General features: G+C 41.0%; 1 protein-coding gene across 1 annotated transcript; it reads right to left on the bottom strand.

Annotated features, from left to right (window-relative positions):
- Positions 1-17643: 17643 nt before the first annotated feature.
- Vcam1 (vascular cell adhesion molecule 1) lies at positions 17644-36619 on the bottom strand. Its single transcript, XM_075981537.1, has 9 exons — positions 36164-36619; positions 35442-35717; positions 32986-33297; positions 31299-31565; positions 28195-28470; positions 24847-25167; positions 23551-23817; positions 21605-21871; positions 17644-18531 (listed from the first exon to the last, which is right to left on the bottom strand). The coding sequence occupies exons 1-9, from the start codon at positions 36225-36227 to the stop codon at positions 18380-18382; spliced, it is 2202 nt and encodes a 733-aa protein (XP_075837652.1). The 5' UTR covers positions 36228-36619; the 3' UTR covers positions 17644-18379.
- Positions 36620-72089: the final 35470 nt, after the last annotated feature.

Genomic DNA, 72089 nt, shown 5'->3' with positions numbered 1-72089 from the left:
TTCCCCTTGTGTCCTTGACCACTTGGCTCCTACAATCCTTCCTCCCCTGTTCCATAAGGTTCCCTGAGCTCTGACTAATGTCTGGCTGTGGGTCTCTGCATCTGATCCCACCAGCTGCCAGAGGAAGCCTCTCTGATGATGACTGGGCCAGGCACCTAGAGCAAACATTTCATTGGGATTTTTTTTTTCTGCCAGTCATGTTTGGTTTTATCCTGGGACTCTGGGGTACCTGGTCTCTGGTTCTCGGCCATCCAGACAGTGTCACGTTGTGAGCTCTGTCTTCTGTGACTTTCCACACACGCTGCTCATTTACCAGTTCAGTTGCTCATCAGTTTAGGAGGTTTTTGTACATCATTAATATTTACTTACTCTCCGGTCTTAACAGTCCAATTATTCTTTTTCAAACAATCTAGTTGCTTTTTTATTGTTGGATTTTCTGTTTCCATATTTTATTATATAACTTGAAGTAAAATTTTATAGTTTTCTTTATAATCTTTATTGGTAAAGTTCTTCCCTGTTGTTTTGTAGTATTTCTTGGTACTGGAAACAGGGTTGCTTTGCTCCTTCAAAGTTTTACTGCTTAGCATAAAGAAAAAGTATTGGCCCTCATCAGCCTATCCTCTAACCAGCTGCCTTACGTCATTTCTGCTGTGCTAAAATTTGCCTGGTTGTCTAGGTTTTTCAATCATTTACAAAAGTAGACACTTGAATTAGTATTTTTCAAGCCAATCATCTCACTTCTGTATCATCAAGCTTAATTAGCTTATAATTTATCAGACAGTGTATACATTAGGCTGTAGAGAGTGAGGTCATAATGGTGTGCAAGGCATTTTCTGTTTTAAGTTGCTTACATAAAGGAAATATATTTGTGCATGAGAGCAATTGAGACAAGACAGTATGCAGCCATGCTTTAACAATATTTACAAGTAAACGTGTTTCAAGATGAGAGTACTAACTTTCAGCTGAGGAATTTGAGAAAGTTTTCTAGAGAAAGTAGCATATGAAATTTGCCTTGAAGGATGGAAACAATTGTAACAGATTAGACACCAAGAGATAAGTACTGTAAGAAGTCAGAGGAATTCAATGGAAAGGGAAGGCTATCTTTGGACTTGAGTTGTTCTTACAGTGAGTGATGAGTTGAGATGATAGAGAAAGTAAAAAGTCTGCAAGAAGGAGTCACAGTGTTACTGCAGGTGCGGGGGCAGAACTGAATGCTCTGCATTGGGCCACAGTGCATGAAAATGCAAAGAATGGAAGAATAGAGTGTCCTGGATGCCATTGGGAAGAGTTGGCCTTTTCCTTTAGGTAGCATGTATCCAATCAAGTGCTTTACAGAGACACTTAGCAGTGCATTCTGGGGGAGGAGGGCATACTCCAGTTGGCTACATGGAATGAAAGCAGTAATCTAGAGACTATAGTCAATCTAGTCAAGGTATGAGGGTCAGAAGGAATGGAATAAGAAGGAGATATGGTCAGAGGAGACACAGATGGGTTTGGGGCATAGACTAGATATTAGAAGGAAGGGTAAGAGAGTAAGGAATTTGTTTTCTATTATGAAGCTTTGGAATTCTCTGTGGTTTTATATATGACTATAAAAATTATCACAAACTTCTATGTGGCTATAAAAATATCACAAAATTATCTTAAAACACAAAATTGATTTTCTTAGAGCTCTTTAGGTAAAAGCCCAAAAATGAATTTTTAAGACTATGCTCAAGGTGTCTGTAGGCAGCGTTGCTGTGCAGGAACTGGGAAGATGGTCTGCCTTCTCACTTTTTCCAGAGACCACCCACATGCCTTGACTTGTGATCGTTTCCTCCATCTTTAAAGTTCCTTACTTTGTTTCTGATAGCATATATCCAATTCTGACCTTGTCCCTCCTATTTCCTTCTAGTAAGAATTAAATCCCTTTTAACTTGTGATTCCAGTGGACCAGTTTCAGTGATACAGGAGATTATTCCAAGTTCAAGAGTTTTCATTCAATGACATGTGCAAAGTTCTCGCCATATAAGGTAACACATCCACCAGTTCTGGAAACGGGGACTTGCCATCATTAAAGGGCTATGATTGAAAGCCTGTTATACATAACATTTGAACTATTCTCTTCTCAAAATGGCCAATTTTAACTGGGCCGACATTAACATAGAGATATAATGTCTTTAAACTAGCTCTGTCTCTTTGGTCTGCTTTAATTCTATCTCTTGCTCCCACTGGCAAAAGACACCAGAAACCTTTTAAAGTGATTCCTTTTATTTAATTAGTCAAATTTTTCCTTTTGATTTGGTTTTGCTTCTGTTTTTCTTTTTTTTTCTTATATCCCACCCCATTTTTTTTAACCTCTTTCTTTACAGCTTCCAGCTTGTACACATATGATACACATTGAGATCAAACATGTGCTATACTTTTAGGTCCAAAACAATTTCCTCAGGAATTTGCTCTTAATGGCAGATGGCTGTTTAAACATAGTAACTCATATGCTTCAAGCACACACAAGAGGATGGATGCCCAGAGAACCCATCTTAGAGATTTAGCATGGAAATCTGGGGCTCTGAACTAGCAGGGCTTCTTCTTTTGTAGTAATAAGGGCGGCAGAGGGGCTGCGTCTCCAATACCCCAGCCGCCTGCCCTGCCCGGCTAGCTTATGCCCCGAAATAATTACACAGACACTGTATTCATTTAAACACTGCTTTGGCCCCTTCCTATCTAGCCTCTTCTAGGCTAATTCTCACATATTAATTTAGCCCATTTCTAATCATCTGTGTAGCGCCCCTAGGTGCGCTTACAGGGAAGATTCTAGCCTAAGTCCATCCTGGGTCGGAGCTTCATAGCGTGCGTCTTCCCTGGAGCAGGTAGCATGGCGTCTCTCTCTGAAGCGTCGGGAAGATTCTAGCCTAAGTCCATCCTGGGTCGGAGCTTCATCACGTGCGTCTACCTGGGAGCTGGGCATGGCGTCTCTCTCTGAAGTGTCTGCTCCCCCGCGGAGAGCTGTCGAGTCTGAGCTCACTTCCTCTTCCTCCCGGCATTCTGTTCTGTTTACTCCACCCACCTAAGGGTGGGCCTATCCAATGGGCCTAGCAGTTTCTTTATTGCTTAACCAATGAAATCAACAGATTGATATATGACACTCCCCCATCATTCTTTCCCACAACAAACCGAGGACCTAAGTTAAGTATGCTTTTTTAGATCTCTGACCATCTTCCATTAGAGATGTCTAAGCCTATGGAAGTCTTCATCTTGTAAATAAATTGAAAGTGGCACAGTACAGACAGAGAACAATGGTGCAGGCTCTGGAGTTACACCAAGTACTGTTAATCCCAACTCCATTCTGTACTAACGTTCAGAAAATTATGATATAAATTTCAGTACTTTGGGTTAGGAAGGCTTTAAGTACTGCTTAATGGACCATAGTAGTAGAAACACGGAAGACAACGGTGATGATAATGATTTGAAATTGTCGGGAGCTGGCTCAAAAGGTTTCAGAGAAGAATTTTAGTGTGTTGACTAGACATCATTCTTGTGATATTTTTGTGAAAGAAGTGGCTGCCTTTTACCCTTGTCTGAAGAGTCTGCCTGAGGCTAAAGTGAAGAGTTTTGGATTAATTCTGTTGGCAAAAGAAATCTCAAAATAGTGTGGTATAGATTATATTGCGTAGATATTAGTGGAAACTCTAATAAATACGTAAGATGAAAATGAGCAACGTGAGCAAGGAAAAAACATTTAATCAGAAAAGAGGCTCTAGAACATGGAATGGAACGAAATCCTCTGTTCAGAGAGATAAACAGATTAAGAAATGAAAAAAAGATAGTGGTGACCTCAGAGCAAGACTCCACCCAGATAAGTTTCCACTTTGTGAAAAGGAATTGAAGAAAAGTTTAGAGTTGGGGGGCACACATTAATCCCAGTATTGGGAAGATATAAGCTGACAGTCTGGCCTACAGAGCAAGTTTCAGGACAGCCAAGTTTAAGCAGTGAGAGACAGAAAGCTGGTGAAGATGTAAGTTAACAAGAGGGCCGTGTTCCAGTCCCAGGAAGCAGCAGAACTTGGCAGCTTTGGTCACATGGTTCTGGCTTTACAGTTAAGGAGAGAAGAAAGGAGTTATGCAATAAAACCACTGAGGCCAGGCATACATCAAGAGGTGTCCCTGAATTGAGGCCTTGTAGAGAGGCCATTGCATGAAGCTATGAACTTAAAACCTGGATTGACTTGGAGAACCCAAGATGTTAGAACTGCCAGAGTCGTGGACTACCTACAGAGGAGAGCTGCTAACTAGGAGTGCAGCCAGCCCAAAATAATATATTGTAGTCAGCAAAGCTGAACAGAATTAGAGAGCTGCAAAGTATTTCACTGCAGAGTTTGGAGTTTGTCTAGCTTGTTTTCAGTACTAGTTTGGTCCATTATTTGCTCAGTATGTTCCCTTCCCCACATTTCAGAATGGGCTGTGCCATTATCTGTTGGAAGTATGGGATCTGTTTTTGTTATTTTGATTTTTCAGGGGATTACAATTCTGCATCTCAGAAGAAACTTTGAACTTTGATACAAATTTGAGACTGATAAAGAACATAGGGACTTTTGAAGTTGTACTGAATGCATTTTTGCTACAAGCCTTTGGGGGCCAGGGAGCGCAATGCAGTGATTTGAATGAAAATGGTTCTAAAAGGGAGTGGCGCTATTAGGAGATGTGGCCTTGTTGGAGGAAGTGTGTCACTGTGGAGGCAGGCTTTGAGATCTCTTTTGCTCAGGCTTCCGTCAGTGTGACAGTCAGTCAACTTCCTGCTCCCTGTAAGATGAAGCTCTCTCAACTCCAGCACCACATCTATCTTCATGCTGCTATGCTCCCCACCATAATGATAATGAACTGAACCCCTGAAACTGTAAATGAGCCACCCCAATTAAATGTTTCCTTTATGAGAGTTTCCATGGTCAAGCTGTTTTTTCACAGCAATAAAAATTCAAACTTAAGACATTCAAGTTTCTTACTGGTCAAATAGCAATGCTGAATTGAGTTGTTATGATTAGTAATTAAAACAGTTCATTTAAAGCCTTTAATACAGAACAGTCATGTATTAATTTCTCTATAAATAGTAACCTCTAGTACATTTTTTTTATCAAATCCATTAAAAATGTGTGACATTACCAGGCTTGCTGGCTCAATATCTTTAATTTTAGTATTTGGGCAATAGAGGCAGATCTCTGTGAGTTTGAGACCAGCCTGGTCTGCATAGCAAGTTGTAGGTCATTCAGGGTTACATAGTAGAACTCTGTCTCGAATAAATAAAAGGTAAAAATAAATATATATATATATAAGGCATGCCGGAATTCCTATCCCCATCTTTGGTTAGCTAGAGATCCATTACAGCAAAGGCAATCTTGAAGCAACAGGACACTGACAACAGGAAACTCAGGGACCCTCTCATCTCTTTCATTGTGCTACCCTCAGTTTCATTCACTAATTAAAAGGAGAGAACTGGTTTGCATTGCCTTCATTCTGAGATTCTGTGGTTGGTTATACTGTGTAAAAGGAAACAGGAAAGAGAAAGACCTACTTCTCTAGAATTTATGCGCTGTCACAATTCACCTTACTCTTTGTAAAAATACTTTCTAAAAGACTGTTAACATTTATTTACTCATTTGGAGAGCTTGAAGAATTAGAACTACTGCTATTAACATCACTCCTAGAGAAGCACATATTTCCCCTGAATGGCAGACAGAAAATCCACAAAGATCTTTCTCAGCGAGGTTGAACCCAGAAGCCAGGCATGATGGCTTACACTCATAACCCCAGCAATAGGGAAGCTGGGCAGGTGCAGCATTATAAATTTAAAGTCAGCCTAGGCTATATAGCAACCAGATGTTGACTAAATAAGTAAATAAAATCAGTAAGTACATAAATCATAAATAAATGGATGATGCCACTTACTGGTAAGACAGCTCAGTAGACAAAATGTTTGTTGTGCAAGTGGACCATGGGTCTGGACATGCACTTGAATGTTTTACTGCCTTCCCAAATCCCAGTGTCTGTGGAGCTGAGAAGGGATCATTGGATTTGCTGGCTAGACTAGGCAGGTTGGTGACCTCTAAGTAACTCCATTAAAAAAGTGGAACATGATCTAGGAAACTACTGACATCAGACATTGGCCTTCATGCACACTACACACACACACACACACACACACACACACATGCACCCTGCAAATGTGAGCATACGTACACAAGCATTCATACACCACACACACTCATGTAAAAATAATAAGGAGAAGATAAACAGTGACTCTGACAGAGGGCAAGATGGCTTAGTAGATAAAGATACCTGTGCTCAGGACTGAAAACCTGAGCTCCATTCCTTGATCCCACAAGGTGACAGTAGAGAACTAATTCTCAAGAGTTAGGTATTTTCTGACCTACACACGTGCATAAATGCCTGAAGATTGCAGCATAGGAACATATATGCATGAGTTCACACACCCACAAAATATATAATTTTTATTAAGAGATTGAAACTGAGGGGTAGGCATGACAATGATTTTCTATGTCTATGGCATGGATATTCCAGAGCTGTTTGTTTGAAAGTTTCTGAACAGATTAATAAGTTAGTCAGTCTTGCTTACAATCACTGCTTACATGTAGTGAATTTACAGAAAAAAAAGTAGTAAAATTTTCCTTTCCCTGGGGTCCCTTAAGTCCTCCTTAATCCATATAAGAATAATCAATTTTTATAGCTGCAAAGTGTTTAGTACTGAGATTCTTGAAGCATGAAGTCAAAATTTGCATGAGGAAACAATGTGAGAACAATTAGCTGGAGAAGTTATATGTGTGCCAAACTCGAGGTTTAAGCCTCAGTGTGGCTTTTTGCCAAACTGCTAAGCCTGGGACCTTCTGACCCTGAGATGCAGAAGAGTGTGGAGTGATGGTGTGCAGGGTGTAGCTTCTTCCTCCATCCAAAGCCATATTTAGAAAGCCAGAGAAACAGCTCAGTGGAATGACTGCTGAGTTTCTTCACCTCCTTATTCTCTCTAGAACAGTCAAATACCCAGAAACCAAACTGGCTTGTCTCTGGATCTTCAAACCCAGAATCTGTATAGATTGTTGAAAACTCTGAGTCTCAAATTCAGGTAGGAACTTTGCGGACGGCTGCCTGAAGATTACTTCCTGCAGTTAGCACACAAAAATAAAATAAAATAAATCACTTTATTGCTAACTGTAGCTGAAATATACTCTATTCTGCTAAGCAGAGAATTACTCAAATAAGAAACCTTAAATCCTCAGAACACAAATACTGACACTTGAACTTTTTTTCCTGTTTCCATGCGCATGGCACACCCTGCTCAGAATTTCACACACAATGTGCACTTTGCCTTGATTATTTTATCATCAGCTAAGGTTTAGGTAGCTCTATGTTTAGAGTAGCTGTATTTATGCATAGCATATGAAACACTTATTTCTCACTATTCTCTCATTTCTCCTTAATGTTACAGAACTGGAACTAAGTAATAGAAAGGTATTTACCACCAGAGGCAGGAGTCTGAGAAGAGGGCCAGCGGAAAGAGTTAGGGGATGGATGTAAGTATGGCAACTACCGGACAACGCTCCAGACCACATGAGTCTTTGGACCCTTAAGCTCCGCCCCTGTCTTATTAGTTCTTATCAATGGCTCTACTGCTGGGCAATGCCCAGATCCTACTGTGGCATTCAAGGCATTCTTTGATTTGCTGCAGCTCATTTTCCTAACTTTGGTCATCATTGTACTCCATTCTACTACTTCCTATTTTTGTCAACTGATCAGGACATGTGAGGTTGCTAATCAATAGATGTCATGTTCCAAAAACCCAAAATGAGTCCATCCTAGGGAGGTACCATTCAGCTTCACACTTATAATTAATAATGTGCTACACACTTCAATTATACCGAGGGCAAATACATGTTAAGTTCCTCACCACAATGAGATAAAAATAAATATATGGAATAGATAATACACAGTGGTAGATTTAAATGCAACCATAACAACAATAATAAATGTAAATGGTGAAAACATTCCCATTAAGGGGGAGAGACTGTCATGTTGATAAAAATTTAAATTATACATGCAATAAATTTACTGTAAAATAGATATGCAAATAGCTTGAAAGAGTAAATGGACACAAAAATATAAAAATGCTGATATTAATTAAAAGATGGCTGCAGTAGTCATATTCATGAGGCAAATTAGATCTTAGAGAAAAATTATTATAAAGAATTTTTACATAATCCTTAAAGGGTCAGTTTTTCAAAAGAACATCTTTCTAAACAGTTATACACTTAATTAATTGAGACACAAAGGAAAGCTGTCAAAGTTTAGGGGAGTGAAATCCAAAAATGTATTTGGAGTTCAATGACCCTCTCTCAACAACTAGTATAAAAGACAAATAAAAATCGAAAGATTTGAAAACTCTCAGGTAACTCAATATGGAGTTTGACCAGTGGAGGCACTCAGAGCCCTGTGGTTCTCCCAGAGTTGTTAGGTCCTTTCTGGCCTCTGCTGGGTCTGTCACTCCGCTCAATTGGAGTGGTGTAGCAGTCCCTTCCTACTTTTGTTAGGTCGGCATTGTGCTATTGACTTTGGAAGATGTCTGGTCCTCAGGAACATTTTCCTGACTCCAGTTCTAGGCCCTCCTGGCCCACTCAGTCCTCTTTCCTAGTGCTACCTTAATGCTTCTGCACTGCATACAAAAGCGGTTAGTTCAAGCATGCTCAGAGAAGCTCCAACTGTAGAGATGGTGGGACTATCTGTTATGATTCTCCCGTTCTTCCAAACTTACTGGAATATCTTGTTAGCTTTGCACTGTACCCCTGCCCCCAGTACTTGACCCCACAGTTGGTAGTAGCAAAGACATTGGCATCTATTTTTATCCCTTTTTCTTTGTTTGGCCCTCCTTCCAGCTCCAGAAGAGCTTTCTTGTTTCTGTGTCAGGAATTTTTCTTACCGTTAAAATGATGGCTTTGGTGAGAAAAATGAAGAAGCCAGGTAAGAATTTGACTCACAGTTATTTAAAAGTAGTGAGCTCAGTTGCTCCCTGTCTCTTTCAGGATCTTGCAGTGAAAAGAACAGGACCAGGATGTGAAGGTGGATGGGTTTGAGAAGTGTTGCTATGCATTTTTTTCTATTAAGACTTGAGTCTTATAAGTTCTGGTAAAGATAGAAGATAAAAGATAGGAACATTTTAAATGGAATAGCAAGTATTCTGAAAAGGTGATAACTATGGTGGCAGACTGTGGAAGAAAATATTACTTAATAAGCAAGAATTTTTCTAAATTCAAGGCTCAATCAGTGCCTTCCGATCTTATAAACTTACCATTAGAAGTTTAGGTTTCTGTGTTCTCCACAGAGACTCTGGGATAGAGCCCAAATTCCTCTTCTTCTTTCCTTTCCTTTCCTTTCCTTTCCTTTCCTTTCCTTTCCTTTCCTTTCCTTTCCTTTCCTTTACTTTACTTTACTTTACTTTTCTCTTTCTCACTTTCTCTTTTATTCTTTTTGTGTATATATAAATACTCTATGAAATTCTCACATGGAAAAACTTAACTGGAAAATTTCTCTGCAACTTTGTTAAATGAGTGAAAGGAGAGATAGAGATAGATAGATAGATGATAGATAGATAGATAGATAGATAGATAGATAGATAGATAGATAGATAGATAGATTATAGATAGATAATATATAGATACATAGATAGATATGTAGATGATAGATACATAGATATATAGATACATAGATAGATCTTGGCACATGACAACAGAAATCGTATTGGAAAATAACTCCTAGAGTCTGCTTTTCTCAACATTGGCTTTAGTTGGATACAGTGATGTTCATAATGATAAACATAATGGTGTTCAGTCAGTGACAGGCTATGTACCCATCCTATTGGTAGTCATGTCATAGCAATTTTTAAGTCATAGCACAATGCACCCTCAAATATTGATGTAGATAGAGCCACTGCACTGGCAGTCACACCATGGCATGTTAAATACAATTATATGTGTGTGTGTATGTGTGTGTAAGTATATAAATATATAATAATGATGATAAATGACCATTAACTAGTTTATGATTTTCATGATATTCTTTAGAGTATATTCCTGATTAAACAAAAAAAAGTTAGCTATGAAAGATCCTCATGCTTGTCCTTCATATTCGTCATGCAGTATCCAGAAAGAAGCCCTGTTATTGATGCTGACATCACCGCCCATCTTTCACCTCATCCTCCAACGGGATGAACGATGAATCTGAAGAAAGGACACAGGTGATCCTTTCCTCAGTAACAAGTGGGTTGTGCCTTGGTTTTTATTAATACCTTAAAAATAAATGGCTACATTGAAAAAATCTGATAAATAAGAATATGAAGAAAAATATTTATATAGTTAAACAATGTGTTTAAGCTGTTTGAGTAAAACAAATCATGGCTTTTCTAAATCAAAGTAAGGGTTTTGTAAAGTAACAGGTTAAAATAAACAAAGGTTAATTTGTCATTGAAGAGAAATGATGATGTAAGTTTAGTGCAGCCTGTGTGTAGAGCAATGGACAACAATGTCCTCAGTCTTCCCGTTCACCCCTGCAACTCACTCCCTGCCTGGACACGGAAATGTCCAGATCTACAAGCTCTGTCATCCCAAGTGGCCCCCACAGCTGCGCCATTTTGTCTCTTCTAGACTATATTTTTAATGTATCCTTCCTGATTTCAGCTGTATTTAGACACACAGACACAACTGTGGTATAATTCCCCTCACTATGGTATTCAGCATAATAACTCGGCACAAAGTTTTGTAGCCCAAGTGGGTAGTGGGCTCCACCCTCTGGGTTTGTGTCTGTGTGCTCCATATGTTCACAGCCATGAAACTGCACAATGCTCCATTCCTTAGAACCCATTACTCTGTCATTCAGTGATTCGCAGCTGTGTTCTTCAACTCCTAAGCAGCATAGATATGGCCTCAAGCCAAAGTAATAATGCTTATTTTTATCATTCATTTGATGTTCCATATTTAATAGAGCTCTTTGTTGGGTTTTCAGCGTGACAGCCTTCAATGTCCAGGTAATAAAGTGCATTTTAATTTCAGGCAAGCTGGATTAAATAAAAATCGTCCTGGCATTCTCTAATTACAAATTTTGATTTCAAAATTCTTTTGTCTCAAGATTGAAACTTCCACTTGAGAGAGTTAGGTAAAATTTTCCACAGTGCAATTCAATTCCAGAGTGAATCACAGCACCTCCCGGCACCCCACAAAGTCAATGCCATCTCATTATTCTCTCCTGCACAGAGATTAAAACCGTGCCTTTTCATTTGCATAATCAAGTTGTTCGGATGTCCACAATGCCTCCTAAGAGTCCCTGCCAATAAAGAAAGCATTGCAAATGACAAAATGCTCTCCGCTGATAGTGTAGCTCGCCACTAAAGAGGCCAGAACCTCATTTGTCACATCTCAAGCAAGACTCACACATTAGTCACGTTAGAAGCTTGTGCTTTAGGAGTAGAAAAGCCTCACAAGACACAAGGCATGCATTTTACTTTTCAGAAAGGACATTCTCAAACACCGAACTAAAACAAACGCTGTTTCAAAGGACGTTACAAATGCCTCACTTCCTCGGCAGGAAAGAGCAGTAGTAAGGGAACCCCAGCAGAAACCATGAGCTGGTTGGTCTTGGGATTCATTTGTCTTTTTTTTTTTTTTTCAAGACTGTTAGAGTTGATTAAGCAAGGGTAAAAACAAGCTGAGCAGGCCTTTGTCAGAGCTAAATATGAAAAGAGATTATCTAAAATAAAGTAGGGGAAGAGTTACTGTGGGCCAACCAGACAGCTCAGCAGGCAAAGGCACTCGCTGCAAACCCTGACAACCTGACTTTAATCCCCATAGTGGAAGGACAAAACTGACTCTGTCAAGTTGTTCTATGACTTCTCCATGCACTCTGTGGCATGTGCTGCTCCATACAATAAAGAGGGAGGGAGGGAGAGAGAGAGAGAGAGAGAGAGAGAGAGAGAGAGAGAGAGAGAGAGAGAGAGAGGAGAAAATTTAAGTTCTGATGACATATGTGTAAGTTTACATAGAATCTTTTGTGCCTGAGGATTGGAGGGAACCTTACAGTTTAACTTCCCCAAAGATCTTAATTTCACATACAGGAAAGCTAAAGGTCCTTAATACATTCAATAGGAGTCCTGACTCTTACCTTTCGGGGGAAGGTTAGTGACCACATGGATGGATTCTGACCCTTTACCCAAGTAAACCCTTTACTCCTCACGCTGCTTTTCATCAGATTATCTTATCGCTGGAGCAGAGATTAGAATAAAATTTAAGAGATTTGACTCTCACAACCTGCACAACAACCAACAGCCTGTACAACTTAAAAGTTCACAAACCTATGAAGATAGCAAAATTAATATTATTAACACACACCACCCCTAAAGTTTCTTCATAGGTCTTTGCAATTAATGCCTCCGTGCTTTCCGTCCTGTCCCAAAGCAATCACTGATGTGGAATTCACTCACTATAATTAGTTTTCTTTTTATAGAATTTATGTAAGTAATGTGATCTGGCCATTACATTGTAGCTCACACTGACCTAGGACTCACTAGGTAGCCCAGGCTGACCTAGAACACACTATATAGCCCAAGCTTGCCTTGAATTAACCATATAGTTCAAGTGGACCTTGAACTCATTCTCTGGCCTTAGCCTCTTGAGCGCTGGGATTGCACATTGGAGACACCATACGCAGCCACCAAATTATGACAGACATATGCTACCCATTCATGCATTCTTTTTGTTCTAGTTTGTTTCATTCATTGGAATAAGGAGATTTGTTCATGCTGCCCTGAGTTTTCATAGTTTATTAGTTATGGATGTAGTGTAGTATCTCTTTGCACAAATGCAGGATTTAGCCATTCACTTCTGGATGAAGTTTCAGGCCATTTCTAGTTTGCTGCTCTCTCAGTTGCTGATAATAGCAGCATCTCTCTCTGGCTGTTTTCCATTGGGCAGCTGCCTTCTGGCTGGGCTTCACCTCTCTCACTGTTGAAGCCCCTTTGGTGGGTTTTTACTTTCCTTTGTGTTCAACAAGAGACAAAATCAAACTCAAAACTATAAATGAACAACTCAGGATGCTGTCTGAGTGACTGGAGAGACAGACGGAAGATCAATGCCAGGCACAAAACTTAAAAATCATTGAACAACCAAACTGGCTAGGCTCCCACAAAGCCGAGGTGGAAACTTGTTTTTTTTTTTTTTCTCCTTTTCTCAATAAAAAAAAAATCATTGAACAAATGACAAGACTGATTGCTTTTATGATGTCATCTCCCCACAGCTAGAGAACACGTGTTGTTTACAAGTATACATTCAACACTATCCAAGAAAGACTGTCTTCTGAACAATACTACAAACCTCAATAAATTTACTTAATATTTATTTCATAAGAAGTAAGTTTCCAGACTAAAATGGAATTAAATTAAAGCTAATTACTAGAAATATAACTGAATGGGAAGTTCCCAGATACTTGGTACCTGCTTTTAAATAACTCATTTTTTTTTAATTTTTTTTTTTACTCATTTTCTGAAGAAGAAATTACACAGGGATTTTGAACAAATTTTAATTGAATGAGAATGAAACACAGCACATTACAGTTTGTGACATGTAACTAATTGCGTGGGGTGATTATCCCTTTACTATTTATATTAAAATCTGGAAGGTTCCAGATTGTTGAATTTAAGGTCCCTCCCAAATAACCTAGTAAAAGAATAGCAAATTCCATCCAAAGAAAGCATGGTAGTGAAATCATAAAGATGCATAAAGGTCAATAACACAGGAAACAAGAAGCGATAGATAAAAAAATAAGAACACAAAAAGGTAATGCTTTGCACAGATCCATGCCATGGATGAACCTCTACTCATCTAAGCAAGAAAGACACAAGTTACCAAAGTTAGAAGTACAAGGGACTATGTCCTCAAAGAAAATGGAGTGCCACAGAACTCCCACCTGGAAGCTTGCTTTAAATGTGGCAATGTCAGCTACTAAGCAGAAAACTGCCTTTCACCTCAACCGTGGCCCAGACACTGCCAGGACAGGACAACAGGACACGGGAGGGGGGGGGGGAATGATTACCCCAAGTTGCCACGTCAGGGCACGTCACTCTCCCCAAATCCCCACACCACAGGAGAGTCTGTCAGATCATCTGGGCTTGGCAGCTGACTACTGCCTTAGTACTTCTATCCCTAATGCCCACGAAGACACTTGGGCCAGGGGCCTAGGGAGCTGGAAATCTGTCTAACTTCTGCTTAAATCGATCTGATGGTGTTCAATGACTGGGGTACTGACAGATTTGCCAGTTAACAGCTCTCCCCCGACCTCCCCAAGGCAACAACCAGCCTGGCAGCCCACTAGTTAAGTATCCTGCTAAACATAACAGGCAGGTGTGCCTCGTTCACTCTATGCAGGATTCACAGGTTTCAGATTTGGAGATCAGATCAGGTCAATGTGGAGGCTCAAAGATTTAACATTGATAGATATAATTTTGTTAAACTAATAGAGTATTAACTAAATATCTGTGGGTTTTACTGGCTTTTGCTTTTCAGCTCTGCTGAAATGCCAACTCCTCGCCCTTGAGAACAAGCTAACATCACAGAGGGGATAGAGCCCTGCAGGTGTGTTCAACTCCCTCCTCCTTCACTGGCCCAACCTCTTTTGTTCAGTGAATTTAGACCGAAAAATGTTCATGAATTTTAACCCAAAGCCAAAACCTTTTGCTATGACACCAAGGTAAAAAAAAAAAAATCTCCTCCAATTGTTTAACAGGTACCTGCATGTTCCTGGAAAGAGTGTCAAGCCCAAACCATGGGGGGGGGGGGGCAGACATGCTTGGCCTTCCAGTTATGCCAAACCCTGCACCAGGTTGGCCCTCCAGAAATGCCAACCCCTGCACCAACTGAGGACACCAACTGGGCAAATACTGGCAGGTTGATTTCACCGAAATGACCCCTCATAAAAAGGCCCTGTTATCTCTTAACTCTTATTGACACCTTTATAGGATAGATACATTCCCCACCTCCAGAGAAACGGTAGAAAAATATATCATCCCTCAATTTGGTGTACCGGCCCCCACCTCCCAAGATCCTGAGACATCAGTGCCAACACCACCTCTCAATGTGCTAGCTGGCACCTCTCCAGCAACTGGGACCTGGTTTTCCAAGATGTCCTAATGAAGGGCATGTCTGCTCTTGTGTCTCGCTCATTCACCCTTGTCTCTTTTTACAGCCACAACACTTCTCTGTTCCATTCTTTCTGACAGTCTTTCTGATACCCATGACTGACCCCACAGTGATAATAATCGATTTTTTTCTCCTACCAATCTGCCTTCTCAGCCTCCCCAAGAAACAAATGCCTGAGGTCTCCAGGATGGCAGCTAGCTGAATGCTTCTTCACCCATGCCTCCCACTGAGCGTGGGTCCACCAGCTTCTGACTTGCCCCTTCCCACGTCATCCCATGTCAGCATTGAGATGTTGGGAGGCTCCATCCAGCCCCACTCCTCCCATTCCAGACTCCACCACCGAGAAAGCCTGCAGTTTCTCCCCTGGAACTGCTCAAGACTGCCTACAGGCTTTTGAAGACCCTGCACATAGATCTGCCATGTTCTCTTGTGTTCTCTCTCCTACATCCTGAGAGCTACCCAGGAGTGTTCTTCTTTGCATTGCCCTGTTTATTAAATCTTGATTTATTAAAAATAAGCAGATAAATGAATGACTGTCTGATGTTTCACCAAAACAAAAGAGAAAGAAATATAAGGGGCTATATAAAGTTATTATTAGGATAATAGTATTCTATCTTTGTGTGTATGTGGTTTTCAATTTTTCTTTTATTTTTGTTATTATAACTACATCACTTCTTTCTTCACCTTCCTCCCACCAAACCCTCTCATATACACTTCCTTACTCTCTTTCAAATCCATTGCCTCTTTTTTTCATTAATTGTTGTTACATGCATATATGTACATATACATATATTTCTAATATAACCTTTTCAGTCTATATAATGTTACTCATATGGATGTTTTCAGGATGGACCATTTGTAATTAGACAACGAATTGCCTTGCTCTTCCATGGAGAAGACGATTTTCCCTTCTCCCAGCAACTCTCAGTTGCCCATAGCTATTCTGCAAGGGGCAGGATTCTATGCCCCTCTCAATGCTGACATGAAATCTGACTTGAGCTTGCACAGGACTTGTGTATGTGAAACTAACAAAACTTTTTGAGCTAGGATGGTAGATTTTCTACCTCTGAGCAGAAAAAAAATATTTCTTAACTATGACAGAACTCATAAGTCAAAATAAAAAATACATTTGAGTGTGATAAAATTTAAGTTATTATCCAAAAATACCCCAAAGCAAGTGAATGCGTAGGTCACAAGTGGGGTAACGAAGTACGTGGAACCGCTGAGTAACTATAAGAGGAAATCAAAGGACTAGTATAAAAAGAAAAGGGTAAAAAAAAAAAGAAAAGGGTATTTGTATGTATTTATACATTAATAAACTATATCACCATCCTCTAGCAAAAAAGGCCAACGTGTACATATTTTATAGAAGAGAGCTCAAATTATCCTAAACATAAAAACATTCTTAACTATATGGAAATATGTTTAAATTCACTGATGATCAGGTCGATTTAATTTTAAACCATGCTGAGAAATAATAATTAACAATAAATAAATTAAATCAGATGGCACCACATTGGGCAGGGGGAGAGCATTGGTGGGAATTCTTATTCGCTGTGGTAGAAGGAGAAGTTAGGGAACTACTTCCGAAAGGACTAGCTTCCCTTTGAATTTTCCTGTGCACACATGCTACCTCGCAGAATACTGACTGGCAGGTACAAGCTCTAGAGAAAGCACAGCAATGTTCACAAATGATCACATTACAATAATGTTTGCAGAAGCTTATTCTCATATCAGAAAAGATGAAAACATCACAAATAGTTATTAAGAAAAGGGTGGATAAATAAGAAATGATTTTTAAAAAGTCTTAGAGTAGACCATTGGAGAGCAGTGAAAATGTGTGACCTATAACTGGATACAACAGCATAGTTGAATTGTGCAAGAAGATAAGTTTGAATGAAAGAATAAAGTCACAAAGCAGGGTTCAAAACTAATGTACTATTTAGAATGTACTGTATACAGCATAAAACCTTCGGAGAAAGAAAACGATTAACCCATAATTCAGGACTTACTGGCTCAGTGGGAAGAGAATTGCTACCTGTACTAAGCATACAAGCTGACCTGGAAAATAATAGAGTGTTGTCTCTGAGGCTTTGCAGCATGTACTTAAGTATTTGTTCTTTGTCAGATTACTGTATATATCATCTATTGGGTATAGTGTTAGCTTTTCATTTAACTGTTGCAGATTCCAAGAATCCCAAACTATAGACCTTAACTCACTAAGTTACGATGATATGAATAAGTCTGTTTATTTTACTGGATTGTTATGGTTATTTTGACAAAGGTAGTCTGAAGAGCGTGTTTGGAGTATCTGTATTGTTACCAGTTTGAGGTTTTTACTCTTATAACTGACAATTCCTGAAGAGCAAGCCATTAACGAAAGGCGACAGACACAGTTTATAACAAATGAGACCCAAGTCTTCCATGTTCAGAAAGTTTCACTTTACTGTTTACAAAAGATGAGTCAAAGAAGCCACATTTTAAACCATGTTAGTCATTCCATAAGATCCCGATGAAGAAACATGTCCCCGTACCATACAGTACCATGCAGAGAAAACTGGCTATTCAGTCTGCCATGAATTAGAAATATAGTACCTGAAAGTCAACCCAGTGCCTTCCTTATCATTTGCCTATAAAAATATAAAACCCTGGCTTTGTTCTAAAACATGAAATCACTGTCAATAAAAATTCATAGGAATAAAATTAGTTTGAAGGAAACAAAATATTAAGAGAAGGTGGCACTGGTCAGCTGCCTAATCAATATTAATATTAAACTTTTCTAAGATGCATCAAGTTACAACAGTCAGTCCAAGCAACACTGTTTATGTTCTGACCGGCCTACGGAGTGCTGCTATTCTAAACAACCGTTCTATGACATAATTTTATTTTACATATATACAAATTCTGCTATTTATATACACATCATGGAACTGTTCCAGTCACTTCACCTCAATGACAGGGACTTGTCAAGAAGAAGAGTTCTGGCTGGCTTCTTGCATTCAGCGAAGGCTCAAACATCCACTTCTTTTCCTTCTCTACTGAGAAGAGTTCTGGGAACTCTGAGCACTTAGCTTGGTGGGGGGTTGGCGGTGGGATGATAAAGACTAGGAAGGATTGGGGGATTATAAATAGTGTCTTTTCTGGAACACTTCAGATGTTGGCTACACCTTTGATTTCTCTGCTTCTACCAGGCTGTAAGAGCCCTTCATGTTGGCTTTTCTTGCGAAGTAAATGATCACCCCGATGGCAGGTATTATCAAGGAGGAGGCACAGTAGAGGGCAAGGAGCTCGGGAGAAAAAATATTTCCTCTTCCTGGAAAATAACCAAATGGATGCAATTAATGTCTAGTACCAAAGGAAATAATTTAATCACAGTGTGTGTTTTATTGTAACAGTGCGGCTAGCTCTTCAAAGAGGAAGGGGTAAAAGCTGTGCTGAGGACCATTGAGACTTATCAGACACATTTTTTCCCCTGAAATATCCAAATAAGTAGCTCATGGTTGCTATGCTCATGATAGGTATGAAGATAACAGTTCTTGGCTTTACAGACTTGGATTTTAAAAGATGGCTTTGGGTGGAAAACGGAAGGGAAAGCACACATTTTCGTGATCTGTTTTATAAGAACAGGAATCAGAAATAGCTAACAAAAGCCCCTGACACTTATTGCCATGAACTGAAATGCCTAATAGGGCTCCAAGACCATCTTTCTAACACGGAGAGTGTGGCCAAGACAGGGCACTCTTGTTGATGACTGCTGTGCTCTTATATGCAGTCTTCTGTGTGTCTGAAGCAAAAGCATCTTTTACAGATTATCCCCCTCCAGCACGGACAACCTCTCTTGATCTACTGATGGTCTTCAGATAAGTAAATGTCTTAGTTACTCAGAGAGTGAGTTCCCTGACCCACATCTCCCTTGTCATAGATTAATACTCCAATATTCCCTCAAAATCCAACCACTTTCATATTCCCCTAAGAGCTTGCAGTTCAACATTTATCCATGCATTTACCTTTTAAACTTGTTTTCTTTTCCTGGTTGCAAACTCTACAGACATAGTTATGTCTGGATGAGGTGCTTCAGAACTAGCCATCCCTGAAGACACTACTGGGCACACAGAGTAACCCCCAAAATATTGAGTACTAATAAAGCTTTTCTTCCTAAATCCTATTATTTTGCCACACAGCTGTAAATGTAGTACTAAAAATGACAATAGAAAATCTCCTAAGAAAACATGTGACATCTGCAACACCTCAACATCTAAGCCCTGTAAAAGCATCTCCAGAGAGCATGGCTTCTGTTTGTTTTGCCCACCACGGTGTGGTCTCACAATTACATTTTAATAAATATAAGGGCATGTTGTCTGAGTCCTTGTAGGAATTAGCCATCTGATCTGAGGCATCGCTGCATTCCTTCCGGGGCTTTCAAAACACAGAAAGTCACTCAAGTAGAAAAGACTCACTAGCACCACAGGAGAGAGCTGTCTCAAATTACTGAAGGAGGAAAATGATGCTTCACTTTCAGTACCATGATAATGGCTTCGTTTTTCTGCTTTCCTTTGGTAGAATTGATCTAAGAGTAATATTTTAATGGAATACTCATCATAATTATGGTTAGATATCAATATTGATGACACACTAGGAGGTATTTCTGTTTTTGTTTTCTTTACAATTCAATTATTATCTTTGCCTTTCAGCTTGTCCTTCAGACGTCTGTTAAAAAACTCAAAATTGAGTCAGTTGCTAGGGCAATATTCTAACACATTTTTCCTATTAATTATATAAGCCTTTAAAGTTTTAAAGAATCCTCATCACTCAGATCAATGGACTACATTTAAGCAAAAACCAAACAAGACAAAAAATATAAATGTTCAGCTAAATACAAAGGAAAACTAGTCTTTCCAGGGTGAGAAACAGGTCAACTTTGGATCTTTATTCTTACTCGGCTATTTGAAGCCATCTTTGTATGTGGAAGCATGAATATCCAGCTATGTGACCAACCTGCTCTCATTGTTCGTTTAAGGGATAAATTAAAGGTAGCAAATACACATGAGATTAATTAAACAATTAAAAAAGACAACATGTGAAAGAGAAAGTTAAAGAGGGAAGAAACAGTTTTCATGGTCTTGAGGAGAAACAGCCATGCACACATAGGATGACAGGAATCTTAAGGGTCCCATTTCCTGCGGCTAGGCTACATTAGGGCTAGCCAGAGGTGCCAAGGATTAAAGAAATCAGAAAGGAATGGGGTTCAGTCTACTCCTAGTTGAGATCACTGGAGGCAACGGTGACACACACCGTGTCCTATTCTTTGAACACATGGTGGCTTCCTTGCCCAGATCATACGTTTTCAGGAAAGAAAATCACTGCAGGTTGGTGACCAGAAGTTTGACATAAAAGTATGTTATTTCCCCCTTTTAAAAACATCTCTAAATGAATGTATCAATAAGTTTTGAAGAGGTACTGTAAAGACAGAAAAAAAATGTATTCAAAGATCTGTATCTTGAGAAATTTGGACAGACTGGTAAAATTTTTAACTTGGGTTCAGATTTTCTCTGCACTGATATGTGGTTGGTTAACTCTATGGTCAATGCCTGAGCTCCTCAGAGTTGGCATCCATTAGCAGTACGGTTCTCTCTACCAGACTGGATTTCAAGATTCAACAGCCCCTTGGTATACAAAGGGTCGGAGGCTCATTAGTCAAAGCTGGCATCAATAAAATTAGCAGGCACTCACAAGAGAGAACAGGAAATTGAGGAGTGTCAATTTGTCTCTGATGGGGTTGAACCCCCCCCTCTCTACCCCCCACCCCCCTTTCCTCTTTATCAGGTTAAAGTCGGACAACTGGGGCGCGGATTTCAAAGGAAGCTCTTGTGAAATCCAGAGATCCTGTTTAGGATCCAGGCCACTATCCCCAATTAGCATCCTCACAAAAGAGCCAGGCAGAAAATACGCAGTTTTTCTGTCCTCTGAAAACAGAGCTCCTTCCCGGGCGGGGGAGGAGGGGAGGCGACGGACACAAGGTCGGCAGAGGATTTTTTTTCTGCTGTGCCAATCCAGTTCCTTATTTTCCTTTTACCCTAGGGGAAAGGTTGTAAAATGTGGCTAAACACTTAGCAAATCTAAGACCTCAGAAATCAGTGATGAATTGGCAACTTTGGGGGAAAAAAATAACAAGTGGGAATTCCACATTCACTGATGATTAGTGCCCACTTCCTGGCTGAACGCTACAGGCTGGAACAGCTGTGCCCGAGTAGTTCAAGAAACATTAAGAAGCAACCAGTTAGCATGGAATTCAGTCTTCTTTCGCCAACACCCGTCTGATAGTAGAAACTGCTTGCTCTCCTCGGATACTCTGAATGCTTAAAATTATATGTATATATGAAACTAACCTTTTACATCAAGGGTTAAACTTCGTAACTGTGAGCCAACTTCGGTTTTAGATTCACACTCGTACACTCCAGCGTCCTGGAGCTGGGCCTTGCGGATGGTGTATGCGCCGTCAACGGACTTTAATACCATGTCTCCTGTCTTGGCTTTCTTCTTTAGGATGATCCACGTTTCCGGCACGCTTCCACAGGTGCAGGAGATAATGACAGTGTCTCCCTCCTTCACGCTCTCAGAGGGAAAGGCTGTGAGTTGTATATCTTTCGGAGAGCCTGAAGAGAGAACGGGCAGTTAGTGTGGCTGGAGCGGAGGGTACAGCCATCGCATTCTGACTAAGAACCTCGGCAGCCGCTGCCAAACTGTTGGCGATGCCTTCTGCATGAGCTGTAAAGAAAGCAAGCCAAGAGGCCGGGCATTTGCTCAATTCTAAAGGATCACATTGTAAGCAAGAGAAGACGTGTCTCAGGCTTCTTTCCTGTCCTTACCACAATTCTTTACCCAGCCAAGGACAAAAATTAGGTATTTAATAAGCAGCTGTAAAATCAGATGTGAAAAAAATATTTTTTAAAAAATCATATTGTTCACCAAAATTTTCCTTGAAGTGCATAAGCCTTATGAGCTAGGTGCTCCCTGACTAGGAAATTAAGATGTATACCATTCTTTAAGCTGTCTTTAAGAATGTAGTTACCAATTATCAAATTTCAAGGTCTTGGTTGATCTCAATTGAGGTAGAACATTTCTATTAATGTAATAAGCCTTAGAGGGGAACACCCAGTGTCTGTTTTATAAACACTTGCTGAAGACTATCTGTTTTGTCGCTTTGAGTCTACTCCTCCAGGACCACAGGGCAATGACAACCATACCCTGGCTCCCTTTTCTTTCAGATGGTCCCACAGTATAGTCCAGGCTGGCCTGAAAGTCTCCTAAAAGTTTTCTTTGAGATTATATGATTCCCTTCCCAGGTTCTTCCTTTGAATTAAAGACCTCAGTGGCATGAGGAAGTGACCACAACAAAGCTCAACACCCCCCTTAAGAGGAATAATAATAGCACGGGATACAAAAGAGCGCAACCCCAGTGTCCCCAGAGAGAAAACATGGGTAATAATGGAAGCTGATGACTTTATAATTTTGTTCATTAAAGCCCAAGGCTTCAATATGCCAAGCAGAAACTGCTGTGTTCTCAATTTGGGGTCTTTATCGTTGAGAAGGGACACCTATATCTCTATTTGCCCTAGTGATTCTGTGCCAACGGGCTGAGAGGCCCGTGGGCACGGTGATTGTGATCCTTAATCTCAGAATTTACAAAGGATACCCTCTTGGGCTTCTAAACAAATCCTAGGCAGCTTCTTGGGACTTGCTTCTCGGGATCCCATTAAACCCAATGTGATGGTTTTGATACTAAGTAATTCCCTACCCTTATTTCTTCACCAAAACCACAATCTCATAAGTGTCCCTGAAATTTCAGCTTAGCTTCTAGGGAGAGCATTTCATTCGAGGAGAATAGGATTTTAGGGCAAGTGATTTGACCTGAAATGAGAGTTCATCTCAGGAGCATCAAGGAACAGTTTTGTTTTTTTTTTAATTTATTTTTTTACTTTACTTTTTTTTGCACATAAATACAATTTTGAAATGAGGGTTCTTTTTTTTCTTTCTTTTTAAGATTTATTTTTATTTTTAAACTATATGTATTCGTGTGTGTCTGTGTGAGGGTACCTGCAGTGACCATGGAAACAAGGAGAGGACATGAGATCCCCTGGAGCTGGAGTTACAGGCAGTTGTGAGTGCTGAGACCAGAACCCGGGTCATCTGTAAGAGCAGTCGGCACTCCTTACTGCTAAGCCATCTCTCTAGCCCCGAAAGGTTTTGTTTTCAAAGAGGACCTTGTTCACCATTGGTAACTCAATAGGAAATGTACTAGCTATTAATAATTTAAAAGTCTTTCTCTACTTACCTTGGATAATCAGTTCAACTGATTTTTTGCTAATTCCAGCCTGGTTAATCCCTTCACAGACATAAATGCCAGAATCTTCCAGTTTTGTAGACATTAAGGTGAGCGTTGTATCTTCAGAAAGAGGTTGCAATTCCCCGTTATTCAGCTGCCTGCTCCACAGGATTTTTGGAGCTGGAAAGCCATGGCTTGAGCAGGTGAGGTTCACGGGACTACCCTCCTCTAGGATGGGAGATGGACTGACCCAGATGGTGGTTTCCTTGGGGGCAACTGAAAAGGAAAAGACACTTAGCTTGACTCTCTTATGCCCCGAATTCCAAAGAGTCTGGACAACGCTGTAAAACCTGGCAAAGGGATCTGGATTAGCATAGTTTATAAACTGTGATAGCCTGCCCCGAAGTTTCTGTGGAGGAGACACAGTGAGAGTTAGAACCCAGACGAAGTGTGGATATTTTTCCAATGGCAGAAAGTGCTGGAGAAACTGATGTCAAAGCACAGAAAGTCAGTGCAGTGTGTAGTGTCTGAGTGACATGGTGGATTAAGGCCTCTACGAGACCCTGTGAAGAAGAGCCAGGGTAGGAGAGAAGTGACCCCGTTTCTCAGGGAGAAAGGAGTAAAACGCTTTGGAAACACACACACACACACACACACACACACACTCACACACACACACTAGAAGGGGTATTGGGGGAGAGACTTAAAGGTCAGTGATATGTATGGACAGAGCATGATGTACTGGAAGAGTCCCTGTGAATAAGAAAAACAGTTGGCTACCCTTTGAACCTGGGTTGATCATTTGCCCAATAGGAAGTCTATAGACGGACATGGGTTGGGGGAAGTGCTCCTGGCAGGCCTTTATGAAGCTGACATCACCACCACCTTTTCTCAGCAGTGTTCTGGAGAGTAAATCTAGGCTCCCTTCCCTGAGGGAAACCTAACCACGCTTAAGAAACGACAGGTGGGGGCAAGGTCATAAGGCTCAGACACTTAAGTGACGCTACCTGTGACAAGCCAGCTGCTAGCCGGGCTGAAGATGACTAACTGAGCACTACTGATTCTCTCTGAGGCTGAGCAGCTACCTGGCTGGCCCATTCCTGAATGCTAACGCATAGAATCACACATAAATAAATGATTTCTTTTATATTATGGAAGATGGTTTGTTATCATCACGCCTATCTTGAATTTTCTTTTCCATTTTCTTCACAGAGGTTTTCATTGTTAACCTTCCGTTAGCTATTACCTAGTGGACACAACAAAGAAATGCACATTCAGTTGTGGCTGCCCCATGGATGTCCTTACCTTGGACATAAAGAGTCTGTGTACTCTGCCTTTGTTTGGGTTCAGATTCCATTTGGCCACTGTGTAACTTAGCCAGGCAAACAAGCTCGTTCCCAGTATCTTCACTGGTGGGGATGAAGGTCATTTCCAAACTTTTGGTCTCTAAGGATTTTATGCCCATTTCCTCATTAAAGTGTTTACTCTTCAGCGGGGTCTCCCCCTTCAGTAACTCAATCTCCAGATGGTCAAAAGGGTACACGTTAGGGACTGTGCAGTTTACGGTGACAGGCCTCCCGTGCACAAGGGGCCCGCTGATCTCAATTTCTGGGTCTTCGAGGAATGCTGCAAATATCAAGCAAAAATATAATGTTAATATATGGTAGTCAAGGGAAAATCGGGTCAGACTCCACTACATGCAAAGGCCTCCCAGTGACAGCTTTTGATCAGCTGGGAAGAGAATGGACGTAAATAGTGCCATTGGCTATAACAGTACATGTACAATATTAATTGTAAATAATTGGGACAAAATGCTAAGTATTTTAAGTCAATGAATAATAGATGCTTTCCCTTCTTATTTTTCTCTTCTAATGATGCCATCTTGCCTGTTCTTTTCTAAGGGCACACGACCCCTGCCATCTTACCAATGCACTTTATAATTTAAATGTTTTAGATCTTGGTCATGATATAGTGACTACTAAATATGAATTAATCCCCCCAGCTTTCATTTTTCTCCTTTCTGAGAAGCCTGATTACATGGTTATTATTTAACTTATTTTATCTCTAGACAAAGAAACTTACAGGGACGATTGAAACTTTTCATTTTATATCAGACCTAGTCAAAATCTGTCCTCTGACCTAGGAGTCTTGGCTACAGGTTTTCAGTCTCAAATGAGATTCACAGTGCAGCTTTCAATTTGGACAGTATATCAAAATTTGGATAGTTTGTCTTTTTGACTAAATTCAGGTTATGAGTTTTAAATACTTTTCAGAAATTATTTTCTTCCTTTTTTTGTTTTTGTTTTGTTTTTTGAGACAGGACCTAGATCAGCCTGGAACTCTCTATGTAGACTAGGCTGGCCTCAAACTCACAGGGCTCTTTCTCTCTCTTCTTCCCAATCGGGGAACTCCTGTAATTAAGAATAAAACAACATCTGGGCATGAAGGCATATGCCTTTAATCCCAGCACTTGGGAGGCAGAGGTAGGTGGATCTCTGAGTTCCAGGCCAGCCTGATCTACAGAGTGAGTTCCAGGACAACCAAGGTTACACAGAGAAAACCTACCTCCCCCCCCCCCCAAAACAAAAAGAAAATAAGGAAAGGAAGGAAGGGAGGGAGGAAAGGAGGGAGGAAGGGAGGGAGGGAGGGAGAGAGGGAGGAAGGGAGGGAGGGAGGGAGGGAGGGAGGGAGGGAGGGAGGGAGGAAGGAAGGAAAGAACTGACTAAATATTGTAATACTGTATGTGAAAGCCAGACTGAAGCGGTTAGAGAGGAGAGAGACATGGAGAGGGCAATGGGAAAGGGGATGAACTAAGAAGGAAGCATAATTGACACAAACACATGACGATGCCATGATGAACGCACTTGCTTGTTTGCTAACTTTAAACATCAATAAGAAAATGTAGAAGAACTATCCTAACTGTATTATTTAGAATCTGAGTTGTCTTTCTCTCATCTACAAAACATTTAGAAGACATCCTATGTAAATGAACAAAAATGACGCCAAAATAACTATCAGCATAAAAATGATGCCTAAAAAAGCTGAACATTTTTTCCATAAGTAAAACCTTCTTAAAGTGGTAAATTTTCAAACACACCCACAATACAATACGCTGTCACACTGTTCCAACTTCTGTTGGGAATGTGCCTACATCAGCAGACCCAGGACTCCGGGTAATATGATAAAGCAATAAAGTTTACCCTCCTTTTGAGAGATTTAACTCACTTAACAGGCACACTCTTACTCTAAAGAAAATCCTGAAGGTTAGCACACGTTTTGCAGGGCTTTAGATGGGAGATCTTTACAATATGTTCTCTGGGTTGACGAGTAAAGCAGGGCAGCCCCACCCTCTCTGCAAAATAACCTTGCAGTCACATGGTTGCTATAAAGTTCATTCCTCATTCAGTGTAGACTGAGGGCTTCCAGCCACGTGAAATTCATGGAGATTGGAGGTTGGGAAGGATTTTATTAAGGTGACAACAAGGGGGAGACAGGAGAAGGCGTGTCATTTGTTCATTGTGTAGATCCGTTTTCAAGGATGCTATTGACTCTCAGTTCTGTAGCAGTTACCTATTAAAACCATCCCATACTCAGGCTAAATAAAACCTGTCTCCATTTCTGGCCCGCTACTCTTTCTTATTGTCCCCTCACCCGAATCCTGCAGATCAGCTTTTCAAGTCTGCCTTAAAACAATAGACTGCTTCCCCTATTTCTCCCTCCCCCACCTCGATAGCTGCTTCCTATCCCCATAGGCTTCCCACTCCTTCTTTCATAAAAAAATATTAATATTATCTAACATATTATATGCTTATTTTAAAATAATATATTTATTATGTATACTATATCAGGCACAGGGCATTTATCATTATAGTAATATATGATGCATTATTTTAAATGTATTATATATGTACAATAAAATGAATACTATATCTGATCAGAAGCATGACTATTTGGGAAGGAAAAGGGGCTAGTGGGTGGGAGGAGAAGGGATGAGACACCATAACAGGGGGCTGAATATAAACAAAGCAAGGGACCAGTTATTTTCTGTTCTATTAAAATAACAAATATTACACACAATAAGGTTATCTTTCAAAAATGAAAGAGAAATAAAGACTTTTTAAAGTGCTCATGAAAAGCAAAACACAAAACACACTGGGCTGGCAGGCTGAAGCTATAACTCAATGGCGGAGCGCTCTCCTGGTGTGTGTAAAGCCCAGCATTCCATGCCCACATTTCAAAGCAAAATGAAACAAAACAAAAGGCAGGCTGGAGTTCACCCCCAGTTTGAGTAGGTGAGGCAGTCACCCCTCACCGAGTCCTTATCTGAATGGACGCAAGGCCCTGGCTGCTCTCACTCACCCCCTCCATGCACCCTACATACATGTGGCAGCGGGGGAAGCATAGCATGGGGCATGCTCACGTGCACGAGGAGAGTAGGACCAGTCACGCAGTGTGCGTGTGTCTGTAAACAAATGCAATATGTACTGGGGAGCCGGACCAACTGTATTGCATCCAACAGTGTTCAGAGATCGAGGGATGCCAAACCTCTCTCTGCACAAATGGATTTCCTTACACAGTCACATCCCTTTTCTTCCAAAGGAACAAGAGGAAAGGGAAGCAATCAATGAGTCATCCATTTTGAAAAGCACTTACAGTAGACCTCCACCTGGATTTCCTTTTCCAGTTTCCTCCAAGCACAGGTCACAGTGCACAGGTAAGAGTTTTCGTTCTCAAAGCTCACAGGGTTCAGTGTCAGTGTGGACATGGCCCCCGTTCTCCTCACCTCCCCGTTAAGGGAACTGTTTGTTTGAGTCCTCCAAGAAAAAGTGGGGGAGTCACAGCCAACAACAGCGCATGTCAGTACAACTGAGTCTCCAACCTGCGCTGCCACCCAGGATCCGGGGGAGATGTCGACAGTTAATGGTTTCTCTGAAGAGGAAAAAAAAAAGAAAGAAAGAAAGAAAGAACAAGATGAATAACAGATAAGATTCTTTTCTTATTGCGTCATATTCCCATATTCCATGTTTCTCTTCCTTGATCTCTATTCAACGACTCTCTGTGCCAAGAAAAAATTGCTCCTTTCCATCTTGGAGCCATCAGGAATAAGAGCACATCTTTGAAGGAGGAACCCATGATGCTGTGTTGATTCAGGCTGCCAGAATCAGTGTAGATAACAATTTGTCAAGAACGTGGTTGGCATCTTTTCAAAGCAATAACCCAATCTCTGCTCTATGTAGTCCATCAAGTCACTGTGGTTGGAGAGGACCTCAAATTATCCAGCAGTTTCTGCGTGTCGAGCATGCTGTATTCTGCTTTATATGCATGCATCATCTCTCTTAATTCCCAGAAGAGTAATTAACTGGTACTATTATTTCTTTGCTACTTTCTTATTCTTCTGCTCCTGTATTTTCCCTACTCTTCTTCTGTCCCTTACGCCTTTTTCTTCTTTAAGACAATTAGACTCAGAAGAGCTCAATGGCTTGAACTAAATTTGCAAGTGGAGTACCTGGGACTTGCTGTAAGATGGGTCTGACTTGAGAGCCCAGTTTTTCTCTTCCTACAACAACTAAGTCAAGTTGTCCTCATGTGAGATAAAATGAGATCTAAAATGATTACAGGAGAAACTGCACCAAAATGCACTATCCTTAATCCTTCATATACATCTATATAATGGAAGTCCAATATAAAATACTATTTTTAAGGATCACACAGCATCACACTGAGAGCAAAAGAATGATGTCGGCATTAAGGTAGCATCAAATATGTTTGATGTGCTCTCAAAAGACTTTATTCCGGGTAGAAAGCTGAGTGACCAGGGCAAACACCCGAGACTCAAGCATCCAGAAATCTTCTCCAACTTTCAGGCACACAGCCTTGGATGAAATAACATATCGTGAGAGAAAGAATTCTGAATCTTGGTATTGTTCCTCTGAAAATCTTGGAAGTAGTTGGGCAACTCAGCACGTGACAGATGAATCTCCAAAGAAAATCACTAGAATGATCTAGCAAGCCAGACACAGGAGGAAATCTCGGCACACAATAAAAATATACTCCATTTTATGTGGTTCTTTTCTGTACCAGGAAAAGTAGCTTTTCTTCTTTTAGTTTGTGTATTTGTGGTATAGTATTATTTTTTTTCAAAGAAGTTTCTTCTCAAATTAGCTCCAAATAAATTACATGCTATTGGATTTTTGAGAAAATTATTCAAAACAGTTACCAAATTATCTAAGTTCCGTCTATGCCAGTGTGAGAATGAGGAACTTATCAGGAGATTCACTTCCTGCCTGCAAGGAGCTGACATCCCTCACTGTGTGTGCTTGGAGCTGCTGGAGAGAAGCCTTTGAAAGGGCTGAGAGACCCTTCCAACTTTAGCACAATCAAATGAGGCTGCTAGTCACTCATGCACTATAATACAAGCCCAGAACACAATGATTCCTTTGCCCCGTTGAAAGGGGGCCCAGCATATGGGATGAAACTAGTCTAGAATAGACACTGAGCCTCCCACACTTTTAGCCATACATCTTCTCTGACCATGTGGGAATAGGAATCACACACCTGAGCTAATCAGCTGATGATGTTCGAATTCTACTTTCTTCTTCTTTATCTAAACTTAAAATCCACGTTTTCATGGGTTAAGAAATGTACTGTCCAAGTTTATAGCTTATGCTTTAATTCAGCTAACATGTGTTAAACACTTCCTGTGTGTCGGGTACCATTCTAGCCACTCACTCATTACTTCAAAGACATACACACAAACACAGTGAGTTCCTGGGTTCTGAGTTGAGAAGCTTGCAGTTTAATGAACATACACATTCAAATGCATACATTTTTCTGCTCTTACTAAAGAATGTGCTTTGATTTCGCCACTCCTTGGTGTATAAATAGACCAAAATACCACACCATACACAATGTATACACAATAATTTTGATTGCCCAGCTGAAATGTTAGCTATAATTGAAAGAGCATGGGATTTTGATTTAAGAGGACTCTGAAAGGGCAGCAACAAGCCATTCGACCATGTGCGAAAAAAAAAAGATGAGTTATATTGCACCTGGGCTTCTCAACTACCTCACAGCACAAGGTAAACACTGAGAGAGCAGATGATGAAGAGTGCAGAACTCTTGGCAAACATTGGCTGTACAGTCAACTGATGGCCACTATTAATCTGAGACTCCATTCTCCCATCTGTAAAATGGATAGAAAATACCCCTTAGTTATTTCTTGAAGACTAGAGAGCTTCTATAAAGTTCCAGAAGGCCAGTTTGGTCTGGGGAGATGCCGTTGTTTCAGAAAATCTTGCAAACTCTCAAATGAGAAACCGTAAGCTAAGGCAAAGGCAAGAGGGCTGGCTGGAAAGGCAGTCAGGGCAGAGGGAATCATGGTGAGGTAGAGGGGTCAAGAGTAGGTCACTTGGAATGGGAGCATGTATTCGGTAATCACAGCTATGTAGCTGACTATATGGAGTGAGAAGACCGTGTGAAGTAGCATGAGGATGCTAATATCCAAAGGGCAAGAGAAGGAGACCAAGTTGGGAACTGAGACCACAGTGAGGTGACGAGAGCTACTGAAGAACCAGTGTGGAGGTTCTGAGAGAAAAGAGTTCCCAAAAAACGTGAGCTTGCTAAATATATAAGTACGCTGAAGCACATATCTACCAGACGGGTCGTCAAGCAAAGGCAAGGAAAGATTGTCAGCACTGGCATTGTGTGGCTATTGCTCAGCTCCCAACGATGGCACCTCTTCACCTTCTACTCACCTTGAACAGTCAATTCCACCTCTGCTTTATTTCTCCCGACCAGATTAACTCCTTCACACACATAATTTCCAGAATCTTCCGTTCTCATAGCAACTAAGGTAAGAGTTGCATTTCCTGAGAGGAGCTTCAGATTTCCATTATCTAATTTCTTGCTCCAGAAAATCTCGGGAGCTGGTAAACCCTCACTGGAACAAGTCATCGTCACAGCATCACCCTCTTGAAGACTTCTGGAGGGATGTACAGAGATAACTGTATTCTTGGGAGAGGCTGAAAAGGTAGAACATAATATGAGCTGTCATTCAGCGTCGTCTTCACCCAATGGGGATGATGTATTTCTCTCGTAGACTGTACTTATGTGTCTCTACAAACTTGACAAACTTACCTGCCAAGTGAGAGTCAAGAATCACCGAGTCATTAAAAAAAACTGAGCCAATCTAATTTCTAACCAGTTAATTATAGTTCTTGATATCTGATGTTTTCAGGGAGCCACAGGTAGGTGTAAATTAAGAGAAGTCCTTCAAGTTTCATGGTTCAGTCTCTTGCCTAAGAACTGGAATCCTGAGGAAGAATCTTTGCCAAAAGCACATCCAAGCTTCAGCACTTACTGAGGGAGACACCCTACTCAGGGCCATCAAATTGGCATTTGAATATCATTAATTACTTTAAAAAGTCTCTCACTGAGTTGAAATCTTCCTGGAAGTAGCTAGCATTTGCACAAAGGTCGTAGTTTAGTCCTGTGCTCTTATGGATAAATGGCAATGCTCTTTCTCACACGACTGCTTTCAGAGGCTTAACTATACCTCTGTCTCAAAGTGTTGTATTCTGTGAGGAGAAATAGCCCCTATCTTGATTGGTTTCTCTAAAGGTTGTTAGAAGTTTTTTCCATCTCATTATGCGTTGGGTAAACCTAGTGCACTTGACACCAACTCTTTCCAACTTAGGGCTCAGCGTAGAAAACATTTTAGTTTGAACAGAGCACCATGAGTTAATTAAAGACACAATTCTAATATAAGAAGAAGCTTCAGATCCACCAGCAGTCTCCAAAACCTGGAAGACAAACCCTAACACCTGCTGCATGTGTGTACATATCACCACACTCTTGTACACACGCACGCACACGCACACACACACACGCACACACAGAATAAGTAATCCTCTTGTAAATTTTGTATGTCTGTGAAACCAATATTTCAAGGCTTATTATAAAATTTTATACAAATTTTATCATTTGAGCCCACTTCCTACAATCCAAGCAGATAGTGTTATGTTGATTCCTCCTTGATAAACAGGAGAATAGAGGAGTTGAATAATCTTTTTTTTTTTACAAATATGGATTTATTTTGAAAAAAGAGTAAATAAAACAGTTGTGTGTTCCCTCAATATAAGCATTTTAGTAAGGACCATGAAGAGAACAACTCAACAACCTCCCGAATGTATAAAAGGCAAAAATTCTGTGGTCTTAACATCACTCAGCTAACAGTGAGGCAGGACACTCAAGCGCTCTAAACCCAAACCCAGTATCCTGTTCTTTTAACAATAGCATTCATAAAATCATGTCTTAAGTAATGCAGTAAAAGCTGCATGTTTCTCGTTAATCTATTTGATACATTTCTTGTAACAATAAACAAAATAATACATATCTGGGACTGAATTCCCATAGACCAGGGCTCCTCATGCAAGTACTTACTGTAGACTTGCAATGTGTTGCCCGTCTCCCTTTTTTGGGACTCAGGGTCAATGTGTAAGTTAGCTCGGCAAACAAGAGCTTTCCCAATATCCTCAAGGCCAGGAGTAAAGGTGACTTCCAAACTCTTGATTTCCAGAGACTTCTTCTCCATCTCTTCTGCAAACATCTCTGTCTTCAGGAGTTGGTCACCTTTGAAGAGTTCCATTTCCAATCTGTCAGATGGGTAAACATCAGAGGCCAAACACTTGACCATGACAGGCTTCCCAACCTCCAGGGGACCACTCAGCTGAATCTCTGGATCCTTAGGGAATGCTGCAAAGCCAAGCAAACACACAAGTAGGTTTATAGGTTCCTGTTGATAGCATCTCTAAATGTTTTAACACACCACAAGTCAAAACAAATGTTTTTGTTAATACTAGGCTTAATTCAGCATAGCCAATTGTTTAAATAGCAAGTCACGGTTCATGGTGGACTTGGGAATCACGAATCAGAATTAACCACTTTTGAAAGGCCATTTCAGTTTTAATCTTGTAACTGTTAAAAAGTATGTGTTACTGAAGGAAAGAAGAACGAAAAGCCTAAAATCTATTGAAACTCTGCAATAGATGTAACTTAAAGGGCTTTGCTCTCTCTTTGCTGTAAGCCTGGGTGACAGAGGCCACATTTCATAGATAAGGAAGCTTGGACATAGTGTGATTGCAGAACCAGCCTCTGTCATGCAGCATGGTGAGGTGGGGGAGCAAAGCTCATGCATCTGTCACTCTGCACTGCAATTCAGGAGACATAGTCCACCCTGTTCTCTTATGTTAGTGCAGGTACAGTTCTAGATGAGAAACCCAGCATTCAGAATGACATTGTAAAGGAGTTTCACTGTGTAAGACCGCCTACAGAATGAAGAGAATGACCTTAAGGGGGGACTAACTTCTGAAAATGGGATCTCTGATAAGAATTCATCCACCAGAGAGGCATTCATTCCTAAGAGAGTGCTCCATACTGGATTCATTTCCCCAAAAGCCAAACTCTGTGTTCTGACCAGCACTCTACTGAACCCACCGGCACAGTGGAACACAGCACGTTGCCCCTCCCCCCTTACACAGTTTTTCATATGCATATACATATGTATATGATGCATATATCATGATGGGGGCTCATCGGCACCTCAGTACCACAGAATATTACAGTCAAATGTGGAATAGAGACTGAACTGTTAAATACAATGGGAAACAGGCTCTCTTGCAGGAAAAAAACAAAACAGGCTACATAATTAAATCCAGAAGGTTCCTCACTTCTCTTTTTTAACTCTCCAACAGTACTGTACTTGTGGGCAAAGGCAAAGGAACTGGAAATGCTTTATTATCTAAAAACATAGTATTTTAAATTTCCCCTTCAATTATTTATGTCCGTCATGGTCTTCAGGAAATGTGCCTGGCATCCATACGTTTCATGACAGGTAACCTAAGAACTTGCCATTCTTCCCGATATTTATATAACAGGACCTTGCACTGAGCTCAGGAGACTGCCCAGACATAAACTATGCATACACAGCCAGGGTAATTGAAAGCAGCCGGCCAAGCACAGCTGCTTGGGAAGCCCAGCTCCACAAGAGGCTTGCTGAAATTTCAGTTAGAAGGTTAGTGGACAAAGGCAGGCTTCAGCACAGTAGGAAGGAACCAAGGTAGCTAGAGGATGAATCAAACGCGAAGAAATGCTATGTGAGTACATTCTGGGGTGAGGGAAGAGATGCTGTCTATAACCAAAGACCAACCATTTCTATAGGATTCACTATTCCCCTCCCTTTTGGTGGTTCTATTTGCTGAGTTGAGGATAGGGATGGGAAGTGTTTGAGGTAGGCTGGTGTAATATGGGTACCTGTTCATATTCCTGAGACAAATCTAATTTATTAGATGAAAATCCTTTGGGGTGGAAAAACCAAGGCTTTATGGCAACAACAACAAGAATTCTCAACTTTATCAGTGTTAGATGAATGAGATGTTCATGGATGTTATGGTTATGTCTAGAGAGGAGGCTTGTATACTCATAAATCTGAGTCTGCAAGCACATCTTAAGCTCCAAGTTGCATAAGAATAAGTAAATGGAAAATACCAGAAAGCGAGACATCATCAATCTTGAGATGCATGAGCAAGTGAACATGTAGAAATACAGGCAGATGAGAGGTTAGAGGAAAAAATGAACAGAGCCTATGAGATGCTCACATTTTGGCTAAGGATTGGACCGAAGAAGATGCTAGTCTTTGGCAAGGGCACCATTTTTTTTTTTCGTAGCAAACAAAGACACAGAGGTTAAAATTCGGATTCTTCTTCTCATCTTGCTCCTCCTTGTCTCTGGCTTTATTGAAACTATCTAGCCAAGAATCCAGATACACTTAACTCCATGTATCATTAATATTTTCTTCAAGCAGCATCGAGAGAAAACCAAACCTCTTTGGGGGCACTTACAGTAGACGTCCACCTGGAGCCCTCTTTCCTGTTTCACCGAGCCGCAGTATACTGTGCACACGTAAAAGTGTTCATTCTCAAAACTGACAGGATCCATGGTCAGGATGGACGCCGTCTCATTTTTCCACATCTTCGCACTGAGCGGACTGTCTATCTGGGTTCTCCAAGAGAAAGATGCGGATGCGCAGCCTGTGGTTTTGCAAGTCAGGGACATGGAGCTCCCAATCTGAGCCATTATTTTATATGCAGGGGAGATCTCAACTTCAAAAGCTTGAGCTAAAACAGAAAGAGAGGGGAAAAAAAATAAAAAAAGCAACTTTACTCTGGTCTGTCTCATGCTGTATTTTTTCTCTCTTGCATAGCAATGCAGTGTTTAAAACACAGCCTGGGGGGATCTACTTTTTAAATTGCCTCAGACAGCCCCAAAGCCCAGATGTTGCTGTTGAGGAAGGTGCTGGGATCCTGACCATGAAGAAGAATGCTCAGTCAGACTTTGAAGCCCATTGTGCAACGCAATTCTGTTACTTTCTAAGTTTGACTTTGTGGTCAAGTACAGAATACTAAAAAGATAGACCTACTGCCGATATAATCCAAATTTCTTAGTTAACATTTGAAAAGGGTATCAAAACACATCCATCTGTAGCTCTGTCAAAACTAGTTTTACAGCAAAACTTTCTAGTACACCCAAAGCTGTGGACCTGTAAAACAGGTCAGGGACTTACAAGCTGCAAACAGTATCCAAAGTACTGTTGAGGCTCCAGAGATCGTGACCATCTTCTCAGGCATTTCAAGTCGCTGCTGGGGTGACGAAATGGAAGCTCCAAAGCCTTCTTTGTGTCCCACGTGAAAGTGTCTGGGAAAAGTGTTCAGCTTCCAAAGCCAGCCAGGCTGGTGTGAGTGAAATAGAAAGTCTGCTCTTATTTATAAAGGGTCTTGCTGGAGAGGCGGAGGGAAATCCCTTCAAGGGGAAACCCAGGGCAGAGCCAGAGAAAAAAGTTTAACTGACAGCCGGCCAAGTCCCCAAGTTAACCCCTTCAGCTGCTCTCAGCGCTGAAGTCCCTCTGAGTCCGGGGAAACAAGGCACTTCCAAGTCCATAAATCTCGGGCTTTTCCTGACTTGCAACTCCGAAAGGGTTCTTTCCTGAAAAGATACGAGACAAATATCATTGCAAAATGAAACTGCCCACAACGTGTGTGTGTGTGTGTGTGTGTGTGTGTGTGTGTGTGTGTGTGTGTGTGAGAGAGAGAGAGAGAGAGAGAGAGAGAGAGAGAGAGAGAGAGAGAGAGAGAGAGAGAGAGATCATCAGAGGAAGGGAGGGGGGGACAGAGACAGAGATGACCAGGTAAACACCCACTGACTTTTCTTCATTAAAGAAACATATTTGCATTTAAAAATTAGAAATTATTCTCTTTTGACAAAAAGGAAAATATTCTTTATTTGCATGAGCTACTCTTTGTAGAATGGGAGAAAGTATAGCTTCTTAATTTTAAGAGTCTCTATTCATAAGTGTATTTTTGACACAAAAATCAACTCTCTGAAATAATTTTTCTCTAAAGTAAAAAATACAAGGATGTTGATGGAAAACTAAAGGAATTAGTTTTCCCCAGCCCTTTGGCCCATTGCTGGATGGCTAGAAGTCCTTCGCAGTCTTAAAAACAGAAGAATGGGATCTGTCTAATAAATCTTTGTGGCAAATTTCTTTGGCTGCATTATTTAGCCACATGTCCAGTTCAAACATGTAAAGAGGTTTGCTTTCTGTTGTAGGAGATGAAATGATAATCAATTTTTATTATTTTCTCCTTCCAGCGGAAAGACTTTCTAAAAGACTCAATTAATTGTCTCCATGAGCCTTACACATGCATAGCCCATGTCCTGGCAAAATGCTTGCCCATCAAAAAGAAACCGGAACAGCCACTTCCTTGTATTATACACGTGCAGGTCTACCTCCCACACTGCATTATCAGTTCCCTTCATGGCCAGGACTACTTCTTAGTCACGGCTCTTTCTACTCCTTAGATACTTAGTGCATGGGTTTGCATGTAGGGACTATAAAACTTGGAAGAGTAAAAGTGAAAAATCTAGAAAAGAAACTTTTAAGATACTAACCACAGTTCAAAAGTGTCACTTGAAAAAAAAATTAATTCTGCAAGAAAATTGCAAAGTTCCAGGATATTTAGGCATATGTAAAATAAACAATGCCATGTCATATGACAAAGGCCATCAATTGAGACCTGCAATCTCCAACTGCCCCTTCCAGGCAAGAGACACTTCGGGACTTTCTCTTGGAAATGCATATGGCTCCCACTGACAGACAAGTAGAAAAAAGTAGTTGGATAATATATCCTAGGGCTATGGTGATATATCCAGGAATCAGTGAAATTAGCTGCCAAACAAGTAACCTGGGGGATTTCAACAATGCTCATGCCATGAGAGAGGACTATTGGCTTTATAACCATTGCTACTCAACTTTGGGTTGGATCAAAGGCATGTATAAAATTTTAATTCCATTCCTTTGACGTTCAAAAGTAAACAACTACTGGGAATCACTCAAACCCATGCTATTTGGTATCAATTTTCACCCAAGTAAGTGGAAGAATAATTCCTGTCGGGAGAGAGGAATAGTAACTACAACAGGAAGTGAAAAACAATTTGGTGAATTCCACAATGTCAAATCCTTCCTCATTTGAGAATCACTACTCTAACATAGCCGAAGGACCTCTCTGTAGCTCCATTTACTTCTATGGAAATCTTCTATAGCAGTTTTATTAGAGACCCAAGGGCCTGAAGTTGGAAGCTGAATCGATCGTATAATGAGGACCAAGATAAAATCAATCCTAATCCTGCAGTCCTTATGCGATTAATCCTCATGATTCTGCCATGTCCTCACCAAACACTGCATCCATGTTTCAGGCATGACATGTGAGAAGTAAAGGACAAGAATTCAAAATCAGCAGAGCCTGTTCTCTTTGAAGGAGCTTCCCAAGAAGTCTCAAGTAGTGGATTCCACCAACATCTCACTGAAATGCCCCAAGTAAAACAAGATTCTGTTGGCAAGAGCTGGGGAGTGTGGAGAAGGATGGGTGATGAGTTAGGCAGGCATCAGCAATGTAACCATTTTCTAATTCAGTTCAGCTTACATAGTATTTATTGAGACCCCATGTTTGCATTAGGAATAAGTAAATGCCAATGGGGAATGCAGTTTTTAGAATGAAGAAAACCTTCATGATGTCAATAAAAGACTTTAACATGGCTCAACAGGTGACTCAATAAAGGGACCATTGATCTGACTGCAACTCCAGAAACAAAATCTATCTCGGTGAACGGATGCAAGTTTAAGATCTTGTAAAGCCAAATTACACGTGCTAAGAAATCAAGTTCCATGAAGTTTTTATGACATTCAAGGATTTTGGAGAAAAAGATTACTTATATCACCAAGAGTGAAAAAGTATATTCAACAAAATGCATACACAATGTGGATGTTCCTTGAATTTTAATGAGGATGTTTTGTTACGTATTAAGAAGGTTTTCAGCACAAAAATGTTTCTCTCCCCTTCATAAGTTCACAGGAGAGGTTTGACTTTTGCCATGGGTGCTTTGCCAGTGTCACTTGTTGGCACACGGTAATTCAAGTGAGCAGCGATGTTCTTGTATATTTCAGCTCTCCTTGGAGTTTCCGTGAAGTTTTACAAACTCATCTTGCTTTGAGATGATCCTACTCTTCCTAACATGGGCATCACTGTCTCAACAGACTTTACTCAGCCCTTAGAAGTCCTTCATGATCATTTTCAGATTTTACCTGCGCTGACATTGCTTCTGTTTCAGGTGTCAATGAAGTGATATCAGATCAATGAAACATTCTTTCTGGGGCAATAATTTAAGACATTTTTTTTTCAGTTTCTATTAACTCTTCATGCTTTTGCAATTCTTCACCTAACCAGTCAACTGAAGTGCACTGTCATCATTGCTTTTGAGCTATGGGAGACGTAGGTGGGTGTTTCTGTCTTTATAGTCACATGATCAGGAAACACAGAAGTTTGATTGGGCAAGATCAGACAGGGAGTGATCCTGACCATGAGTACAGAGGAGTTGAGTTTTAAACCCAAATTTCTTACTCAGGGATCTCTGCGTGGTACACTCTACTATGCCAAGTCACCTGTCTGTGAGTGGGTACCACCTTTCCTTTAAGCATCAATGCCATCATGAGATTTCATTACAATGGGACAGTTTGACTATGGTAGGCATTATGACCCGAGACCATACCCATTTCTCAGTGACGACTAATAGCTTCACAGTACCACGCTTAGAGCTACACTTAGCACTCCAAATCTTCTGTAGTTAGCCACAAACAAAAGATATGAGCATAAGAGATATGGTCGTATGGGAACATCCTAGCAACTTGACTGTGAATTCAAATGTAGAATTCTTTTTGGCCTCTGCTGGAGCTTATAAGGGAAATTTGTGAAGTCCCTGAGCCTATAAACAGCCCCCTCCTGTGATCTAGTAGCTGTCTCCAGTGGATCAAATGGGAGGTTTTGTTTTGTTTTGTTTTGATGAGAGCCCCATTTACCTTCCTTCAATCATGCAATCTGACCCCAAATAAGCTTCAGTTCTCACTCAGAGGATTTGAGAAAATATCCAGGTCTTCACCCATTCTAAATGATTGTAAAACACGTGTTTACATTAGTGAGGGGAGGCCTGGAGAGGGCATGTCATGAGCTGGCAGTAGACAGGGATGACTAAACACATAAAAATTAACAGCCAGTAGTGGGAAAGAAAACCATTGGAAGCCACGTGTGTTGTATTCAGTTATAAAGGACTTGTGTAAAGAGAGGGTCAAAGCTTAGCACACAAAAGAAGTAAGAAATTATATTTCTCTGCCATTTGAACTTACCATAAGTATGTTTTCCCAAGGTATAAGGCCTTTGGAAATCTTCCCATAAAATATGATGATTTTTATATGATCCATTAAATTCTTTCATAAACAGCATTTTGGGTTTCTTTTTGGAAACTACAGCATTTTAAGAGCTACAGCCCCAGAGTAAATGTTAAAAACCATTTTAGCATTTTTAAAGTACATGAAGGAAAATGAAGTAGTCAGAAAAAGGGAAGCACAGTTTTTTAATCCCTGTAATGTTGATGAAAGAGTGGAGGTTCCTCACACCCATTGTCGAAATTTTCTCATCCACAAAGCAAAATGGGAGCAGGTCCAGTGATTCCAAGTCATTCTCTTTTCTCATGATGACTTCTAGACCTAATAATGAACAGCTAAAGAATTGTGATCAAATTGCTTGAATTTCTCTATCTTAGCACTTAGGACTGAGGTCCTCTTGAAAGATGTGTGCTTTGTAGAAAATCCTCTCATGCTCAGTGGTAGCATGCCCACTTCCCATGCTCAAAGTCCTGGGTTCATCAGCGCTGTTTTAAAAAAAAGCAAGCATCAATTCATATCTTTATGTCCTTAGTTATTTTTGTACTTTAGGCAGAGCTGGATCTGGCTCTTGGCTTTACTCTGCGTATACCAATGTTTCTGTTTGAACTCTTGGGCATGTGTGTCTATTCTCCTTCTATGCTAAGGGTGGCGACAAAATAAAAATTTAGTAACTTTTCTGTAACCTCTCATGGGTCAGATGCTCAAGAGCACAGTGATGACAGACACTCACCCTCTTAGAATTTATACTCTAGTGGGTTGAATGGAAGAAAGGCAAAGAGCAAATGGACCAGCAATAGGACATCAGTGAGGCAGAGAGACAGAGTAAACACCAGTATAAATAGACATAGCATCAGAGGGTAGTGAGTTGGTATTTTTTTTTCCTGTTCTTTTAGTCTGTTTAAAAAGGTAAGATTGTAAATTGGCTATGGTTTTTACTTGTGATACCAGCACTCAGGAGACGTGAGCAAATTCAAAGTCAGCCTGGGCTACAGAGCATGGCTCCATCTCAAAATAGCCACGAGGGGGTTGAGTGTCTGGTATGACATAAGTATGTTAAGTGGCCATGCGTCTAAAAGACTAGTTGACTTCACGCTAGCAGATTTAGCTGCAGCTATTCAGGTTCAGCATGGGCACAAGCTGGATTCACCGATGGCTGAGGGTTTGCCAGGTGAAAACAGTAGGGAAGTAGAGAGCAAAGGCGATTTGGTCTGAAACATGGTATACAAATAAAGCTGGCAACTATAAAGCAACTTGGATCCTACCCAGCTGGGCTATGCACACAGTTGTCTCTGAACAATGCATTTAGCAACCTGTTAACAGTCTAGGACCCTACCTGTGTAGAGCTGTGTGTATGTTTGTCTATAATGAGGGAATAGCTTACTTCTTTTAGCAACTTCTTGGAGCTAAAAGAAGTGTTTGCCTTTATTTCAATCCTTCAAATGGGAGGCCAAGAACCTAGAAACACCTGGTGCAGACACTCACCACTAGTAACCTATAGCATAAGGACAATAAAAAAAAATGAAACTAAGACCTGTTGAATTTGGATTATGATACAGTAAGTGAATTTAAGAATCAAAGAATGAGAACTTGATGTAAAGGTATTGTTAGTGATATTATGGATAATGACAAGTGGCGTAGGAAATCCTTCTGTATATGTGTTGCTTTTATTGGTTAATGAATAAAGAATCCGCATTGGCCTGTAGTAGGGCAGAGTAGAGCTAGGTGGGGAAAACTAAACTGAGTGCTAGGAGAAAAAAGGCTGAGTCCGGTTGCGCCAGAACCTTGCCCGTAAACCACGAGCCTCGTGGTAAAATATATAATAACAGAAATGGGTTCATACTAGATGTAAGAGCTAGCTAGGAATATGCTTAGGTGATTGGCCAACCAGTGTTTTAAATTATATAGTTTCTGAGTGATTATTTTGGGTTTGAGCAGCCAGGAATGAACAAGCAGCCTCCTCCAACAGACAAGTACTAGAATATGACCCTGGAAGAAAATGACTAAGGCTTGCCAGGTGTATTGACTATTCTAGACAAGGAGTCAGGGAATTCAGGATCCACAAATGTTTCATTTCCATTAGAAAGAGAAAAACGGGGGTCAGCGAGGCTAGCTGACCTCCTCAGAGGCACGTAGCTAGGTAATGAGAAGGCCAGCACTAGAAATTAAGGGTTCTAAGTCCCCAGTGACCGTTCTTTCTACTGTGTCTACTTCCAAAACAATCTCAGCTCAGCCAAACCCCAGACCTTTTTTGGTCTTCCTGTACCAAAGAAAGTCCAGGAAAGCCACGTAGATAACTTAAGGACCACCCATTCTTGGGATGTGTTATCATCTGATACAAACTATTTTTACCATATTTTCCTCTGAGCTCACAAAGCTAGCTTTCCATTTCCAAATCATCCTTAAAATCAAGTATCCTGTTGGGCGAGTGTTATCTGCAGAGGAGTAACGCGGTGAAGTGGGGCAGCAAGAACAAAATTTCCCTGCTTTCCGTCTCTGTGTATTTTTGTTGGCTTGGAACCTGCGAGTGGAAATTCCAAGACTTCCATATCAAAAATTGTACAAGCTAGAATGTCATTTGCCACATTATAGCTAAAAGAAGGCTTCGAGAGAATATCCTGTTTTTGATACCTTTGTGTCGGGATAGATAGGACAAATACCAAGTGAGTAAGATATTTCAAAGGGAAATTGTAACTGAAATATTACATTGTCCTAATAGAGACCCAAAGTATCTAACTTCCCCCGTCAGGTTTTCAAGAATCTTAAAAGGAAATAAATAAAAAGTAAATGGGCAGAATTTTTCAAATAGAAATGAAAATGAAAATAATTTATTCTAAAAGAGCTCTCCATTTAAAGGACCCTGACAGCTATACATCGGTGGTCCCTGTCATTTCTACCTTCTGAGGCTGAGGCCATCATACGCCACCCAGAACCTTCCAAATCTCTCATGACTCTGCAGGGGAAAAAAAAATGTCTAGAATTTTCTCTTCATTTTAATGCTAAATATTTTTTTTCAGGAAATGACTGTAACACACTGAGGCAACCCCCCTTCTAGATTAGCAAACTAGACTAGAAGTAATTGCATAGCATGACTGACTTATTTCAATTTAGTGGATGTAGGAAGATGATTGTGAAGGTCACCTGAATGGAAATCCAAGATGACAAATGAGATATTGTGGGAGAAGGCCCTGTGGTTCTTAGTCATAGAGGTGATAAGGAGGGAGCGCTTGCATCAATAATTTATTATTCCTAAGACTGTGCTGCTGTCTGGAGATGATTCCTTCTTAAGAAATAAGTCAGATTAGATTCCAAATAATTGCCATGGGAACGTCATCATTCTTGCTTACACTCCGACTGCTTTCTTGACTGGAAGGAAAGAGGTGGGGTCAGAGCCAGCTCTGGGAATTACTGATAACCTTCAGTCTATCTTATCTAGGGCACAGAGAGGGAGCAGAGGGATGGATGTGCTGCTAATTCCCATGCTTGTGGCAGCCAGGGGGAAAAGGACTGCAATGATGCCCCTGTTACCATCTCCACAAAACATGCACATGTTTCACCCCAAACTGGATGTGTGAGTATGAATGTCATTCGTCCCACAGATTAAGGTGGGAAATTGACCTTCCTGACGGAGCTTGGTCCCACCAGATGCAAAGGCAGTCTTTCCTTTTACCTCTCCATTACTGAGACAGCTGCCATAAGGGTTACATGTAAATTAAAATAAATATGATTAGTTCTTTCTATGTCATCAGGGAAAAAAACCAACACATGATCATTTTGATAAGACATAAAAACAATTCCTTAAGAAATAGAATCACAAAGAGAATAAAACAGATATTGGTAAGTGTGTGGGATATTTGTTTCATGAAAGGAAAGCGATGTCTGGTAAGGGCAACCCATCCTTTTTCCGTGGCACCTAAGACTGCCATTTCTTCCTTGCTTTATCCCTGGAGATGTGGCCATTTTCTGAATGTGAACAGCAAGGACGGTGTTTTGTGGTTTTCTGGTTTCAGGTGGTTGGGGAAAACAAATATTAGATACCCCATTTCCATTATAATCAACCTCTACCAGAAGTGTACAGCCTTTGACACTGGGACATGAGGTTATGAATCACATAACTCTATCCTGGGATGTTTGGTCTGCTTGAGTCGGGATAGCAAAACTAGTGGAGAAGTTTAATAACTGTGTGTAAGCTTTCTCTGTTGTCCATTTCACATGTTGTTCTTTTTCTCTTCCATGTGGTGATTACTACCAGAAAGCAGACCCTTCTGGAAAAAGAACAGAGTCTCTACACTGTCTCACAGCCTACCCATCATGTGGTTTAACCTGGGTACATGACGGACATGGACAGATCACTGCCTGATGGTGAGCAATCGGTGTTCTAGAAGAAGGGTTCTCCAAGTGTGGTGTTCAGCACCAACCAAGAATGTGTTACAGGTACAAATTCTCAGATGTCACCCCAGTTACACTGGAACAACAATTCTGGAGAGGTGTCCAGAAATCTCTGGGTTCTGATGAGCAAATCAGTCTTTGAGAACACCCCACCACCACCCCATCACACATGAAAAGGTCCCCTTTACTTCCTACAAGAAGGAATTAGAAAGGTGTTGTCATGATCCGCCTTGATTCTTTGAACGTGGTCTCCGTGTATATTACCAGTTCTGCTCAAGAGAAGAAAGCATCGTAGATGAGTCATGTCAAAATAGTGTTTACATCCCTGCTCCAGTCTGGGTGGAATTGCTGGTAAAAAGGTCAGAGTATTTGTATTTGGTTTGTTTACTTTGTTGCTTTGTCTTAAGTATGAGGTTTTAGTTAATATCAGCATCACACTTTACAGGTGGAAAAGAGGAAAAGCCTTAGAGAGTCGCCAAGGGAGGCACGGAGAGCTTGCTGTGAACTTGCAGCGATCTTCTCTGCTCTTTGTATGACATCGCAAACTTGTTCTACCCACCAATGGAAAAGGATTGAAGTAGGGTTTTTTTTAATCTCTCTCCTTCTTTCTCAACGTGCATGTGTGGAGGGGTGAACGGCTTGCACATGAACACAGTTGTGAAAGTGTGAGTGTGTACATGCCAATGTGTGTGCGTGAGATCAAGAGACAGCTGTGGTTATCAGTCTTCATTTTCCAACTTGTGTTAGAAGGGGATTCATTGATGTTCACTGATATGTACAGGAAGTCAGCTGCTCAGCAAGCTTCCTAGGATGCTTTTGATTCACTGAGATTCCAGAAGCAAGCCACTACATCTGGCTTTACGTGTGTTCTGGGAATTCTACCTCAGGTCTTCGCCTTGCATCACAAATGCTTTACCTACTGAGTCATCTCCCCAGCTCAGAACTATGCTTACAGCAATACATTTCCTACAGGCTGCCATTGCTTCCCTTGTGAGTGAGGCCAATGATATGGGCGTACAAGTTCCTTGTTGACTGATGAAACTTAGGGCCTCCTTTAACTAGGGTTCACTAGAGATAGTACTTCTGCCTTCAACTTCAAGGCTGACTAGTGTCTATAACTTACTGGCACAGGCCTTCGAGGTAAATTTCTGAGCTGACAAACTCTTGAGGTTTACTAAGGCAAAAGCAATACAACTTTTAACCGCTAGTCCTATATGTCAGACACTCCAAAAGATCACCAATAAAATAACCCTGGGCTTGTACAAAGGAAGGTAACTTTCAAATCTGCTAGGAAAAAGAAAGTTAAGACACCTTATGGTAGATTCCTCAAAAATAGTGTATAAATACTCTCAGAGCTGAGGCAGCCATCTTTTGAATTCATGTGGTTGTTCCATCTGCATTGTCTTTATTTTAAGGCTCTGGATGAAGCCTTTTCATCTTTTGATATGGTCATAAGGCAGCCCCAGTGGTTATGCAACAATACCTCTCTTATCTGCTTGCTGTTCTCAGCCCTGAAGAAGCATGGTCGTCATTCCCGACATTCTTACACAGACATCCCTGTCATTTACGAGGACTCCGATTTTGATAATGAATCAAAGACTGCTTGCGAAGGGGAATACGTACTAATTTTAGTCATGATGGAAACTGACTTTTCTGAGAGAAGTGGTTAATTTCAACTTAGGAAGAGAGTGGACAGTCCTCTGAAGGATCTTGGGGTGCGAGCATTTGTACTAAACATTTGTCTTTGTATTGAGATTTAAAACTGTGGGTTCTTACCTAAGAGAAAGTTTCAGCTCTAGCCTACCCATTCTAGGATTTTTTTTTTCAGGACTGTGCCTGCCATGACACTTCAGACCCTAGAGGCCATAAAATTGAATAGGACTTTACTACAATACTTTTCTTGGGTATCTCAATTGCCACAATATTTTAATTTTTTCAAAAGGAATAAAACATATTCTAAGGGAGTTGATTTTGGAAGAATACTAGGTTGTAGTTACTTTTGTAAAGCAAGTAAGTAACCTTTAATGTCTAGAATAATGATGAGCCCTGTGGCCTTTGGATGAGCAGATGGATGCACAGCTGGTGTCCACTTCCAAAACGATTATGCTATTATTAATCTCAGAGTGTAAAGCAAACTGTCACGAAGCTTTAGAACTGCCTTCCAATTGCCCTTATATGCTATGCTCCCACAATTCTGTAATGTTCCCTGTATTTCAACTTCAGCATTCTTTGAAGTGGGGTGCCTGGAGATGATCAGGTATACATCACTGAGAAAGCCCACAGGAATATTGATATCTCTTGAGGAAGTTCCAGGCAAGGGAATGGATATGTGCTTAGCAGCGTGGATCTTAAACATGGACTCAAGCCAGAAGGTTTGAAAATGGAATGAAATGTAATATAAACACATACTAAATAATATGCCCTTTGAAAGACCAAGTATACAAAAAAACTACAAATTTGACACATTAGAAGGGCTAGGATGTAAACAAGAGGTAGAAATAAGATGGGAAATTTAAAAATAGAAAAGTTTGTGGGAAAGTGTTGGTCACAAGTACGAGAATATAATGGGGGTGAGAAGGTAACAAAAGCCTTCAGTTTTTTATTGATTTTATTGAGATCTACATTTTTCTCTACTCCTATCCCTGCCTCTACCCTCCCCTTCAACCCTCACTCATGGTCCCCATGCTCCCAGTTTACTCAGGAGAGCTTGTCTTTTTCTACTTCCCATGTAGATTAGATCTATGTAAGTCTCTCTTAGGGCCCTTGTTGTTGTCCAGGTTCTCTGGGATTGTGAATTGTAGGCTGATTTTCTTTGCTTTATGTCTAAAAGTCACTTATGAGTAAGTACATATGATATTTGTCTTTCTGGGTCTGGGTTACCTCACTCAAAATGATGTTTTCTAGCTCCATCCATTTGCATGAAAATTTCAAGATGTCATTTTTTTCTGCTGTGTAGTACTCCATTGTGTAAATGTAGCACAATTTCCTTATCCATTCTTTGGTAGAGGAGCATTTAGGTTGTTTCCAGGTTCTGGCAATAACAAACAATGCTGCTATGAACATAATTGAGCACATGTCCTTATGGTATGATTGAGCATCCTTTGGGTATATACCCAAAAGTGGTGTTGTTGGATCTTAAGGAAGGTTGTTTCCTAATTTTCTGAGAAATCGCAATACTGATTTCTAAAGCTGCTGTACCAGCTTGCTCTTCACCAGTAATGCAGAAGTGTTCCCTTTTCCCCACAACCTCTCCAGCATAAGCTGTCATCTGTGCTTTTGATCTTGGCCATTCTCACAGGTGTAAGATGGAATCTCAGAGTTGTTTTGATTTGCATTTCTCTGATGACTAAGGATTTGAGCATTTCCTTAAGTGTCTTTCAGCCATTTTAGATTCCTCTGTTGAGAGTTCTATGTTTAGGACTGTATTCCATTTTTATTGGATTATTTGTTCTTTGGATGACCAATTTCTTGAGTTATCTATATATCTTGGAGATCAGACCTCTATCTGATGTGGGGTTAGTGAAGATCTTTAACCCATTCTGCAGGCTGTCATTTTGTCATGTTGACTGTGTCCTTTGCTTTACAGAAGCTTCTCAGTTTCAGGAAGTATCATTTATTAATTGTTTCTCTCAGTGTCTGTGCTACTGGGGTTATATTTAGGGAAGTGGTCTCCTGTACCAATGTATTCAAGTGTACTTCTCACTTTCTCTTCTATGAGGTTCAGTATGGTTGGATTTATGTTGAGGTCTTAGATCCATTTGGACTTGAGTTTTGTGCATGGCAATAGATATGGATCTATTTTCATTCTTCTACATGTAGAGTTCTAGTTATGCCATTTGTTAAATATGCTTTCTTTTTCCATTTTCCATTATTTTGTTTCTTTGTAAAAATTAAGGGGTTCGTGGGTGGGTGGATTGATATCTGGGTCTTCGATTCAGTTCCATTGGTATTCCTGTCTGTTTTTATGCCAATACCAGGCTGTTTTCAGTGCTGTAGCTCTGTTGTAGAGTTTGAAGTTAGGGATTGTGATGCCTCCAGAAGTGAAGTTTCTTTATTTTTTCATATGAAGTTGAGTACCATTCTTTCGTGGTTTGTGAGGAATTTTTCTGAGATTCTGATGGGCATTGCATTGAATCTGTAGATTGCTTTTGGTAAGATTGCCATTTTTACTATGTTAATTCTGCCTATCCAAGAGCATGGGACATCTTTCCATTTTCTGGCATCTTCTTTGATTTCTTTCTTCAAAGCTTTAAAGTTCATGTCATACAGATCTTCCTTTAGTTGGAGTTACTCCCTAAGGGAGGGGGGGGAGGAGGGGGAGAGAGGAACGAAGGAAGACAAAGAAGGAAAGGAAAGAAAAAGAACAGGAATGGTAATGTAGGCTTATAAAATCACACTGGGTAGGTATAGACCAGTGGATGCCTGTGCTCACTGGCCAGTCAACGTAGCCTATTTATAGAGCACATGCACGCGAGCGTGCATGAGCCACACATACACACACACACACACACTCATTAAAACAATAAGATTATGAAATAAAACAATGAGAGGTCTTTCTTTAGCCAGCGGTGAATGACAACAATTAGCCGAGAGAACCATTATCTCTGTGTTCTCATCCCAGTGTCCAGAAGGGAAAGAAACATATCACGTAAATGGTGTTTGTTAAGATAATTATTGCCTCCCACTGTAAGCTCTTCATCTCTTTCTTTCACGACTTCATTGATGGATTTTCCTTCCTCTGATCTTTATTCAATGAATGCATGTCTTCCATTAGAGAAACCGAAATGAATAACTCATTTACATTAAGTTATTTGAATCCCATTGTCTTATTCATCCTAATGCTAGTTTTTTTTTTTTTTTATTGCCTGAGAGAAATGCTTAAAATAAAGAATTCTCTCCTCGGGGCAGGATTTAAGCATGGCAAATGGGTGAACTATCTAGGAGCATGATGTCCTCCACCACGGCCAGTTCTGACATCAAGGACCCTCAACAGCAGTGACTGTTGACTGAAAATTCAGACAGGGTGTTACATAAGGAAGGCCCTAAACTTGTGGACGGTTGGATGATTGTGCTCCTGTCTCTCTAAACATTGGCTTGAATTCAGTCCCCAAGTCCAGGAGGTCCTTCTACCATCTCCCCAAGTATACACAGATTATCAGTGACTTATTAATTAACTCCTTTGAGATGTGAGCCTAAATAAAAGGAGAAACGAGGCAGAGCTGGAAGACTCGAATAACCAGGCTTTGAGGTGGGGAGGAGACAACACAAAAGGCTGATGAAGGTAAAATAAGGGTGGCTGAGGCACCGGCCAGCGAGATCTCCACAGGAGTGGGCACACACAGCCCAACTCTGCTCCCTAAGGAGCGCAAGGAGTTACAGCAGGCTCTCTGTTATGTCTTAACGAAGGGCAGGTGTTGGTAGGTGTGCTGCGGAGGAGGTTCTTATTCCGTGGATTGTCTTTAACCTGTCACCTTGTCATCTGTCTTTTGTGTTTCTTCCGTGCCTCCTGTAACATTTCCACCCTGTTCTACTGACTTCTTTGTTCCAGGAAACGTTGAGGGTCATCAAGCTTTCAGAGACAATGCGAAGACACTGTCATTTTGTCAGAAAGATCAGTCATGGATGACACGTGTCCTACGCCATCTGGAAACTTCTTTGTGAAGGTAGAGTGCCGCAGAGAGCGTCAGCTCTCAGCTCTGGGATCCTGTACGGCAGTGACAGAATGGAGCAGCCAGTCTGGTCAGAGGAAGTTTCTTCCAAACAGTTTACAAGGAAGATAATGACCTCCGAGAACTTCACTACCTCCCACGCCTTTTGCTTGTTTACTTAATGCTCGAGCATTTTTATAGTCCTTTAGCCAGCATGCTCTGTGGCTTCCCAGAAAAACACAGATAAAGTTGTCAGTTACTCAAAAATAAAAAAACAAAACCGTCCTTAAGGCCCTATTATTTCTGGTAATCTGCACTAAGTGGCTGTCCTTAATGTCTTGCATCAGGCCAATTTAAGTTCTTTTGTGTTCAAGTAAGAATGAAAACCTGTGTGTGTGTGTGTGTGTGTGTGTGTGTGTGTGTGTGTGTGTGTGTGTGTGTGTATTCCTGAAGCTTAGAGTTATCAGAGACACATAGAAATGTGTGTGCCCAGCAAGATGTTTTCTGTGATGTGAGTCAGTCCCAGCCAGTATTACACACAAAAAGCAGAGAAAGCATGCTTTCTCCATGTAATTACTGAGGGAATACTGCGACAATTTATGGAGCCCCAGGGAAGAATTTTACAGATAAATAATACTCCAAAACTATAAGAGCAGCTGTTAGTCATGATTCGGGCTCATCTGCCATCTTGGGAAACAATTGAGATAGCCATTTCTTTTTCGGTTAAATGCATTTTAACTTTGGTGCAGGAAACCAAAATCAAAGACTCTTAATCTTAATATTCAAAGCATAATCTTACCTGGTTCTTTCTTCTTAGATAGATATGTCAGAAAAGAAAAGAATTCTACAAAAAAAAAATCCTATGATCTAACCAACAACATCTTACGATTTTATTTAATTAATTACTTTAATGATTTCTTAGATTAAAAAATTAAATCTACATTTATAATGTGCTGATATAATAGCAAATACTGGGCTGCTGGCTCCCCTCAGCGCAACCTCACTGTCATCATTGTGTGCTAGAGAAAAAGATGGGGCCACAATACTATGGACCTGGAGGGTCCTGATGGGAGGCAGCTGGGTTGTGGGTAGTGGAACTGACAGGAGGAGGCAAGGGGGAAGCTATGAGTCCTTGGCTGAGGTTGGAAAACAGGCCAGGATTCGGGTCTGTGCTGCATTCTCTCCATCTTAGCAGGTTATAAGGGCTGTGCTTGTTTCCCACATCACCGCTGCAAAGCAGATAACCATGTGGGTGACATTCTGGTCAGGAATGGCATGGGACCACAGGACAGTATCCAGATAAGGAAAAAAGGTAGCTGGGGGGCAGGCAGAACAGAACGCTGACTCCTGAGCATCCGGTCTGTGTCTTTCCATTCTTTCTTTTGAGATGCTAAGGTGGGAAGTTGGTTCCATCATTTGTCCACTTGGACAGAATAAATTATTGCTGGAGGAGGGCCCACTGCCCTCCCAGCTGCCCAGACCCAAAATAATCACACAGAAACTGTATTAATTAAAACACTGCTTGGCCCATTAGCTCTAACTTCTTTTTTTTTTTGGCCCTGTTTTTATTTTTTTATTTTAATTTATTTATTTATTAAAGGTTTCTGTCTCTTCCCCGCCACAGCCTCCCATTTCCCTCCCCCTCCCCCAATCAAGTCCCCCTCCCTCGTCAGCCCAAAGAGCAATCAGGGTTCCCTGCCCTGTGGGAAGTCCAAGGACCACCCACCTCCATCCAGGTATAGTAAGGTGAGCATCCAAACTGCCTAGGCTCCCACAAAGCCAGTACATGCAGTAGGATCAAAAACCCATTGCCATTGTTCTTGAGTTCTCAGTAGTCCTCATTGTCCGCTATGTTCAGCGAGTCCGGTTTTATCCCATGCTTTTTCAGACCCAGGCCAGCTGGCCTTGGTGAGTTCCCGATAGAACATCCCCATTGTCTCAGTGTGTGGGTGCACCCCTCGCGGTCCTGAGTTCCTTGCTCGTGCTCTCTCTCCTTCTGCTCCTGATTTGGACCTTGAGATTTCTGTCCGGTACTCCAATGTGAGTCTCTGTCTCTGTCTCCTTTCATTGCCTGATGAAGGTTAATATTCAGGAGGATGCCTATATGTTTTTCTTTGGGTTCTCCTTCTTATTTAGCTCTCTAGGATCACAAATTTTAGGCTCAATGTCCTTTATTTATGGCTAGAAACCAAATATGAGTGAGTACATCCCATGTTCCTCTTTTTGGGTCTGGCTTACCTCACTCAGGATAGTGTTTTCTATTTCCATCCATTTGCATGCAAAATTCAAGAAGTCCTTGTTTTTTACTGCTGAGTAGTACTCTAATATGTAAATATTCCATACTTTCTTCATCCATTCTTCCATTGAAGGGCATCTAGGTTGTTTCCAGGTTCTGGCTATTACAAACAATGCTGCTATGAACATAGTAGTAGCAGAATAATCACTGATTTTTTAAATTTGAGTATAATTATAAGTAAACAAGACTAATTGATCTATGATTACATATCAGCACAGGGCATCTGGTGAAGGGCCACAAAAACACTTTAAATCTGCCACGATTCTATAAGCATAACATTGCCAAAGAAAGACAACTTGCACTAAAACTTAAGAATGTAAGTCTCGATTGTGCACTGTAATCAAGAAGCCTACTGTAAACATAAAGAGAAAAAACATTAAAAGTAAGAATACACAAAATAGAAGTTCCATTAGCAGAAAAATAAAGCTTCTAGAGTAAGTCATCCAAAGTAGATTTCAGAGAAAAGAATATTTCAAGGGATAAAGGAAGTCAAAAAGGAGTAATCAATAAAGAAACACAGCACTTGTCGGCGTCTGAGTGAGGAATGCTCCTCATGCAAAAGCTGCAGGAGATGAAGGATACTCAGACTCCACAATTACAGACAAATGTTTCAATAGCCCTCATTGAAGAATAGACCAAGTAAGTAGAAAAACAGCAGCATAAAAGGCTGGAGATCACTCGATCCCCACACATCCTAACCAGATTCTTTTCAGTAGTAAATGAACTGTTTACCAATAGATACCACATTCTAGAGGATTAAACAGATACGAGTGATTTTAACATATCAAGTCATGCGAGCTATGTGTTCTAACCAAAGTAGAAGCAAATTAGAAGTCTACACGATCCCTAGAGAGTTCTCGAATGCCTGGAAATTAAATAATTTACTTCCATATTACCCAACTGGTAATAGAGGAAATCAATAAGAAAAATAATTTGAAAGTATTTTGAATAGAATAAAATTTAAGAGATAATATTAAAATATTGGTGTATGCTGGCTGTGTACTTTTTATAGAGTCTACTAAGCCTCAGATGGTATGGCTTTAAAAGCACTGGGAGAATAGTATAAACAACTTCATAGCCAAAGAATCTGATGCTTTAGATGGAATAAACAAATTTCTTTTAAGATATGAACTATAAAAGCTCATGGAAGAAATAGATAAATCAAAAATCTATAAATAATCCTTTTGGTGCAAAGTATCAAATGCTTCAAAAATCCTATCAATTGTACACAAACTCTTCCAGAAAATTGGAGAGGCAGAAACAGTTTGCAGTTAATTTATTCCAGAAAGCCAGCATGACCCTGATATTAAGACTAGAGAACACTACAAAAGAGAAAACCATAAACCAGAGTCTCTCCCGAACAAATGTAATAGTTGGTATTAACAAGACGAAGAGGACAATACTTTGTGGCATGTGTGGTTTTTCCTGGAACGCCAAACTGGTTTAACGTGATAGATCAAACACTGTAATTGACCATATTATAAACTAAAGATGAAAAGAATCCATGGCACCCTGGACGGACCCACAGGAAAGTCGTGTGATGAGGATTACATACATTCCTGGCATCAGACCCTAAGCAAACTAAAACACTGAAGGGATCTCCAGAACGTGAGGTCATCTTTCAAAACTATAATTAGCATCATAACTAATAATGAACTATGAATAATTTTTCTATAAGATCAAGAAAAAGCCCAAACACCCATTTTCATCATTTTTATTCTTCATTCTACTGGAGGTCCCTGACAACAAATTACAAAAACAAGAAGGCTGAGAAGCAATGCTTGTTAGAAAGAAGCAAAGTTCTCTTTATTCCCACATGACAACATAATCTACATAAAAATTCTACGTAGTAGAAAAGAAGAACAAATGAGTGGGTTTTATGAAGTTGTAGTAAGATCACTGTAAAAAAATTAACTTCATTTCTGTATACTGGAAATGAATAAATGGGGTTAAAGTGTAAAAAGCAAACCATTTGCAATGCCATAAAAAACTGCTATGCTCTCCTGGTTATGGGAAGTAGACAAGATTGCCGGGCAAAAAATTGGAATCTTGGGGGTGGAGTGGGAGGGGGGTAAGGGGAGATGGGGAGAGAAAGGGAGAAGGGGAGGATGGGGGGAACTTGGGGAAACGGGAAGATTGGGATAAAGGAAGGTTGGATAGGGGAGCAGGGAAGCACATATCTTAATTAAGGGAGCCATCTTAGGGTTGGCAAGAGACTTGGGCCTAGAGGGGCTCCCAGGTGCCCAGGGCGATGTCCCCAGTTAGTTTCTGGGGCAGCTGAGGATAGGGAACCTGAAATGACCCGATCCTATAGCCATACTGACAAATATCTTGCATATCACCATAGAACCTTCATCTGGTGATGGATGGAGATAGAGACAGAGACCCACACTGGAGCACTGGACTGAGCTCCCAAGGTCCCAATGAGGAGCAGAAGGAGGGAGAACATGAGCAAAGAAGTCAGGACCACAAGGGGTGAACCCACCCACTGAGACAGTGGAGATGATCTATTGGGAGCTCACCAAGGCCAGCTGGACTGTGACTGAAAAAGCATGGGATAAAACCGGACTCTCTGAACATGGCGGACAATGAGGGCTGCTGAGAAGCCAAGGACAATGGCACTGGGTCTTGATCCTACTTCATGTTCTGGCTTTGTGGGAGCCTAGCCAGTTTGGATGTTCACCTTCCTAGACCAGGATGGAGGGGGGAGGACTTTGGAGTTTCCACAGGGCAGGGAACTCTGACTGCTCTTCAGACTGGAGAGGGAGGGAGGGAGGAGTGGGGGGGGAGGGGGAGAGGAGTGGGGGGAGGGGAGAGGAGTGGGAGGGGGGGAGAGGAGTGGGAGGGGGGGGAATGGGAGGCTGGGAGGAGGCAGAAAATTTTTTTTCTTCAATAAAAAAACTGGCTTAATTAGTTATAATTATCATCTAAAATAAACTTTCATTTGAAATCCTGAAAAAAAACTATTATGCTTAGGTATGAATCTTACAGAGATATGAAAGAATTGTAGACTGGAAACTATAAAGCATTGCTGAAAATTTTATTTTTTAAAATACGTAATGAGCAGAAGGATCTGTGATATCCATTTGTCAACGCATATATTAAGATGTCAGTTTGTCCTGAATGATTATACTTGAATTCCAGTAAAAATCTCAGCAGGAGGCTGCTAAAACTGAAAAGTTGATTCTAAACTTCTTTTTTATTTTATTTTATTTTTAAAAATAATGCCAATCAAAATTCCAACTTCCTCCCCTCCTCCCACTTCCCTCCCGCTCCCCCCCACACCCTTCCCCCCACACCCTGTAGTTCTAAGAGAGGGCAAGGCACCCTGCCCTGTGGAAAGTCCAAGGCCCTCCCCACTACATCCAGGCTGAGCAAGGTATACATCCAAAAAGAATAGGATCCTAAAAGCCAGCATATGCAGTAGAGACAAATCCCAGTGCCATTGTCATTGGCCCCTCAGTTTTCCCCAACTGTCAACCACATTCAGAGGGACCAGTTTGACCCCATGCTCGTTCATTCCCAGTCCAGCTGGAATCCGTGTGGTGGTTTCTCAGAAAATTAGGAGTCAACCTACCTCAGAATCCAGCAATACCACTCTTGGGAGTAGACCCAAAAGATGCCCAATCATACTACAAAAGCATTTGTTCAGCTATGTTCATAGCAGCATTATTTGTAATAGCCAGAACCTGGAAACAACCTAGGTGCCCCTCAACGGAAGAATGAATAAAGAAAGTATGGCACATCTACACATTAGAGTACTATTCAGTGGTTTAAAAAATGACATCTTGAATTTTGAATGCAAATGGATGGAAGTAGAAAACACTATCCTGAGTGAGATAACCCAGACCCAAAAATATGAATATGGTATGTACTCACTCATTAGTGGATTCTAGCCATAAACAAAGGACATTGGGCCTATAGTTCATGATCCTAGAGAAGCTAAGTAATAAGGTGAACCCAAGAAAAACATATATAGATCCACCTGGAAATTGGAAGGAGACAAGATTGCCTGGCAAAAGTTGGGAGCATGGGGGGAGGTAGAGGGAAGGGGAGAGGGAGAGGGGGAAAGGGAAGGGTTGGAGACAGCTTGGGGGAGTGGGATAGTTGAGATGGAGGAAGGATGGATATGGGAGCAGGGAAAGGAGGGAGCCATTTGGGGGTTGGCAAGAGGCTTGGCTCTGGAGGGGTTCCCAGGAGTTCACAAGGATGACCCCAGCTACGACCCTGGGCAGTGGAGGAGAGGGTGCCTGAATTGGCCTTGTCCAGTAGTCAGACTGATGACTATCTTGAATACCATAGAACTTTCATCCAGCGACAGATGGAGACAGAGACAGAGACCCACATCAGAGCACTGGACTGAGCTCCCAAGGTCCAGTTGAAGAGCAGAAGGAGGGAGATTATGAGCAAGGAAGTCGGGACCATGAGGGGTTCACCCACTGAGACAGTGTGTCTGAGCTAATGGGAGATCAGCAACTCCAGCTAAATTCTAAACTTCTTATGAAAATGTAAAAGAGTTAGAACAGCCAAAATGGTTCTGAAAAGAGACACAAAGCTAGAGGGCTAACACTGCTTCTTTAAGACACAATAGGGAATTAAAAGAATCATATACTTTTGTTGTTGGTGGGTTTTGATTTGAGACAGGGTTTCTCTGTATTTCCCTGGCAGCACTGAAACTCACTCTGCAGATCAGGCTGGCCTCAGACTCAGAGATCTGCCTGCCTCTATCTCCAGAGTGCCGGGACTAAAGGTGTGTGGCACCACTGCCCAGCCATACACACATTTAAAAACTACCATACATGGAAATAAATCATAGACTGAAGAACTTATTAAAACATATTGCTATTTAGCAAAAACCAAAACAATGGAAAATAGCAATAAAAATAGCCAATTCTCAAAAATCCAGAAAATACCAAGATGCCTACAGACTGGAGACTGAAAAAAAAATAGGTTTTTAAGACAAGAAAAGGAGCTAAAACTGTTAAAATCCTTCTTCTTAACAGAGAAAACTAGTATGTGCAAGCAAACCACCTTACAACCAAAACTAGAACATGTGGCCAGGCCTGCGTTCAGCACTCAGAAGGCAGAAACCTGTGATCTCTGAGTTTGAGGTCAGCCTGGTCTACATAGCAAGTCCCAGGACATAGAGAGACCTTGCTCTAACCAAACAAAAATAGGACAGATAACTTTTAAATGGCTAAAGGATAATTTTACTTTTCTAGAGTCAAGAGATGATCTTTCTTAGAAAAAGAAAGTATAGGACATGAACTCTACGCATAGAAATACATTTTAGCGTAGCAGTAATTATGGAAAATGAGGGGAGCTGCAAACGCTTTGAGTACATGGGCAATCTCCTTCCTCACAACTTTCACATGAAAAACTTAAAGCTTCTCTAAAAAAGCGATTAAAACACGTTAGGTCTGGAGAGATGACCAAAGGGTTGGAAACTTGTTCTTCTTGAGAACCTGAGTTTAATTGCCAGCACTCAGATTGGGCAGCTCATAACATCCTGAATCTCCAACTCAAAGGAATCTGAACCCCTCTTCTGCCCTCTGTGAGCCCCTGCACACATGTAGCACACACACACACGAATAAAAAAAACTAAATCTTTAAAAAATATACTTCAATATAATGATTCTGTCAATTATGTGTCTCAAATATGTGTATTGTCCCATCACCATGTTAGAGGTATTGACAATCACACTCCAAAGACACCATGGCTCATGGAGGTCCCAGAACTTTGTGCCAGAGCTGATTTTGAGTTCAGCAATATTAACTAATATTGCTAATACTGCACTATTATTACAATATAACATTGAAACTGCACTCACCAAGTAAAATACATGCAGTGATATTTTAACCCAGTAGTAAATTGACACATAGAAAGACTTAAAACTCGGAAGAAAGCAGTACCTTAAGTCTTTAAGAAGGTATGGTTTAAGGAAAGAAACAGAGACGCAGTCACCTTTCCCGGAGTGAGAGAGAGAGACAGTGTTCTCATAAAAGAATGAGGGACCCAGTTCTCCCAGCTACACGTGGCACTGACAGCCTTGTACCATTTCTCACAGAAATATTCTGGAACCTGGGGTGGGATTTTTTCCCCCTTCCTCAGGAGGAATTTTCTCGGAAGTTTAAAATGAAACCAGATGCAGGTTTGGAATCAGCTGAAGCCGAGGGGCAGAAGCTATGTTTTTCCGCGGGTCTCTCATGGGCAGACATGAATTCACCTTTTGTAGCAGCGAAGAGTAGTCATGTCCAATGGAAAGAAAGAATCCAAAAGTCTCATAGGGGCAGTTGCTTTAAAAGCTCATGAGGTGGGCTGGGGAGACGGCTCCACCTGTGAAGTGCTCAACATGACAGAGCGAGGGTTGAGTTCCATCCCTGTGGCTGAGGCCAGCGCCTGTGATCACAGCTCTGGAGAAGCAAAGACAGGAGGACCCCCGGGGCTTGCTGGCCAGCCAGTCTAGCTATACGGGTAAGTTCCCAATATAGGGACAATCTCTGTCTCAAGAAATAATGCGAAACATGAAGTTGAGTGAGTAGGAAGGGGGAGGTCTGGGAGGAACTGAGGGGGGAGGCAGTGTAGTATGACCAAAATATATCGTATGAATGAAATTCTCAAAGAGTAAATAAAAACATTATTTAAAATGTAACATTGACAGCAATTGAGGAAGACATCCAGCATTAACCCGGGACTGCCACACGACTGTATACAACATACATGGTACTTAGACACACATACAAATACACAAGGCACCAGCCAAGTACCTTCTCTCAGCGCTAGCAAAGGCAAGACTTAGTTAAAAATGTGAAGAAGCCACTGCAACTCCTCTCCCCCCCCCCCCCCCCACATTTCAGAGACTTCTTGCTGGGAAAGTCCCCCTGCCCCATCTGCCAGCGTTCAAGCTTCCTCATAGCTCTGGTTACAGATCTACTTTTAAGGGTGCCCTCTTCGGGCTTGAGTGTACAGCTTTGTTTTGGAGACATCTATCACTGCTGAGTTACAGGTTCAGTGAACCTCACCATGTGGCTGTAACCACATAGCTGTCCTGGCTTAGGGGGAGCTTGGGGGTGGAAGCAGCAGAGGGGGCCCTTCTTGGGTTTGTGAGGTCTCAGAGATCAGGTTCCTGACTCCCAGGACTACAGCAGGAAGACGTTGGCAAGGCCTTTTCACTTGCTAGCTACAAATTCCAAAGCTCACCCTTCAAGGGAGGAGGATTTTGGAGGAAGGAAATTTTGTAGCTACCCTGTCAGTCAGGGGAAGCGAGAACCTTTGAGGTAGGAGGACTTTTTCACTAGCTGCAAAGAGGAAACTAAAATCTTTCTCCACTGAACCAAGCAAGCAACCCGTCCAGAAGTAATTAACGGAGAACCAGGAGGAAAGCAAACACAAATGGGGAGCTTCTATAATTTATAATACTGAGGTTTCATAGCGGAAGTTTAGCAGAAAGAAGCTAGGACATCTCAGTATTCTGTTGCTGATGACTTTCGCCTTCAGTCTTAGACTTCAGGGTAGGAGGTGAGACTTGAGAATAATAAAGTCTCAAGCTCTGCTTTTAACCTTGGACTTCTCACCAATGAAAATACAGGAGGTGGATGGAGCTCACAGGAGGATGGAGGTGGGGACTGTTAGCTTTCATGCTCTATTATGCAGTGGTCTTGAATGCAACGAATGTGTGTTGTATACCTTTGCATAGTTAGTGCTCGGCGCATAAAGGGCGGTGAAAGGTTTTCATTACTCTAGGGAGAGATGAGTTGAAGTTTCTAAGGCTCAGAGGAAAGTGATCTGTGGTCCATTAATCCCGAGACCTATGAGTATGCTGTGATCATTAGAGCTGTCGTCCATGGAAGCCGGTGAGAGACAGTGTACATATGCTATCTCGTTCACCATCCCCTTAGAGAAACATACTCAGTGTTATCTTAGTTAGGGTTTTTATTGCTGCGTAGAGATGCCATGACCACAGCAACTCTTATAAAGGAAAACATTCAATTGAGGGTGACTTGCTTACAGTTTCAGAGGTTCGGTCCATTACCATATTGGTGGGGAGCATGGCAGCGTGCAGGGAGATGTGCTGGAGCTGAGAATGCTACATCTTATAGGTGACAGGAAGTTGACTGAGACACTGGGCGGTGTCCTGAGCATAGGAAACCTCAAAGCTCATCCCCACACTGATACACTTCCTCCAGCAAGGCCATACCCACTCCAAAAAGCCCCATCTCCTAATAGTGCTACTCCCTATGAGATTACAGGGGCCAGTTACATACACACGACCACAAGTATGGGTGATGGTTAGTGTTAATTGTCAACTTGATGGAATCCAGAATCACCAAGGTAACAAGTTCTTGATCACAGTTAACCTTGAGAATGTCTGGGAAGGAATATCCTGATTACATTGGCTGGTGTGGAAAGACCCATGTTAACTGTCCATAGAACTAGTCTCTGGGCATGGAATCTCAGACTGTATAAAGTGGGCTAAGCGGCCGTGTTTGCTCACTGCTTGCTGGTTATGGATACAATATGACCAGCTGCTCAAGCTCTTGGCCCTGTGGCTTCTCCACCATGAAAAACTATAGCCTTGAAGAGTGAGCCACTACCTTTCTTGACAGCCATCATCACTTGGCTCTCCATCCTCAGTGAGACCATTGTTTCACAATGAAAGTTTAGTGAAATAAAACTAGGGCATCTCAAAGTTACCTAATCAATTGCATCAACCGTCACACATGAGGGCTGACTGATCTACATTTTCTGGCACGATGCCTGAATGCTTGCTGCTAATTAAACAATAGCAGAAGCACACTATGAGACTTCAAAAGTGTTCTCAAATGGACGTTTTTGCCCACCAACATTCAGGTTAACTGGATACATAAACTTTGTTATATTATTACTATTAATGCTCTCTCTCTCTCTCTCTCTCTCTCTCTCTCTCTCTCTCTCTCTCTCTCTGTGTGTGTGTGTGTGTGTGTGTGCCTGCCAGGGTTCATGGTGGCCGAATGTCAACCTCAGGTGTCTCTCTTCAGAAGTCATCAATCTTGTTGAAACTTTGTTTCATTTGTTTTTTGTTTTTGCTTTGCTGATACAGTATCTCTCTTACTGAGACTTGAGGCTCACCAAATGTGCTTGACTGGCTGATAGAAAGTTCCAGGGATCTCCCTATCTGCCTGCCCTCATGGTTGTTTATAAGCATATGTCGCCATGGCCTGCTCTTCACTGAGTTCTGGGGATCAAACTCGGGCCCGCTTGTTTGCTTAACCAGCACGTTACCAACTGTGCCGACCCTTCAACTCCTAAGCCATATTTTGAATGGCAGAGAAATATCCTGCTCCTGGAGAATTTCCCTTAGTCTTCTTCTCAAGTCACTTCAATGACAAGATTAAACTCACGTACAACATTTAATATACTTTTCCTAAGAAAGGATGATTGTACCCAATGGAGGAAGAGAGGAATCAGAAGAAAAGATGAATGGACATTTCCTTGCTTGAGGGAGACTTCAAACTTATGTGTTTAGGTCTCTCAATGGAACTGTTTCCTCCATCTTGAGACCTAGGCAGGAACAATTACACACACACACACACACACACACACACACACACACACACGCACAGGCACAGGAAACTTGAAGCCCTGCCAAACATTCCCTGGATGACAGGAAAATGGTGATACTCTAGTAACTATTTCTCAAGTTGTGATGGAGACCTGAGCAAATGACGGAAAGTTTGTGTTCTTCTCCCAATCACCAGCTAGACTTGGAAAGGAAAAGAATACAAGAGGAAGAGGCAACAAAAATAAATAAATAAATAAATAAATAAATAAATAAATAAATAAATACTCCAAAGCTGTTCTAGAAAAAAAATGCATCAAAAGGATGGCCCTAGAGCTGAAACTTGCAAAATGGGGCTTACTTCCACTGGACTGTTGGAAAACAGCAGCCAAGTGGGCTGGAGTGGCTTCTCCAGGTCACCTGTGTTCTCGGGTGTGAGTTCATGGCTCTGGGGGCTGCACTGTCTATAACCTTTCCTCTTCTGCTCCCTTCCCAACACCTAGGGAGAGACAGCCTGCCTGAAAAGGCCTACCCCAAGCCATGAGTAACCTCAGAATTGCTTTTAAATTTTATTACTCTTTTTTTTTAATTTTTGAATGTGTGTGCAATGCACACGTGTGCATGGATGTAAGCGTGGTGGATGGGTGTACCGGCACACATAGAGGCCGCAGGAGGATGCAGGTGTTCTCCTCTGCCTTTCTCTTCTTATTCCTTTGCGTCACGGCCTCTCACTCTGCCTTCAGCTAGACCAGCCAGCCAGCAAGCCCCTGTGATTCCCCTTGTCTCCTTCCCCACAGCCCTGGGATTTCAGGGGCATGCATGGCTATTCCCACTTTCATAGGGATGTTAGGATTGTCGGTTAGGTCCCTATAACTAGACAGCAAGGACCCTCACTTGCTGAACCATCTCCTCGGGGAACCAGCCTCACAGTTTTAAAGGAAGGTCAGCATAACCAGAGCTCAGCTTCAGAAAGGTCAACCAGAGCAGTAAGGTAGATGAATGGGAACAGGATGTTTGGGGATGGAATGAAATAACCAGAATTAAAAAGAAAAAGTTGCCAGCTTTCGTTCGGTGTGTGGCTAAGATTTTGTAGTTGTGTGGGCTGACCCCTCTCCCTCCCCCACAAATTCCTATTTTCTCTAGATTATCTAAACATTTGTCTGAAGGAGGAACTAGGTGCTGGTCCCCACTCAGCAAAAACAGAGCCGCGCAGTGTTCCCAAGCGGTGTGCTTTCTAAACCTGGTGACCGATCACTGTTACTGGAACAGGCCCCACACAGAGTTCAGTCCACAGCCAAAGCTTTGTCAGCCCTCCAGGAGCCTCCTAGGAGGAATATTGGTGTACACAGCATTCCCACAGGCTCTCAGACTGCTTGACCTTATACTGGCTAGTCTCTGCCTGAACTAAATCACAGAAAATATTGTGTGCCATGTGTTCTCAGGAACAGTGCACACGTGTGTTCTCACATGCTCATCTCTGTGTGATGATATCTATTGTCTAATATACATTGGTCATACATGTTCCTAAGCTAGGATTGTACACCTGATTTGTTCATTTGTACATCTATTTAATTTCTTTTTAATCTTTACACTTATGTAGTGTGTGTGTATGTGCATGTGTGGTGTGTATGTGTATGGATGTGTGTGTGTGTGTGTGTGTGTGGTGTCTGATGAGTACATGTAGATGGCAAGGAACAAATATCAGGAGTCTTGTTCTTCCAATATGTAAATCCCAAGGTTTGAACTCAAGTCCTCAGACTTGGTGGCAAGCGCCCTAACCCACTGGATCATCTCTCTGGCCTTTTTATCTGCTCTAATTGAGTGACACTCCTATCAATTTTAATTGAACAAGCAGTCTCTGAGTTGAGTTTCCATGCTAGTGAAGACTAAATCCAATAGGTTTGCAGATCTATGTGGAAAAAAAAAGCAGCCAATTATTTTTAATGTTTTGTCTTTCTCCTTCAGGCCTGGATTAATCCCTCCTGTTCTTGGCAGCCTAACCCAGCATGGAGAAAGAAGAATCTCATCAGAAGGAAAGCACAAGGGCAAACTATCTGTGCACACACACGACACCTTCTCATATATGTGGCATGTTCACGTGCACATACATGTATATATACAAGGACCGCTAAAAACTTAACAGTAACAGGTAGTTTCAAATGTGTGATCACTAAAGATTGCTCCTTAAATCCAGCTGTGAGTTTATCTGTCAGCTCAAAGGCAGCTCTCCAAAGAGCAGAAAATGTGCCTCTTGCCAAGAAACATGCCACATAAACAACTTCTTAGTGATTTTAACCTTCCTCACAAATATTTCTGTCACAGAGGGTACAGAGGAAGTGACAGGATGTCCAAGCAAAATATGCAACAATGGCAAGAAAGCCATTTGAGCAACTGCCCCCAGGGTCCTAGCACACACAGCATCTGCAACGCTGTTGTCCTTCTCTGTGGCCTCCATGTCTCTGGCTCTTTTGTTTTCATTTCCTTATTTTTCTGTCCTTCTTTGGCTGTCTCCACGGTATCCTCTTAGATAGTCATTGGGCAAAAGGGAACAGGAACCTAGGTTGCTTTTATAAGAATAATAGTATCTAGTACAAAGCAAATAGTCACTTTTATAAGAACAAGACTAGGGTCTAAGACCCATTGGTCCTTCAGTATAATCCTGCCCTTGGGGGCTTTCATGAGGTCAAACTAGTAAAGCCCTAGGAAGGTGCTCAACCAGCAACTCACTGCCAATGCCCTTTGAGTCTCAATTATAAATTCAGTAGGGTGCTTATTACACATTTTCTTTAAAAGTTAGGGTTCCTATAGTTTGAATTCAAATGTAAGTTTCTTCCTGGACTGGGGTCATCACCCCTTACATCCTCCCAAGGGACATGCTCCTGGAGTGTCAAACTCTGTTTATCGCTTCTGATCTGTGATAGACAGAGAGTTGAACTCTTTGCCAGACTTCTGGTAGGTGCTTCAAATGTACAATGCATGCTGAGTTAGTTTCGCAAATCAAAGAAATCTGTTATCTGTAAAGCAGTTACAAAGGTGCTCTGGCGTTTAAAACTTTGAGACCCTGGTGTTTGAGTAGATCTCCTGAGTCCCAGCCAAGCATCCTGGTCTGAGACAATGGCTGTGTATTATTACAGCCTAGCCTTATGCTATTTCCATCTCACTTTCCAGTGTGTGCATTAGCTCTTGATTTATTAAGCATACATTGTCCTCGATGTCTTTCTGCATTGATGGGAAATGAACACCCTTATACTACCATTGCTCAAACATCCTGTCCCAATCAAGTCACATCTTAGTTTATGGTGAAATAAATAGCTAATGGCTAAACCCCAATAATGATGTAAGTATCATTTGCTGATCGAACTGAACAGCACGCAAGAATTATACTAGCAATTCATTTGGCTTTCCCTTTGTACGGGATTGATTAATCTATCATGCCTGTCAAATATTCACCTAGAGTGTCTTTCCAACGGACTCCCTTCCTTTCCTCTGGAGATTTCTTCTGGGTCTCTACAGCCTGCAGAGTTGTCCTTACAGGACTTCCTTCCCTTGGCTACTGTATCCTAGCAGCTGTTCCACAAGCCTTGCCATTTTCCTTCTTTTTTTTTTTTCTCCAGTCCTCCAAAGCTTTCTAGGACAGACTGTGTGGGAGTTCCATTTTCTGGGCTCTCGTACGTGTAAAGTTTGACTGTTTCTCTAAATGTGATAACTGCGTGTGAACGAGTGGAAGGACGATGGAGAAAGAACATATGCAATAGCCTGGGGCAAGAGAGTGGATATTTTAGATCTGAGAAGGGAGAATCTCAGACTTGGATCAACCAAGCAATAACAAATCCGACCACAGCATTGTTTTCTCAAGAAGACAAGTTACAAAGAAAGCAAAAGAAACTCTTTGAGGGGAACATTAACTCTGCAATTTACAGAAGACACTGGGCATCTTAGAGACGTCTCCCCTGTGTCATCTGCATTAGAGATGGTGCCAATAATGACATCCGTAGTCTCAACCGAAGTTGTGAACAGCGGGAAAGTGCTGAGGTGTAGAGAGGGAAAAAAACGGAACCCACAAAGATTCACCTGATGCTGTCCTGCACTTTCCATGCGAGAGTTTTATGGCTATGACATCATAGGGCAGCACCAGACTCACCAAGGAGAACCCCATGCCTATTGGAGGAGAGGTTCCTTTGTCTGGTTTGAGAGTAGGAATGTGGGGAGTTGTGAAGAGAGTTTTAGTACTGTGAGATTGCCAGTGAGTGGAAGCCCATCTCTTTCCACTCTCTTCCAAAGCAGAGCTGACATTAAAGCCTGTGTGTCGTCGCCTCCTTTCTCCCAGAAATCTCTCCGGCTAATGCTGTACCCTCAGTACTTGTTTTGACTAAAGGGAAAGTTAAGTTTTCCTCTTATATCACATGCAGGCTATCTGCCCACGTGTCCTACCAGCTCACTAGTTTATGAGATACTAGAGGTTCCTAAATGCTATCCTTATGTCAGGATATCTAAGTAAAATACCAAAGTCAAATATGTTAAACAATAAATAGAACAAGAAAGAAGTTATTAAAATAGAGGAGAAATATAGTGCATAGATGTAGGATCCACTTAATTGTTTGATTTTCTTGTTTCTAATATCAAAGACATAAGCAAAGGACCCTTGTGATTTGGGATATATATACAAGAATAGGACTGCAAGGTGAAGTGGAGAGGTGGTAGGGAGACTAAAAATCAGCTAGGACAGCTGGTGGCTCCTGGAGGAAAGAGAGTCAGTGCCCTTCCATGCTGCGGCCCTTATGGGTTGCCTAAGCTCAGTGGGTGGCCCCACACCCATGCTGAATATGGCAGCAGCTCAGAGAGTTATAAAGGAGAAAAAAAGAAAAGAGAACCTGAAACTGAGAGGGGAGATAGTGGGGTCTAGGAGAAGTCGAGCAGGGAGGGGATGATCAAAATACATTGTATTCGTGAATGACAGTCTCAAAATTTAGACAGCATTAAAATTTAAGAACTCAGCCAAGCTCTCCAGGAGGCTGCTCTGTGAGATGCAGTATTAATTAAATACTGGCATCCTATTAAAAAGGGAATTTCGCAATATTCTTATTATATAACCATTTGTTAGCAGCTTAAAGTCTCGGTTGGCTTTTGGATAGAAGTTTATATGATAAGAACGGCATCCGACTATTATTTGCAGGAGATAATAAAGAGCTGACTAATCCCATATTCAGTGAGGACACCAAACACTTCCTCATCCGGGAAGGCAAAGCTCGTGGGATGAATTTAACCAGTGAGCTGCCAGTGTGCCAAAGGAATGGAAGTGCTCATAAAACTTAACTTCAGAGCAACTCGCTCCCATATTTTAAATGCAAAGACCGGTACTGCTAAGTCTTCAAAATTCAAGAAAACTTGAAATATTTTGCCTACGATATACTTCAAAAATATGTATAAAATCTACATGCATAATTTCTGGCATATAAATATACTTTATGAGAAGACTTTGTAATGAGAACTTTCTCTTCGATAAGGTAGAAATGGGAATTTTGACAAAATATTGGATAGTCATTTTCTCTGTATTTTAAATTTTTATCCGATTATTAAAATAATGTTGAAGGGGCGTGATCGATTGGCAGTTAGAATTAAACCAGACTAGCTCTAATATAAAATATTCAGCTTTAATAAAGGGAAGAAGGGGAACTTACAAAACCAGGGTTCCAGCGATTCAGGAGCGCAGGAAAACAAAGAGGAAGTGGGCAGCGCACCTTAATATTTATCTGTATTTCTTGGCCTTAGGGGGACACCCCCCCAAAACAGAATGTGATTGACTGAGCTTCCCCATCATAATGTATGTTGGTTTACCTAGTAATCACAAATGGACACTAACAATAATAAAATCTTATTAATGTATTGATATATTTATTATAATTTTTCTTGATTCACTGTATAACTAAAATTATGTAAACTATGTGCCCTTATTTTTATAGTTCTTAGTTGGAGAATGTATTTAGACCACTTTCTGATTGTCCTCTCATAATGTATTCTAAGAGAATAAATAAAATGTGAACATTTGCAAGATTTTGATCTATACTGCCAAATTGCTATGCAGAAATTTTGCAGCAATTTCCATAACAGCCCCTGATAGGACACTCTTTGTATTTCACACTAATTAGAAGAGGATTTTTAAGAAACAATCATTTGCAAATTCGGAAGACACAAAGGTGGCTTTTTTTTTCATCTGCATTCATCTGAGTCCTAGCAAGGTTACTTATATTGCTGCCTCGTTATATTTTCCTATGTGAACTGAAGTTTCATGATCTTTGCCTACATGCTTCAAGATCTTCGTGTTTCCTTATCGTTTTTGCAAGTTTTATAATATGCTCAGATTATAAAGCTGTCTATCACTTTTCTTATAAATACTACTCTTTCTTGATCTTCAGTTGCCACGGATGGAAAGATAGTGTGACTTTAATAACATCCTGTAAGAAAATAAAAGGAGATACTGTTTTCATAAAATATTGATTAGAAGACATCTTGATTTCAGAGACTGTTAAAATGCAGGTGAGTGGTAAAACATTAAGATGTAGAGAATGTCAAAATGAAGAGTTGGCTTTCTCGCAGATTTCCATAATGATCTTATCATGTGATGAGTATTGTTGCTAGATAAATATTACCCGTCATCTAAAGATAAATCCAGTTTGGTAAAAGTTCATGGATTTTAAGAAAGCTTATTGAAATTATGGATCAGGGGCCATTGCCCGAATTTGGATCATGAGTTACTCTGTATCAGTTTTTTAGGTGTCTCTTGATGTGGAAAGATGGATAAGAACTGGAGTGAGTGATCCTGCCATCAGTCGAGATAATATGCAGTTGTTCTAGGTACCATCAGAAACCTTATGCATGTCTACCTACCTGTATCTATGCTAACAGATCTATATGGATGCCTCTTTTATTTAGCTATCTCTAAAGGGCATGGGGGATGGAGGTGGGGGTTAGGGGTTACTGAGTGCTTAAGATCTATAAACGCTGTCGTCACAGGACTAGGGAGATGGTTCAGTGTTAAAGTGTTTACCACACAAGCATGAGAGCTTGAGATCAAATCCCCAGAACCCACACTTTAAAACGACATGGTAGCTCCTACCCGTAACCCCAGCATGCCTACAGCTCATGGGGAGGAGAGATCAGAGAATCCCTGAACTCAGTGGCCAGTTAATCTGTATGCACGGTGAGTGCGTGACAAGAGACCCTGCTTCAAAACAAGGTTGACGGTGAAGACTGACACCCATTGCTGTCTTCTCGTCTCTACGTGCACGGTGACACATGTACACCGTGACACACGGTGACCTCTACAGCGCACGGTGACACATGCACACACTGACATATGACTCATGCACACCACCATTCACACATGCACATGCAAGACATTTTTAAGTTGACTTCATGGTTCTTTGCATGTCTGTGATCCATCAAGAATAATAAAATATTGTATAAAATATGATAGCTTTGAAATATAAGGCTTACTCACACACACACACTCACACATGCTCACACACACACTCACACACACACACACACACACTCACACACACACACACTTGCATGCAGTCATATAATCTAACTCAGGTTTTTCTTATTGAAAAATAGTATTTCTTTTTTTCTTTTGCAATATCCTGGCTATGTGAGAAAAATAGTATTTCTTTCATCAAAAACATGAATGTAGTATTTGCATTATTCTGGATTATTATTCACTAATCCAGAGACATTTTTTGTGTAATCCCCACAATAATAATTATAGCTACCAGTAACTAAGGGCATTAATGTGTCAATCACTTTGGAGAAATTTTGTGAAGGAAGACTAGTTTAGACAAACCCAAATTTTGATTTTAACTATTTAAGGCACCTTTTAAATTAATTAATTAATTATTTTATTCATTGAAATTAATATAAGTAGATTATGCCCCCTTCCCTTTTCTCCATTTATATCCACCCACATTATTCTCCTTGTTCTTTTTCAAATTCATGGCCTCATTTTTCATTAATTTTCACTACAAACATATTTGTATACATATATATTCCTAAATATAGTCCCTATAATGTTACTTTTATGTATGTGTTCAAGGCGGACCATTTAGCGTTGGACAGCCAATTGACGGGATCTTCAATGGAGAAGTCTTTCTCCCAATCTCAGCATTGCTTAGTTGCCTGTAGTTCTCTGTGCAGGGTTGACACCTAATGGGCTCTCTTTCCCCAGTTCATTTTAGCATGCATATTGTTGTTCTTGTTCAGCTCATGATGAGACAGTCATGTTGGTGAGACTTTGTAGCTGTATCTCCTGACATTACCAGGAGACAATCTCACTGCAAAGCTTCTCCTCCTGACTCTTACAGTCTTTCTGCCCCCTCGTCAGCAATGTTCCCTGAGTCTTAGGTGCAGGAGTTATGCTGTAGTCATTTACAGCATCTTGTGAACACTGTCTATAGCCGGGCACTTTTGCAAGTCTTAGAAGGAAACAGGAAAGATAACGCAATCTAGTTGCATTTCTGTTTTTGTGATAAAATACCCCAAGAAAAAGACAGCTTAAGAAAGGGTTTAGCTCAAAATTTAGCTCAAAATTCCAGGTCACCATATTAACAGTAACAGAAGTCCTTTACTGCTGGCAAATCATGGTGACAGGGTATTACAAATGGTAATATCCCAACCTTCACAATGAAAGAGCAGGGAGAAATGAAGGCATACATACTCTTGATTGACAATAAACATTGGCACATGCTACCTTTATTGATTTAGTGGAATATGTTATTTTTGACTGCATGCTAGCCTCTCTAAAAGTCTAACCCATCATCTATACAATAGGCATATAAGAACACCCACCCTGAGGTGTGATGTAAGGCATAAGTGATGTCATCCTTGGTATACCATGTACATGGATAACATGTGTAATAGTTTAGATTCTTTGAAATAGAAGACACTTTTTCCCTCTCCCCTTCTCTCTGGTATTTGAGGCAAATTGGAACTGGCAGGCTGATGTTTCAATCAGTGAGGCCTGTTGCCTATTAGCAGAATCATTAACGCTAAGGAGAATTTAAGCTTTGTTACAAACAAACTACACTACAAAGAAGCCCTGCGGCCGGTCTGTTGTTGGGGAGGCAGCAGCATGGAGTCCTCACTCAGGAAGGCTTACAGGAACCTTTTGGACTCCTACATCCAGAAAGCTCAGATGCCAAGGCTGGCTCCAGAAATCCTGGGCTCCCACCCATGGTGGGGGCTGTCAGCAGGAGCTATAAATAAAGATGGAATCTCCTTTCCTATTGGAGTAAACTCAAACTATGCAACGACAGCCAGAATTTGGAACCCTTGCCAAAAAGAAATCAAGAAAAACAATGGGTGTTGGAATTTTCTCTGAAGTTAGTTTCCCAAGGGGACTTTTCTTTTCTTGCTTGTTACCTGTAAGTGTCTCAATTCGCAGAAAGACTAACAGCAAAGATAATAATACATCATAATGCCTACTCGGAGGAAAAGTCTCCTTTGTTAATGAACAGCAAGAAGACAAGAAATGAGCCTGCATAAAAACATGTTGCTTCTTGCTTTAATTTACTAAGAATATTTGCTTCCTGAATTATGCTCTTTGGAGCCAGGGGACTACAGGAATCACTCAGATATCGGCTTCTGGCTCCCAAGCCCGCCTTTGGGGAAGAAAGTGATCAAATTTCTAAAAGACGGCAGAAGCCAGGTCCTCTGACACTTCTTCGGCTGCTGATTCATTGTGATTTTTCACTGGCACATATCTATTAAGGTTTAGTAAGAGCATCCGAGACCGGCAAGGTGGCTGGATGGCTGAAAAGGCACTTGCTGCGAGGACCTGAGTTTGATCCTCA

Source organism: Microtus pennsylvanicus, chromosome 7 (assembly GCF_037038515.1).
Source record: "Microtus pennsylvanicus isolate mMicPen1 chromosome 7, mMicPen1.hap1, whole genome shotgun sequence".
NCBI classification, from domain to species: Eukaryota; Metazoa; Chordata; class Mammalia; order Rodentia; family Cricetidae; genus Microtus; species Microtus pennsylvanicus.
Note: the sequence above shows the minus strand (reverse complement) of the source record. Positions and strands in the feature narration are given on the sequence as shown.

Bases quoted from the DNA above. Each gene is read 5' to 3' on its own strand.
- Vcam1 (XM_075981537.1), bottom strand. From the start codon at position 36,227: ATGCCTGAGAAGATGGTCACGATCTCTGGAGCCTCAACAGTACTTTGG. The intron at 35,718-36,163 runs GTAAGTCCCTGA...TTTCTGTTTTAG, and splicing joins TTGGATACTGTTTGCAGCTT to CTCAAGCTTTTGAAGTTGAG. The intron at 28,471-31,298 runs GTGAGTAGAAGG...TTTCCTCTTCAG, and splicing joins GGTGGAATTGACTGTTCAAG to AGAAACCATTAACTGTCGAC.